The sequence below is a fragment of the Heterocephalus glaber genome, unplaced genomic scaffold, assembly GCF_053883595.1.
Source record: "Heterocephalus glaber isolate CG9 unplaced genomic scaffold, H.glaber_assembly_v1.0 deba00001805, whole genome shotgun sequence".
In the NCBI taxonomy this organism is placed as follows: domain Eukaryota; kingdom Metazoa; phylum Chordata; class Mammalia; order Rodentia; family Bathyergidae; genus Heterocephalus; species Heterocephalus glaber.
In genome coordinates, this window is record NW_028258480.1 from 1,474,683 (window position 1) to 1,535,630 (window position 60,948).

Genomic DNA, 60,948 nt, shown 5'->3' on the forward strand with positions numbered 1-60,948 from the left:
TTAATTTCATTTCAAGTCCCATTGAAGATGGAGAAACTGAGCCTAAGAGCAGGTAGTGCTGCTCCTGGATGGACAGATGGACAAATGGATGGATGGGCGGACAGATGGATGAATGGACAGACAGGTGGGTGGACAGATGGATGGACAGATAGACAGATGGATCATGGAGGGTGCACAGAAAATGAATGAATCAATCGATAGAAATGCAAATGAAAAACGAACACAGCGATATTTATAATGCTCCTTGGCTGCTTGCCCTGAAGCAAGCACTGTTTTAGTGATTTAATGCTCACCACAGCCCTAGGGGGAGGGAACATCAAGGTTCCCATTGGGCAGGGCAGGCACTGAGGCGCAGATGAAAAGCGACTCCCCAAAGCTACGTCGGGCTCAGGGCCTCGCTCTCCGGGACACCCTGGCCCAGGTCACCTCTGGTCTCTGAATTCCAGCTCAGCCACTGACAAACTCCACCCCTGAAAAGCCCACTCCACTCCACAGATTGAAGCTCCTGAAGCACCAGGAAGACGGCAGCCTCAGTTCTGCTGCGATTTGCACGATTTGTGTCTGGAGGTCCCCCAAAGCCTGAGGCACTCAAAGGCAGGGCTTGCAGCTGACTTGCTGTTAGGGGCGGCGCCGCTGTGGGCGTGACCCGGAAGGACAGCTCCCTTCCGGCTGCTCCCTGCTCCCTGCCTCCTGCCGCTCTCCCCAGCATGCCCTTCTGCCCTGTAGCCGGCCGACCGGACGAGGACTGAGACTTCTGAACTGAGAGCCAACATAAACCTCTTTCGCTCAGCCGTGGGTGTCGAGTACTGTGTCCCAGCAACAGGGCAGGCCACTAAGTCACCTCCACGGGGAAAGCCGGGCGCAGTGTCTGGCAGAGCAAGTGCTGCATGATTTTGTTTTTAATGAATGACGAAAGCAAAGCACAGACCGGTTAGAGAGGTGGCGCGCGCCTACACACCGACACTGCCAGAAATAAGGCAAGAAAGCGGGGAGGCTGAGACCGGGCCCCGGGCCTGGGCAGCAGGGATGGGTGTCGGTCCCTAGGCAGTGCCCGATTGACCTGCGCTGGCTTCTGGGGCGGATGGGTGAGGACAGGGCTGGGCCGGAAGTGAACACAGGAAAATCCTCGCATAGAGGCTTTCTCCCAAAGGGCACCCTGTGCACGGGGAGAAACAGCCTCACCTTGGAGGACACCAGCAAGCCCTCCCTCGCCCGCTGATCAGCTGAGGGTCGGCAGTGGTCAATCGCGGGGACAGCGAGTGCCCTGGAGAGGAGGCAGCACGGGCACACGTGCTCCCGAGGCAGGAGGAGGCAAAATCCCTCACACCAGGGAAGGACGTTCCCCAGAGCGCCTCCCCACGTCTCGAGGAGAGTCCGAGGCGCTACCCATCCAGGGCCGCCTGCAGAGACAGGGCGGCCAGCCGTGACGTGGGGGCCTACATAGAATACTGGAGCAACCTTTTTTTTTTTTTGGTACCCGGGATCGAACTCGGGACCTTGCCCTTGCGAGTCAGGTGGGGGAACCACTGAAGTAAATCCCTGGCCCTGGAGCAACCTTTTGTAAAAAAGGACATTTGGGCCAGGGATTTAGCTCAGTGGTTCCGCTGCCTGCCTCGCAAATGCAAGGACCCGAGTTTGATCCCTGTTACCAAAAAATAAAATAAAATAAATAAAAATAAAAAAGCACATTAGTGGCTGGGTAGCACAGCAGTTGTCTAGCATGTGTGAGATCCTGGGTTCCATCCCCAGCACCTCCACCAAATAAGAAATAGCCAGTTGCAGTGGTGAAAGCCTGGGATCCCAGCCCCCAGGAGGCTGAGGCAGGAGAATCGCTGTGAGTTTGAGGCCAGCCTGGGTTACACAGTGAGTTCAAGACCAGCCTGAACTACATATCGAGACCCTGTCTCAAAAACCAAAAGAAAAAAAAATAGACAATTTTCATTCATTGTGACAAATGTATACATCAAAAAATTAGACAATTTTCATTCGTTGTGACATGTATACATCAATGTTAAGATATTAATGCTGGGGGATTAGAGTGAAGAGGGGACGCTGGGCTACCATTTCAGCTTCCCTGCAAATCTAAACCTACTCTAAAGCAGTCTCCTCAAATAAAACAGTAGCGATGGATCTGGAGTGAGGCTCCAGGCAATTTCTCTCCTTAGCTGTTCTTCCCTGACTTTCTAAGTGCTCCACAATAAATATACTTTGCTTTTGTCACCAGAAAAATATTCAATAAATGCTGCTTTTAAAAAAATGAATGAATGGCGGGTTGCCGGGCCCTTTGGAGGCAAAGTGCTATATAAATAAAAGTATAATGAGAGTCGCTCCTCCGACATCAATTAAAACCCACTTTATCGCTCCGCTCCCTGGCAGCCCTGGCGCTGTCCCCAGGGAGGCCGGTTTCCCGGCCCTGCTGTGAGGGGCACTTGGTGGCAGGGGGAAGGGCCAAAGGGTGCCCGAGACAAGCTGGGAGCACAGGGAAACCACGGCCACCTTGTCCTCAGTCCCCATCGGAATAGAAGGTCAGACAGGGCAGCCCGGCATGGTCCCAGCCCCTGAAGCACAGTGTATTTTCTACCCTCCATTTCCGGCCCTCCCAGAGGCCACTAGGAGAGGCTCGGTTAATCCCTGGGCTGCCCAAGCCTCCGAAGCTGTCTCTGACCCTCCCGGGCACCGGGGCAGCAGCCTTCCGAAGCCTCCCAGCACACCCTGCCGCCACCTGTTCACCAAGGGTCCCGCAGCCAAGCGCTGGCTGTCCTTGGGCCCCGAGCTCCGACTCGCAGGATGGCAGGGTTCCCCTTTGCTCAGCACAAGGCGCCTTCTGTCGCCCTGGCATCCAGGCCACACATACGGGGGCCTCCCTCAGGAGGAATCTCAGCTCGCTATCTGAAGATTGAAGCAGGAGGCTCACAAGTTCGAGCCCAGCCTGGGAAATTTAGCAATATTGTCTTAAAAGAAAGAATTTTAAAAGGGCTGGTGATGTGGGTCAGCGCAAAGGCCCTGGGTTCAGTCCCCAGTTCTGAAAAGAAAAGATAGGCCATGGGAAAAGGCCCCGGAGACTTGGCCGAGGTCGGGCAGGACTGGCTCTGTCAGAGCTGCCCACAAGGACCCCAGGAGGACTGACTCTGCCGCCTAACAGCAGGCAGGGCGGAGGGCAGTTTCAGGAATGTGGTGAGCTCTCGCCTCACGGGGCCCTGCACGCCACCCCTTCTCTAGTGGTTCTCGGGCTCAGCCCTGCCAGGGCCACCTCTGATGGGAACTGACCAGCCTGCTAGGAGGTCCAGGGTTTCCCCAACACAGGTGTCCAGCAACTTCCCAGACTGAGGCCACTCTGGAGAATCCCAGGCCCCTCCCAAGCAAGGGCTGCCTGACAAGAGTGGCATCTCTCAGCAAGGGAGCATACACCTGTAATCCCAGCACTCAGGAGGCTGAGGCAGGAGGATTCAAGTTTAGGCGAGTTGAGGCAACCCTAAACTACACACCAAGACCCTGTCCCCCAAAGCAAAAAAGGAGTAGCATCTCCTCCCAGTTGTATTATTTGTCAGACACACCTGCTCGATGGGCAGTAATTGTGTGTGTGTGTGTGTGTGTGTGTGTGTGTGTGTGTGTGTGTATTGGTTACTCCCTCTGCCTCAAACCCCAAACAAAGGCCCTAAATCATTATGGCCTGGCGGAGTGGGAAACCCCACCCATGCTGCAGAGCCAGCCCTGCCTGCCTTCCCTGCTGGCTCCATTTGTCAGCTCCATTTGTTGCACTAATGAGCCCTAGGTGTTTGCCTTGGGCCCGGGCCAGTCAGTCCCACTCCTGGGGAGGAGGGGCGGGCACAGCACTCTCTGCAGCCGAGACTGCAGGGCCGGGGCGGCCTGGCTCAGCCCCTGGCACCCACGAAGCCCACACCTTCCTACTCCACTTCAGGGACTCCCGGACTCGGGTTCCCGACTCGTCTCCTGGGCCGGGGCTGGCGGGAGTACTGTGCCCCGTGAATATGCACCCAGGAGGCTGATGACCAGGTTCTGGGTGAGCTTGTGAAACTGCGTACGTGCACTTTTCTAGGGTCCATGGCCTTGGTGAAATTCTCAAACTAGGTAGAAAGCCTCCAAACTCCTTAAAAAGCAAAAGGCAGACCGGGCCTGGAGGTGCACACCTATTATCCCAGCGCGCCGAACACTGAGGCAGGAGGATCACACAAGTCCAAGGCCAGCATGAGCTACACTTGAGTTCAAGACCAACCTGAACTTGTGGCAAGACCCTGTCTCAAAACAAACAAACCACAAAGGCTTAGGAGCACTGGCAAATGGGTGGCTCCTGAGGTCGGCGGAGTCCAACTGCTCAGGCCCAGAGATGGGTGGTACCGGTCCTTTCAGGCTGGAGGGGCGACCACACAGCAGACCACTAGGCTGGTCACGGCAGGTGCCACCTGCCCTGGGCTTGGTGGGACAGTCAGAACCCGGCGCTGCTGCAGACGCCTGGCGGAAGGGCCCTTCGAGGCTCTCCCTCTGGCCCGCAGGAACTAGCATCCTGGACCGAGGCCACACTGCTCCGGGGCGGCCCCCAAGGTGGTGTTTGGTTGGGAGCTGGGTCCTCGGGAGGGGAGCAGGCCCGGGGCGGAGCCCTTTCTCAAACAAAACCGGGCGGGAACCTCAGCACCTGCTTCAGGCTCCAGCCTCCTGCTCGAGAGTGCACGAGAGGTGGGCCCTGGGCAGTGCCGGGTAACAGACCCGCACTGGGTTTCCTCGCCCGCACCCTGGCTGTCACCCGCTCCCCAAGGCCAGCCATGGATGCTCGGTCCCCTCCTTTGGCCCCATCCCAATGCCACGAGCCTGTGTGCCCATCCCAGGTCCCTACCGCTCTATTCCACAGACCCTGGAGGGCGTGGGCAGTGAGGCCCTGCTCTGCCTCCTCAGCTCCGCCCCGTGAGCCAGGTAAGGCCTTGGTGATACCCGGGAAACCTCACCGGGGCTGGCCAGTGAGAGGGCAGGAGCCACCGGGCGGGGCAGCCTCCACCTGGCCCCCGGGCTCTCCCCGGGCCAGCGTCTCCCCCACTGGGCAGGGCCCGAAGGACCCAAACACAGAGCCTCCCGGAAGCGAAAGCAGGGCCACCGCTCCACTTCCGCCCGGGACAGCGAGGCCCGCCCACGCAGGGTCAGAGCCAGGAGCGCGGCTCAGCGCCTCACCCACGGACTCGAGTCTTCATGGGCACCTGGCGGCGGGGGAGGCCGTGGCCTGTGCTCTGTGTCCCACACAGCCAAGACTCCCCGGCCGCCTTCCCACCCGCGGGTGAGAGCAGCGCCCCAGACGAGGCCCCAGAGCTGCCCAGCCCTCCGGAGAATGTGGTGACCATGACCACCCAGGAGCCTGGGGACAGCCCTGCCCATGGGAACCTGCCCTTGCCCGCTCGGGTCCCGGCTTCTGGGCTTCCGCCGGCAGCGGCAGGGAGCGCACTTCCCGGGGAGGCCCCGGGGCGGGGAGTCAGCAGGGAGCCTCCCAGAACTAGCGTCCCAGGCTCCTCTCTGCCGCCGCCGCGTCTCCACTGCGCTGCGCGCGGGAGGACCCCGAGGCCCAGAGGATGTGGGAGCCCCACCGGAGAGGAGCCGGGCCTGTGGCTGACCCACCCGCGCTGGCCTTGGAGACAGCCTTTCGGGTCCGGGGCGCACTTGGCGTGTGACCACACGGGAGGGGACACGTCCCACATCCCAAGGGACCAGGGCTCCAACAGAGCGCGGACAGGGACAACGCTGGTTCCCAAAACATTTTATTGAATGTTCCAAGTGGCAAAATGTCATTGGTCTGACAGGGCGCCTCCTGGGGCGGGGAGGGTCCACCCGTTACAAAAATCGAAGGCCTTTATAAAAATGCTAGAAATTGGTATCAAAAGAAAACCCACGGGAGGCTGAGGCAGCGCAGAGAGAGGAGGAAAGAGCTGCAGGGCAGACGGAGGGCGGGAACCTTTGCCCAGCCGGGAGGCAGGGGCAGGCGGGGGGACACGGGGTCAGAGCCGACACAAAGTGCATGAATGTGTCCCCGCCAGGGACCCACAGAAACGGGCACTCCCCGAGGCTGCAGAGGGACCTGCGGGCAGAGATGGGAGTGAGGGGCGGCCCGGCCTCGCCTCCCCGCCCCGCGCCCACCCAGCGGTCCTCACAGGCCAGGGCGGGCCCTCACCTCGGGGCCCCTCAGACCTTCTTCTTCTTCAGCTTCAGGGCTTGCAGCCAGTGGGGTGACGACCCTTCAGACCTAGAAGCAGAGGCACAGGTCCAGGAGGTGAACTTCCAGGAGACAAGGGAGGCGGGCTGAGTGGCAGGGGAGGACGGCGCCCCCTCCGGCCGGAAGAGGGAGCCAAGCCTGGCTCCATCGCACGCAGCGGGTTAAGCCCCAGTTTCCCTGTCCAGGCTAACACCAGGCCAGCAGGGAAGCCCAGGGCCCCGGCGCCTACCCTGAAGACTTCTCCGGCTTCGGGGGTAGGGCAAGGGGCTTCCCCAGCCCGGGGACCTTGCAGGACTTGGAGCGCTGGACCACAGCCTCCTTCTGGCCAGCCTTGCCCTCTGCTGGCTCCGCCTCCTCCGCCGAGCGGTTTCGGGAGCGCAGCTTGGCCTGGGGAGGAGTCCAGGCAGAGACGATGAGCCGGATGGGCGAGGGGCGGCAGCGCCAGGCCTCTCGGGACAGCGCAGGCCCGGCCCTGCTCCGGACAAGGCCACCAAGCTCAGCTCGGTCTCGGGCTGGACGCCGGCCCTGGCCCCAGCAGGCCCAGGCCAAAGCTGTCCCTGCCCAGGGACCCCCGGGGCCCCGTGGCTCTGGGGCAGGAACTCCACGCCCACCACTCTGCCCTGGGCCAGCAGGACGCCCGGGCTTCAGGCCCTCTGAGGACGGCGGCTGACGGGAGCAGTGGGCAGCAGTCAGGCCGGACCGGGGCCGGAGCGGCGCTCGCTACCTTCAGGGCCGATGGGCTCAGGCCGGGAAACAGGTTGACTTTCAGCCCCTTGGTGCCCAAGGACATCCGGGTCCGGCGGCTCTGCGGCTCCTCTGCCACCTCCTCGTCCGAAGACGGCACCCGGGACGCCCGCGGCTCTGAGAGGCAGGACGGGGTCAGGCAGGGGCCCAGGCAACCTCCCCACAAGACGCGCGGCAGCCACACCGCAAAGCGAGCATACCCGTGGAGTCCCGGAAAAGGCGCGCGTCCGAGTCGGAGGCTTCCGCCAGGCCCAGGGTCCCCCCGGGCCGGATGGCCGGGGCCCGGTGCCCTCGCTTGCGGCCCAGGTGGGCCCGGCTGCGATACACGGCGCTGTCGAGGACCTCGGTGTCCTGGCGGGCACAGTGACACCACCGTGAGGCGCCCGCCTGCCGCGCCGCCCGCTCCCCGGGCCCCACACTGACCTCGATGAAGGAGAAGTCCTGGCTGGGGCCGCGGGCGGGAGGCCCCGGGGGTGGCCGCCGAGGGGCCAGGGTCGGGTCCTGCTCCCTGCACCCAGGCCCCTCGAGGCCCCAGGTGCCGTCCACCTCCTCCCCACAGCTGGCTCCGCCGTCGGGCTGGGGCCGCCGGGCAGGCAGGGGGTCCCCACCGCGCTCCTCAGGCTCCTCCGGGTGGCTGCCTGCCGAGGCTCCTTCCTGCTCCAACAGGATGCTGAGCCCCGAGGCCAGGGACTCGCTGGCAGCCTCCGCCTTGCCACTGCTGGTCAGCAGCGTCCCCTCTGGCAGGCCTTGGGTGCCAGGGGGCGGGGTGCAGGCTGGACGCTGGCCGGGGCTGTGAGAGACAGAGCAGAGCCATCATCCACGAGGCCTGTCCCCACCGTCCGGCATCCTCCCTCCCTTGTGCCTGGGCCAGGGCGGTCTCAGCTGGGTCTCAGATTTTTGGAGACGAGTGGGTGCACATGGAGTCATCGTGAGTCCAGACCGCACAATAAGAAATCTGCCCCGGTGCGCACCGCAGGAGGGGACTCTGACACCTCCGTGCATCGGTGCCCAGAGGGCCCCACTCGAGCCCAGCACGAGGGCCGCTCCGCCTGCACCCCAGGCCCCTCAGGGTCTCGAAGGGTTGCGGGTGAGGCTGTGAGCCATCGGGCACCGGGCAGCTTCTCTGAAGCCAGCCCCCTCCACGGCCCTGCTCCCGGCGCCTGCTGGTGTGGCAGTCCCAGGGAGGAGCCAGGCCGCGGCCCTCCGCCTGGCCCACTTGTATCACTTCCGGGCCCAGCTCCAACGCCCGACCTTTCTTTTCTTTTCTTTTTTTTTGACTTTTGAGACAGGGTTTCACCACGCAGTTCAGGCTGGCCTTGAACTTGTGATGATCCTCTGCCTCAGCTCCCAAGTGCTGGGCAACACCACAGCTTTCTCCCCCGGCCTCTCAGGACTGCAGCGCAGCCGGGGAGCGGGGCTGGAACACACCGGCATCCTGCTGCACGCCGGTCCAGGCCTGGGAGCTTCCCCTCTTCCTGAGCCTGCGGGGACGCCCCAGGCCGCCTCCTCCCCTCCTGGACAGCACAGTGGCCACTCTGCGGCCAGGTACCTGGGCGTCCCCAGTACGCAGGCCTCGCTCCCCACGCACTGATCTGTCAGCTGCAACACAATGTACGCTCGCCAGCCCCTGGCCCTCCCACAGCACGAGCTGCCCGGCCTGAGTGCCCCTCCTTGACCCCCCGGAAGCCAGGTGAGTCAGCACAAGCTGGGCGGGGGGGGGGGGGGGCGGCTCTGTCCTTCCGCTGCTGACAGAGCAGGACAGGAGGGCTGAGGGCGAGGAGGGGGCAGCCCAGTCCCAGTCGACAGGGCCAGGTCCCCAGCGGCTGGGGCGGGCAGAGGTCAGCAGAGGTGCAGTGCTGGGCCCCGACCAGCCTCACCCACCGCAGCTGCCCACTTCCTGCCTCCTGGAGGGCTGCTCTCGGGTCCACCCGAGCGTGTGTCCCTCCCCCAAACAGGGACTTTCGGAGGAAACCTGTGCCCAGCACAGAGCAGCACCAGCACCCAGCACCGTGAGGACGAGTCCTCCTCGAGGTCCACACCGGCACCATGCAGCCCCACCCCTGCGCCCACACCGGATCTGCAAAGCTGTGGCTCCGGGTGATCGGTGATCGCCACCCGGGCGACAGCTGAGAGCAGCTGCAGGGGCCGGGGCCAGAAAGGAGCTGTGATCAGAAGCTCGGGGCCTGGGGCCTCAGTTTCCCCACCAACGAAATGAGAGCAGGGCTCCCTGATCTGAGGGTGTTCTTGACCCCACAAAGGCTCCAACACCTCGGCACGGCTGGACCAAGGGGAGGTGCAGGGGATGAGCAGCAGGCCAGAGGGAGGAGGGGCCGGCTCAAGGGCCAGAGGGGACCAGGCTCTCACGACTGCACCCTCGTGTACCAGTCTGGGCTCCGCTGTGTCAGGAAACGGTTAGCATCAAGGATACCTCTGCCTACATGAGGGCAGCAAGAAAAATGTCCCCAGGGAGCCGGGCATGGGGGTGCACACCTGCACTCCCAAAACTCAGGAGGCTGAGGCAGGAGTGAGAGTTACAGGCCAGCCTGAACCACACAGCAAGACCCTGTCTAGAAAAACAGAGAGGGAGGAAAAAGAAAACAAAAAAAAGCCCTGAGGGGCCCCTTTATGGACACCTCCTCTGAACTTCAAAGCAGACCCTAGCACATGTGACTAACATGTTTTCGGTGATCACCACTTGCCAGACAGGCCTGCAGCTGTCTCCCTGCGTATATTCACCCTTAGTCTCCACAGAAATGCTGGTGGGGGGGGACCAAAGGACCCCCCACCTAACTCACAGAAGGTCGGGGCGCTGGGAGAGTATGCTGCCCAGGATCAGAGGCGCTGGAGTCGGGCCCAGCGCACGGCTGGCCAGGAGCCAGCCTCTGAGCTCATCGCAGGACTTCCTGCTCTGAGGAACTTTCCATAGCGTGGCTGCCCGGCTCCCACAGATCTGCCTGGGAAGTGCGTGACTCAGTGTGAGGGCTCCCGCACGCACGCACGCACGCACGGGGATGAGAGCCTCCCGCTCGGCCGCCCTGCTCAGCAGCGGCTTCCCCCCCCCCCCCCCCCCGCGCTCACGCTCGGGACAGGGCCGCTCTGGGTCGCTGCGGGGAAGAGGGCGGCCCAAAAGCGCAGATGCACCTGGGCCCCGCACCTGCTTCCTTCTCGGCCTGAACCTTGAGGCCCGACATCACTGGCTGCACCTGGGCTCGCACATCAACAACCACAGCCCCGACCGGAGCCCGCCCCCACCACCACCACCCAGGGACCTCTGCAAGGTCAGGTGGGTGCTGCAGGCCTGCAGCCGGACAGAAACAAACGGGGCGCTCTGCTGCCTCTGCCCCAGAGCGGATCCATCCCCCTACCAGGGCAACTGCAGATCAAGGAGGAACTCGAGATCCAGGCGGCCACACCGAGTCCGCGCTGATGCCGGGCTCCTGCCCTCCACACAGCTCTCGCCTCGTGCTCCTGGAGCCCCTCCGCCTCCCTCCCTCTCAAATGCCGCACACGCCCTGCCTCTGCCGCCTGGGGCCAGCTCCCACCTCCTCCCACTCCCATCTGCCCCCCTCAGTGCAAACACCTGCCCCCTCCAGGGCCCCAGCTCCACCCGGGCTGGGAGCTGCCACCTTCCCACTCGGGCCTCCGTGGGCGAAAATGCTAGCCAAACAGAGGAGCTGCCTTTTCACACCCTCTCCAGGAGGCCAAGAGCGTCCATCGGGAGACGCTTTGGATCTCACTGAGGACCAGCCTGCTCCTGGACCAGCCATCCTCCAGCACTGGGCAGGATCCCAGGTCCTGGCCAGAGCCAGGTTCCAGAGCTGCTGCCCCTGGGAGCTCTGGGACAGCCCCACTCCCAACCTCAGAAGCCCAGGGCCACAGCACACCAGGCCGGGGAGACACAAGGTCCCCCTCCCTGTAACCTGGCCCAGGGGACACCTGCAACTTCGGTCAGTACCGAAGCAGAGCCCACCGGAAACCATGCAAGTCTGGAAGACTCCACTTCCCGCACAGCCGAGGCCCCAGGTCACGGAGAAAGCCTGAATCACATGGGGCAACAGGAAATGCCCTGAACTCATTCACACTTCAAAAGCAGAATCTGCCTGTGTGCGTGCTACCTCAACACAATTTAAGAAGCAGAACAAAACAAGCCCCAAAGGGAAAGACTCCGAACCGGCCTGGATGGGGCTCCCTTACCTGGCTGCAAGGGCGGTGGCTCCTGCCGTCTCTGGTCCGGCGTCCTCAGAGGGGGCCTCCGGGGAAGACCCACAGCCGTCTGCACCCTGGGGCTCTCTGACCCCCGACTCTCTGGACTCTCTGGCCTCCAAGCGGGGGGATGAGCACCTGCTGCTCCTGAAGTCTCGCTCCAGGCTGGGGCCCGCCTCCCCTGCCCCATGCTCCCTGGCTCCACTTGGGGGCCCTGACAGCCCCCTGCCCCGGTCCCGGCCCACACCACAGCCGCGGGCACCCCCCGAGTCCAGGTCACAGGGCACCTCCAAGTTCCTCAGGCCCAGGTCATCACCCCAGCTCCCTGGGCGCACCCCCAGCTCTCTGGGATCCCTGGAGACCACGCCCCCGAGCACCAGGTCGGGGCTCCAGGCTGCCTGCCCCACACCGCGCTCCCTGCATCTGAGGAACTCGCCAGCCTCCAGGCCCGACCAGTCTGCCTGCCCCATGCCACTGTCCCTGGCCTGGCCGAGGCTGCCCGCTGCCCCGTCCCCGGCCAGGTGGATGCTTGGCACCCCAACCTCCACAGTCCAGTCCTCCTCCCTTGCACCAGTGGCCCCCGACCCTTGCACTTCCAGGCCCCCATCCAGCCAGCCCACCTGCCCGATGGCCACCTCTCTGGCCTTAGCCAAGTCCCCAGGGGCCCCACAGTGGGACACGTCCAAGTTCCTGAGGCCCAGCTGGTCAGCCCAGTCCCCGGGCCTGGACACCATCTCCCCGGGGGACACGAAGCGGCCACCTCCCGCCGTGCTGGGGGGACTTGGGCCAGCACCGCTCGCTCGGTCATCACCGATGATGCCGAACTGTGTGCTCCTCAGGGCGGGGTCCGGGACCAGGTCCTCTCCCCAGTCCCGGGGCCCTGGGCTAAGAGCATCCTCTGGCTGCGGCGCAACACCCAGGCTCAGCTCCGCCGCCCAGCCCCGCTGCCCAGTGTCCCCACCCCCAAGGCCGCCCTCCCCAGGGCCCAGAGCCCCTGCCACCTCCCAGCTGGTGCCACTGCCCTGCCAGCCCTGCAGCTCCTCTGGTGGGCCCTTGGCCCCGCCGTCCTGGCCACACAGCGCTTCTCAAACTCCCCTTGCGGCCGCTGAGCCACCTGGGGGCTGAGGCCAGAGCTTGGGGCTCCCACATCGGAGGTGCTGTCCTGCTCTCTGGGGCCATCGCCGTGGTCCTGCATCCAAGGGCTCTGCCTCAACACCTGGGCCCTGGGCACTTCAGCTGGACGGCTGAGCACTCCGAGCAAAGAGTCCCTTTTCTCAAACTCCCGGTCCTGCGCCTCGGCATCCTGGCTGCTGTAGCTGCAGGGCGCCTCACTCCCCGACTCCCGGGCTGGCTCCTCCTCAGGCTGGCGGGCACTGCTGCCCAGGCAACCTCCCGCCGCAAACTCCCAGTCCTGAAGGCTGGGCTCCTGGCTGCTGTGCGGGCCCAGGGAGTCCCTCTTCCCAAACTCCTGGCCCTGGAAATCCGCATGGAGGCTGGGGAACGTGTCCCAAGAATCCCTCTTCCCCAATTCCTGCTCCTGGAGTTCCACAACCCGGCTGGACAGCATGTCCCGGGAGTCTCTCTTCCCAAATTCCTGGTCCTGCAGTTCGGCCTGAAGACTGGAGAACCTGTCCCCGGAGTCCCTCCGCCCCGGCTCTGGGTCCTGGGCAGCGGCCTCCCACCCCAGGGTGCCGAGTGGGGCTGGCTGTCTAACCGCCCAGCCACTGTGGGCCATGAGCTGCTCCGGGGCACACGTGTCCCTCGGGGCTTTGCTGCTGCTGATGTCAGCCCACTCCCTTCCGCCCCCTTCCCCGGCTCCGGAGCCACACTCCCTGGCCCAGTCCCTGTGCCCTGGGCCCAGGGCTCCTCTTGGGCTGGCAGCCCCATGGCCACAGTCCTGAGAAGCAACGTGGGGCCAGCCGGGAGGCCGGGGGCTGCTGGGGTGCAGGTCTGCTGCGATCCCAAATTCACTCTGCAGATCCTTCTGGGACCAGCCTAGGAGTCCCTGGGAGTAAGGAGAAGAAGCACAAAGAAACAACGCTCAGAGGCAATCAGGCAAGAAGTGATCCAGAAAGAAGTCAGTGCTGCCAGTCGGCCTCACAGCCCGGGTCAGGTTCCAGCTGTGTGACCTTGCACACATCTCAGAACCGGAACCGCTCTGGGCCGGGTCCCTGTCCTGACACAGGGTGGAGCCCCACGCCACAGGGCTGGTGTAAGGGCCTACATGGGTCTTCACCGGCGTGCCAGCACAGGCCTGGCACCAAGGGGCACTGGACTGCCGGTCCCAGGGTCACGTCTACAGCCTTGGACGACACCTGGCTCCCTGCCGAGGTCTGCCTGGGGACCAATGGGACTCAGGCCCTCAGCAGCTCCCCACGAGCCCCCCAACCCCCCTGCTCCCTGGCTCGGCTGGCCAGGACAGCCAAGGGCACGGGGCTTGCCTCACCGCCGCACTCACCCCCGACCACGGCGTGCCTGTCCCGGGCTTGGGGCCCCGGAGCCTGCCGGCCTCGTCCCTCAGGGCCGCATTGGCCAGCAGCCGCTGCAGGATAGACACACTGGCCTCCCCAGGCCCCAGCCCGGCCATGGCCGGGCCACCCACTCCAGCGACAGCCCTGGGGCTGCTGGGTGCGGTGGTGGGTCGGGCCAGGCTGCTCCCTCCCTCGCCTGGACCTGTCAGGCGGGTGGCCAGCCGCTCCTCCCTGCCCTGCTCCAGGCGCCTGAGCAACTGCAACTCAGGCAGCCCCGCCCCAGGCCCTGTTGAGTCACCCGTCTGGGACAGACACACCTACTGCAGTCTTAACCCTTCCTGCTCCTCCAGCCCCAGCTTGCCAGGGCCCAGGCCAGGGAGACATTTCCAGAGCCACCTGGCTGCCAGCCCAAGAGCAGAGGCAGCTGCTAGAACAAAGGGCGCCAACCTGCCGGGCCGCCACAGAAAGGCCAGTCCACGAAAAGCAACACCCACTAAGCACGCATGTGAGCCTGGGGCTCCCTCATCTTGCTGATGGGGAGACCAAGGCGGAGGGCAGCGAAGTCACATGCTCAAGGGGGCTTCCGGGCACAGAGGTGGCAGCCAGGGTACAAACCCAGGCAGGCCCACTGGGCTGTCAGGAGAGAGCCCAGCCTCTAACCTTTGGCCTCGCTATTTTGCCTTGCACAACGTTCTGACAACGGACTGAGCACTCAGCACACAACACCTAGCACCTCCTATGACTCATTTTACCTGCAGCACAAGGCTAAAAGACAAATGCATTTTTGGACTTTTTTTTTTTTTTTTTTTTGGCTTTTGAGATCAGGTCTTGCTATGTAGTTCAGGTCGATCTTGAACTCACTGTGTGTAGCCCAGGCTGCCCTCAAACTCACAGAGATCCTCCTGCCTCAGTCTCCACAGTGTTGGGATTACAGGTATGCACCGACACCAGGCTCCGTGCCATTATTATATAATGCTGGAAGAGCTCAGAACACCTCGCATGCTCAAGGCCCTGGGCTCCAGCCCAGCACCCCTGAATAAAAGGAAAGCTCAAGGCTTTGCTGCCTGCCCCTCAGCTGGGGAAGGCTGGCACACGCTCTCGACTTGCACTAAGCTGAGCCCCAGCACCGCACCGTGCACCTCAGCACTGCCAGCCACTCCCGGCTCCTGTCACGCCATGTCCCCACGGAAAGGACGAGACCCCACACCTGGTCTCTAAGCCCGCGTGGCTCCTCACCTCTGGGTGGGCAGTCGTTGACTCAGTGTCCTGCATCGGGGGCGGGGAGGCCAAGAGCTCATCCAGCCAGCGAGAGCCGCCTCTGGGACCCTCAGGCTGGGGGGAGGCTGCACACCAGTCCTGGGCCTCGGCCCGGGCCAGGGTCACGGCCGCCTCCTCCACGGGCAGCGCCTGCCCAGGGCTGGGGCCGCTGGCGAAGAGGACACAGGGCTGGTCGGGGGGCGCTGGCTGCTGCTGGCCCAGGGCGGGCTCCAGCAGGGACAGGGCAGCCCCTCTGGTGTCGGGGGGCAGGGGGGCCTCGTGTCCTGGCCCCTGCCAGTCCTCCGCCCTCTCCTCAGCCTGCAGCAGGGGTGCGCCCTCCAACGTGGAGGGGGGCTCAGGGGATGGGGAGACGCCTGGGTCTTCGGCCTGGGCCCAGGAAACAGGCCTCCCTGCGTCCCCAGGTGGGGCCCCAGCACAGTGCCCAGCCTCCGCGGCCTCACTGGCTTCCGTGATGGGGGAGGGCGGCGGGGAGTCCAGGCGCCTCACGCCCAGACCCGAGGGGCGCACGGGGAAGGTCCACTCGAACGACTGGGACAGGCTCCAGTTGGACTCTGTCCCACTCCCGAAGGGACAATCCAGGGCCGACTGGCCACCCGGGGCCTGGGGCAGGGCAGCCAGCGAGCCCCCCAGCTTCTCCTGGTCCTGGCAGGGAGGCCGGAAGATGCCCTCCGAGAAGCGGCGCTGAGCCAGGCTGGTGGGATGTGGGTTGGGGTCACCCATAGGCGCCACCTCCTCCCCGGGGGGAAACGTCCTAGTGAGCTCCCGTATCTCACCGCCCTGGGGCAGGGGCGGGGTGGCTGGGGTGTGCTCAGGGCTGGGGTGCCCTGAGACCAGCTCGAGGGGAGGGCTGCTGGGTCTGGGGGCTTCAGGGGCCGGCTCGGGGGGGAGCCCCGGGCTGGCGGGGGGACCGAGGCCCTCGGCAGCAGTAGGCAGGGCAGTTCTTGGGGACGGAGGAGTCACAGGGCGGTGGGGAGAAGCCGTGGGACTTGGGGCTGCAGGGAGCTGAGCGTGCTGGGGAGATGGAGGCGCGGGGCTGAAGATGTCCGCGGGTTGGCCCGGGGCCCCGCCGGAGGGAACCTGCAAGGCAAAGGTCAGGAGCAGCATCACCATCACCATCATCACCATCACCGTGGCTGGCGGCGGAGCTCAGCCGCACGCACCCCGCACTGCACCAGGACAGGGCTTGAGCAGGCCGCAGGTGCCGGAGATGGTCCGGGTGGGGACGACAGCGCTTCGGGGGTCACAGGGTCCTCCTGCAGCCGCCCGGCCTATACTCACTGGTGCAGCGTCCCGCGCCCACCCAGGCCAAGCCCGCTGGCCCTGGCCTCAAGAGGCCACCGTCCATGGAAGGGACGCGGGGAGGGGTGTGCAGCCTGGGGAGTGGAGGGGAGGCTCTCAGCCCAGGGGCCACGACAGCCACACAGGAGGAGCAGGGTCCGCCTCAGCTCTGCCTCCTGGGGCTGGCCGGCCCCTCCCCTTGGGTCTGAGCATCAGCTTCCCCATCTGGACGTGGGCTGCTGGCCACAGTGTCACCTCACAGACCCACCGGTGTGAGCACCATCTGCTTGGAGACAACAGGGAACAGGGAGTGGGAGACACAGGGGAGAGAAGGGGCAGAGGCCCAGGCCCGAGCCCCTCACCCTGCTCCTCGCGGCCCCAGCCCCAGGGCTCCAGTCCCAGTCCTGCTTCCCAAGAGGGCCCACCTCGCTCCACCTCCAACTCCGGGATTCTCCAGTTCCCAAGCCCACGTCCTCCACACCCGAAACCCTCCGCATGCGCCTCCCACAAACCCCTCATGCCCTAAAAGCTCAGGTCGCAAGATCTCAGCCCCACAGCCCTCCGACCACAGAGGCAGAGCCCGAGGGCCATTCCGGCTGCTGTCCTGCCCCCTTCCACTGCCCCAGCCCCTCCCTTCAGCCTCCCGGGAAGTAGGGTTCACCAGCCCCACCCGCCACTGTCTGTTCTGCATGTGCCGTGCGTGGCCTCCCAACCCCAGCCCCGGGACGGAACGGCGGCTGGCGCCCTGCAGACAGCCCTATGCTTGCTGGTGGCGAAGGCCCAGGCCCCATGCTTCCTGAGTTGGGACAGTCCACCCGAAAAGCTCCCTGCCATCCACGCCAACTGTTCTCATTTCTTCTGTCTTAAAACAAACCAAAAAACTCCCTCCTGACCCCACATCTCTCGGCAGCTGCCACCTGCTCACCATGCTGCCCGCAGGCCCTGCTGTCCCCAAACGGACTTCCTCCTTCGCCTTGCCACCTGCCTGCTCAGGCTAAGGTCGTGGTGACCTCCCTGAAGCCGAATCCACTCCACTCGCTTCACATGGCCCCAACAGATCCCAAAGTCGCCAGGTGTGGCGGTGCACACCCGTGATCCCAGTACCCAGGAGGCTGAGGCAGGAGGATATCTGCCTCTCTGCCTCGGTGGGAGGGCTCAGTTTTGTTCTCTGGCACTAAGGCAGCATGGGGGGATGGACACAAACAGTCAAGTCTTTCTCATCCCGGGGTGCGGGGTGGCTTCTGCCGCCAAGAGCTCCCCAAGCGACAAGGACCGCTTCGTGCGGGTGCTCGGGAATGGGAGAGGAAACCCAGAAAACAAGACTTCCTGCTCGGATCCAGAACAAGCCGCCTGGGGAGGGAGCTCTGGACAGAGCGGGACACTTCCGGTCCTGCCTCGGGCCCTTCCGGCTGCCTGGTCCCTCCCAGGGACCTGGAGGGTCTCTATGGGGTGCCCCGAGGACGGTGCCGGTTGTGGACGTGGCAGCTGTGATGCACAACAGAGCTGCTGCCTGTGAACACGCACGGCCTCCTGCCAGACCGCAGCTTACCTCCTCAATAACCAGGGTAACCCTGGCCCGGGTCCCCAGCCAGCCCTTGGGCAAGCCCACAGGCCTCGGTTTCCCCTTCTGAACTGCACAGACAGAGCAAGAGGCCTCAGAGGTCCCCTCCCACGCTAAACACCCTGATTCGACCGAATGGGGGACAGGACTCACGTGAGTCGGTGGCTCGGAAGTGGCCGGCTGAGCCAGGTCCCCGTTGATGGCCAGGTCAGAAGAGAGGTCACTGTGAGAGAGAGACTGGGTGTGAAGAAAAGGGACAGAAGGGCCGAGGATTTAGCTCAGTGGTTCCGCCACCTGCCTTGCAAGCACAAGGTTCCCAGTTCGATCCCCGGTACAAAAAAATGGCAAGTGGGGAGAGGGTCCCCCGCACCTGAACGGCACCACCTGCCTTTCCCAGGCCTGTCCGGTGCCCTGCTCGGCAAGGGTTGAGCCTGGGCTCTGGGGGGCAGCAGGGGTGGGGCATCCCCAACCCCAAGGGGTCAGAGCTGCTCCCGCCCCGCGCCGCTGCTCCAGTGCCCCAGCCAGGAGCTCCCGGAGGGCTGAGGGGAGGGAGGGCGAGGAGGAGGACTGCCCAGTGCCCCACTGCTCTCGGGCCCTCCCTGGAGCAGGGATGACGAGGCAGCAGCGTGACCTGTGACCTGTGTGGCCAGGACTGCAGGGCAGGCGGCCGGGTCTGGAACAAGCAAAGGTGACTGCAGTCTTCAGGGGACGATGCGGAGGGCGGCAGGCAGGGCCCTCGTGTCCCCTCTGGGCGAGCAGTGCTCTGGGGCCAGCTGGGCGCAGCACTGGCTCCTGAGGTCCCTCACCCCTGCCCAAGATCCTGCGTCCAGCACCACAGCACTGGCCTGGGGTGCAAGCAGCCAGAGGCCTTGGGACAGAACAGAGCGGATGGGAGCGCAAATGGCACCTCTGCCCCTCCCTGCTCAGCGACTTCGGACGTCACCTTGAGCCTCAGTTTCCCCTCTCCAAAATGGATCGGAGTGTCGTCCCTTCTGGCTACGCAGTCAGGGAGGCAGCCAGGCGGGCGCCTAGTGCTCGGGGTGCACAGGCTAAAACTTCTGCACCAAACACTTCAACTCCAGGAACACCGCTTTCTTCGCACTTTTTCTGCTCTGGGGGTTGAACCCACGGGCTCTGCCCTGAGCTCCATCCCCGGCCCTTTTGTATTTTGAGACAGAGACTCGACAAGTTGCCTTAGTCTCCCAGGCCGGGCTCAGACTTGCAATCCTCCTGCCTCGGCCTCCCAGCGTGCCGGGATGACAGGCGTGGGCCACCACGCCTGGCAGAGAGTGACAGAGTTTCATAACGTGCAGTGAGGACGACTCCCTGTGCCTCGGGAATACTCTGGCCGTGGTGACTGGAGTGCCTCCACTCAGAGCACATGACTTCTACGGGTGAATGAAGGTCACGGTCGCACAGGGGGCCGCCCACCAGGTCCCCAGCCCTCACCTGGCCATGGGGGTCTTGCTGTGCTCCTCAGGGCATGCTTCAGGAGCCAGGGTCTCTGCAGGTCCCTCCTGGGACCAGGCCCGGCCGGGAGCTGCCCGGGAGCCATACCGCGAGCTGCCATCCTGGTTGAAGGAGAGGCGCGAGCCCCAGAGGCAGTCAGGGCTGGGCGGGAGCTCCTTCCTTGGCTGCTCCATCTTGGCCAGGATCTCCTCCACGGTGGTGGCCATACAGCGCTCCGCGGCCAGGCGGAATGGGGCAGGGGCCTTCCGCACACCCCCCAGGGCGGCACAGCGGGTGGGTGGGGTCAAGGGGGCCGGCTCCTCCTTCCCGGGCTCCTGAGCAGCTTCTGCAGCAGTGGCCTCCGCTGCAGGTCTCAGCAGGAAGGGCAGGGGACGCTTGCTGCCCCCATATGGCTGGGGTCCGGCCAGCATGTTCATCTTCCGGGCTGACGGCAGCTCGGCCAGGGGGCCCCGAGGCGGCCGAGGCCCCACAGGGACCAGCAGGCTGGGCTTGGCGGGCAGGGCAGGCTTGGCGGGCAGCGCCCGGGGCTTGGGCTGGACAGGCGGCTTGGCCCGAGGGTCACCTGCCGAAAGGTGGCGTTGTCAGATGTTCTGCACCACAGAACCCCGCCCCACCTCTCAGGATGTCCTGCAACCTGCTGTGACAACCTGAGCTTCACCCAGCCGCTGCTCACACCAGCCTCCACTCGGCACCTGACGTGTCCTTGTCCCTGGCTCACACCTACCCAGAGCCCCCTCCAAGCCAACGATGGACCAGCGAAGGAGCCTGTCAGGCTGTGCCCACTGCCCACCGCATGGGATGCCTGGCAGGTCCCCAGCCCAGGCCTCCCTCGAAAAGGTGGCCCTACCCTATGTCCACCTGCTGGGCCGCTTCCCCACCCCACCCCCTCCAGGGCCACCTCCCACTGTCACCTGGTGTGCAACCAGGAATGCAAACTTACTACTGACCTAAGCCAAACAGAAGCAGATCAGCTACAGAGGAAATAAAAGCAAGACCAAAAATCCACCTCTACCAGGGCCTTTCCGTCACAAATAAAAGACCTTGGATCTCTCAGGGCTTGCCCACGGCAACAAAATCCTACACCACCCACTCCTTCAGCCAAGTGGGAGGAGAGAGGGCTAGACAGGGAGCCAGGAGGCCTCCCGTGCCTCGGTTTCCCCCTTGGCAAAACACAAGGCTTCATCCAGATGGAGCCCCAGCTGCGTGGGACCTGCTGGTGACCGCGACCTCCCTGGCGTGGTCCACACAGGAGCAGAGACCCTTCCAACTCGGCCCACTCGTCCTCCCTTACCCCAACAGACCCCCCAGGGAAGAGGGGGACAGCCTGGCCTCCCCCAGCCGCCCCACCTGGTGCCCTGGGTACCTGGCTCGCTGCCGGCGGGCCGGGGCTCCTCCTCCGCGTCCACATCCGTGTCCCGGGGCGGTGGGGCCGCCCTGGCCGGCGCCTCCGGGAGCACGGACACCTCCATCACGAGGCTGCGCGGCCTGGGAAGGGGCGCGAGGACAGTGAGCGAGCGGCTGCAGCCCGGAGGAGAAAGCGCGCAAGGAGGGCGGGGGCGGCCGCAGGCTGGCCGGGAAGTGTCCCGCTCCCACTGAGGCAGCGCAAGGCCGGAAGACGCAACTTCAGGAGAGGCTCGGGGAGGTCCCCAGAGGTCCCCGGGGCCACATCCTTGCTCAGCCCAGACCCTGTCCAACTCTGGCCGCCTCACTGGCCGAAGAAACGCGAGTGCGGGCGCAGCAGGCGCCACCCCTCCCCCGCCAGCCCACTCTCGGCTCCCTCGGGACCTGGTGGGCGCCCCGCGGAGGACCAGTTGGGCAGGGCACGGCAGGGCAGGGCAGGAGGGCCCAGTCTGGAGGCTCTGGGATCTGAATCATCTCCGGAGGAGGAGAGGACAGGGAAAAACCCGCTCCTCCCCAACCTGGGGCTCCGCCCCGCCCCGCTTCCCCCCTCCCTCTGGGAGTGGCTCCCCTCCCTCTCCCCCACCCCGGGTCCCCCTCCCTGCCGGCTGTCTCATCCAAACACGGAAAAAAATAAGGCAGAAAAAGTAAACATCTGGAATACATTTTTTTCTTTAATTTCTCAATCGCGTTGGCTTCGGCTTGGAATTTGATGAGGTAAAGTCAGGGCCTAGTCCCGTTGCCATAGCAATGGCCTCCCACTGGATTTCCAGAGCCCGGCCAGGAGGAAGGAGGAGCCGGCCAGAACAGCCGGGCCTTGAGAACATGGGGGGGGGACTTGGGGAAAACTCCCCGGGGATCCCCCTTCCCAGACCCTCCGGATGGGGGTGGCCTGGGGTTTCGGGGGAGACAAGGAAATAACCCAGGTGACAGCCACGTGGTAGAAGCCCACGGGGTCCCCTCCTCTGAGGCTCCGGGGACTCTGGGCCCTGAGATTCCAGGGCTCACATGGTGGGGGGGGGGGGGGTCGGTCTACTAATTTGTGTGTGACTCCCCGAAGCCTGTTTCCCTCCCTGAAAATGCGGTTTGTGATAGACCCGAGGTTTCAGTGAGAAAACTTGGCCGTTATTACTGTGACCAGTAACAGCGCCCTAGTCCCCGCCTCCTCCTCCCCCGAGACCAGGCCCGCGCTCCCTGGCCATCGGGTCGCAGGTGTGAGGTTTGCGGCCAGCAGCTCCTCAGTTCCCGCCCCCAAGGCCCGGGCTGGGCGAGGACAGCGCCTGCCCACCGGTTCAGGGGCTGGGGCCCCTTCCTTCACCCCAGTGCAGGCCCAGCGCGCCCCACCCCGCCCGCCCCCGCTCGCGCGCGGCGCCCTAAAACCTGTGGCACCCGGGCTCCGCTGAACCCAGCCCTCCTCCTGAGCGTGCCCCGGCTTGTTCCCAGCACGGCAGCAGCCCAGGAGCCAGCAGGGCCGAGCCCTTGCTCAGCCCACTCCCGCGAGGCTTCCTCGGGCGCGCGCCAGGGACGCCGCGGCCAGGCGAGTGCGCAAGGGACAGCAGCAGCCCGGAGAAAAACCTTGTCCTTGTCCTTGAAGGACGGACGGCACAGCGGCGCGGTGCGGCGCGGCGCGGCGCGCAGACCTGGGCTCGGGCGCCCCGTCCACCTGGGCGCCTCTGCGGGAGGAGCCCGGCCGGGCGGCCCGCGTGACCGAGGCCAGGGCCAGGGCTGCAGACCGAGGGACCGAGGCGCCCAGCCCGCCCAGCCCGGGAGGGGGCAAGCCGGGCGCCCCGAAGGGCGAGGGCTGGGCCAGGACCGCAGGGGCCCCGCGGGGACCGGAGCGCGTGGAGCCGGGGAGACCCAGCCGGCGGGGCAGACGGACGGCGGGACGGACGCGGCCGGTGGGCGGGGACGCACAGGAGGGCGGGGGTCCCCAGGCGCGGCCGCCCCGCCCGGAGCCTGGGCCCCCGGCCCCTCCAAACTTTCCGGTGACCCAGGCCCCGCCCCACGCCCCGGGAGGCTGCCCTCGCGCACTCACTCACGCGTCCGACCCCGTCCCCGCCGCTGTCCCCCCAGTCGCCGTCACCGCGGGACCCGGGCACAGCGAGCACCGCGCGGCCCCGCCCCCAGCGCGCCTCATGAATATGCATATATAGGCGGAAGCGGGCGTGGAAAACTTGAACTCTGACCAGCCCTGCGCCGAACGGGGCGTGACCTGCTGAATTATTCATGAGCATGTAAATGTGGGGATCGGGCTAGGCGAGACTGATGCAAGTCCCTCGCGCCACCGAGACGGCGGCCTAGAGAGGCGCGACCCGCCCCTCCCCAGCCGCCCGCAGTGATTGCAGCACCACAGAGGCGCGGCGGCAAGAAGGTAGCCGCTGGCGGACCCTGAACTTCCCGCTACGACCCTGGAGGACGTGGCCACGCGGCCGCCCCACGTGCACAAACTCTGATTGCAAGCCATCCGCCTCTCCTTTTCCCCTTAGTGCTGCTATCTCATGTTCGTCCTCCTTTGCTGAAACAGGTTTTAACACCCTGAGCGTGACCCTTCTTCATCCTAAGAACAAAAGCTTCTGGCGCGCGCGGGTGCGCGCGCACACGCACACGCACACACACACACACACACACACACACGCGCACACGCACACGCACGCACACAGGGACTCATCCTCCCCGGCTCCAAGCTCGAGTTTCGGCTCCGTCTCCGGGAAGCATCGATTCTGATTCTATTATCTCGGGCCCGGAAGACCCTTGACTCATAGGTGCCGAGATGAGCTCAGCGCTGCCTCCGAAGCGCGGCTAATGGAGTGCAAGAAGGAGAGAGATCCTTGCTAATCAGATCAGCGCTCATTCTACTCTCAGGCCAGACACTGATGCTGGTCCGGCAGGCAGGAGCAGAGCAGGATGCACCTGGAGACCGGCTGCCCGGCAGGGCGGGGGGCCACCCACACCGTGGAAGGTGGGTACAAACTGCTACAGGGCTGGAAAAAGGAGACACGTGGACATGGCTTCCAAAGTCAGATCCCTTTATTAATAAATGTTAATTTCACAGACCGGAAATACAAAATAAACGTAGAAATAGGCCCCAAAGTAGCCACAGGCCTGTCTGCCTGACCCTGCTGCGGCAACGGGCACAGGACAAGCGACAGCCAAGTCCTCAAGGCTGGCGGAGGACCAGGTGGGGATGCTGCCCTGCCCAGCCTCACATCCACTCTCTCCCAGTTACAAGGACCCCCCCCAGGCCCCTGGGACGTGCGTGCCACCTTCAGAGCGGCTTCGGGTGGCACGGAATCCGGAATACGAGGACCATGTCTCGGGAGGAGAAACTGGTAGGGAGACTCGGGCAGGAGCTAGAGGTGGGCAGTTTTCCTCCTCTACTCGTCGGATCCAGACGCCGAGCCCTCTGAGCTGGGAGTACTGGCCAGGTCCTCTTCTTCTGAGTCCTAAACCCAAAGCTCTCTTAACTGGAAGGTGGGGAGCCCTGGAGGAGGGTCGGGAACCCCACCTCCTCCTGCAACTCAACAGCCACCAGTCACCCCAGCTCCAACCTACCCCTCTCACAGACCCGTGCAGACTCAGTGCCCCTCCCACCTCAAGCTGGGCTCTCACACACTCTCTCTCTCTCTCTCTCTCTCTCTCTCTCTCTCTCTCTCTCTCTCTCTCTCTCTGTCTCTCTCACCTCACTCCGCCGCCTCTTCTTCTTGCTCTTGTTCTCTCCTGAAGAGCTCTCGTCGCTGGACACAAATTCCTTGCTCTTAAAGCTCTCACTTAGCTGCCTGGACGAAGACTTGGAGGATGAGGAGCCCCGAGAGGGCGTGGATTTCTTATCCATCTTGGCTTTCACTTTCTTCTTCTTCTTCGACTTGTCCCTAGAGCAGCAAGAGGGAGGAGAGGCTGGACCTCAGCTCCCTCCCTCAGCCCCGCAGACTTTCCCAAGCCCAGCCACATTCTCACTGCTTGTTAAGGTAAACAGCCGTGTATGGCACCCGAAGGCCCCAGGGAGCACAAGAAATAGGTCATGGCTGAAGCAGCCCCTGGTGTGAAAATGTTGCTTTGTCTTTTAAAATTCACATGAACTTTCCATTATGCTCCATAATTTTTTTCCCCAGCACCGGGGATTGAACCCAGGGCCCCTGCATGGAGCCGTATCTTGAGCCCTTTTTTATTTTCCCACTTAAGGTCCCACTAAGTTGCCCAGGCTGACCTCAAACTTGCAGTCTTCCTGCCTCAGCCTTTCCGAGTACTTGGATTACAGGTGTGCACCACCACACCTGCTTTACAATAATTTTTTTCTAAATTTCCCCACACCTTCAAATACAACTGGCCCGCTAGGGAAATGGGCCTTATCTATCCAGTGAGTTGAATTCCCTATAATCACCCATCCTTGGACAATGGCCCACCCAGGTCTGAGAAGCGCTGCCCTACCACACTCAGGAACAGCTATGATCTTTAATTCCCCAACTCTCATGTCTGCCCTGCAAAAATAAATCTGCTAAACACCAGTTCCAGTTCCAGGGCTGCTGAGTTCATGGTGGCCGCAACTCACCTCTTCGAAGGCTCACCTCGGCCCCCTTCGTATTCTTTCATGGCTTTTTCATACTCCCTCCTGGCATCCTCAGCCTTGTGGTCCCACTCCTGCCAGCGTAGACAGATGCAGCGGTCAGATCTGTGTGGTGCGGGATGAACCCGTGCCCAGCATCCCTCCTCCTCCTGCCGCCCCTTACCTCCTTCTTCTCCTTGGGCATCCCCTTCCAGATCTCACCGGCCTTCTTGGAAAGGTCCGTGATGCTGATCCCAGGGTGGTCGGACTTGATCTTCTCCCGGCTGGCGTTGAGCCACAGCATGTACGCAGACATCGGCCTCTTAGGGGCGTTGGGGTCTTTGCCCTTCTTCGCCTGGGGAGGGACCCAGATGCCATGAGCCCTCCAGTTCCCAGATACCCCTCGTGTCCTCCAAGGAATTACTTGGGTCACCTTTGGGGGTGACCGGGTCACAAAGGTGCCGCCTTTATCAGAGGCAAGGTCACAAAGTGATGGCGGAAATGGGGGCTAACTGAAGAACGTGGGGTCGTGCAGCCTGACCTCGGGACCTGGCCCCTTCCTCCCTGGCTCTTCCTCGCTCATCTCCTTCCTGACTGGCATGGGGTGAGCGGTTTCCTCACTGGACACCCCACTGCCCTGATGTTCCTGCCTCATCACAGGCCTGGAGCCACAGAGCCAGCCACCACACACGGACACTGAGCCTGAGCCAACATCACCCTTTCCTCCCTTACGAGACTTCCTCAGGCATTTTGTCACAGCGACCTCCAGCTGACTGACACGGGCAGGGACAGGGTCAGGAGGATCCCTGGGACAGGGCGGCCTCTCCTAATTCAGACCTTCCAAAGCAAATGAGCTCAGGAAAACTCCCAAGATCCTTTTAAGGCCAAAATCACCGGCTACAAAAGCAGCCCCCAGAGGACCAACCCGCAGGTCCCACCAACGGTGGACAGAGGTCAAGAGAACAGACAGGGCACACCCGCACACACGCCCCATCTACAAGAGACTGCACCTCCACGGTCTTCTTGCGGCTCTTGCGATCCTTGGCCACCTTGGCCCTTTTGAGCTGTTTCCTCCTCTTCTCTTCCCGGGCGCTGTCACCCTCATTGCTGGAGGAGCTGGCCGAGGCATTGCTGTCGAACCTACCAGGGACAGGGCTCAGACTCGGCTGCCCCCACCCCCATGAATGGACCAGGGGTGCGTGGCGACTCCTCGGTCAGGGCAGACATGGGCTCTGCTCTGCTTGTTCCCACCAACCAGGGAAACAGCGCCTGGGACTCCTATCGGGGGCCTGGGGTGGGCCATGCCAGCTGCCCCGGCTAATTGCCTTCCCTGAGCCTGGCTTCCCCAGGAAGACAGCTGGCCAGTGTTCGCTTCCAGTCCTTCCGGGCTGAGCCCCAGCTGCCCGCCCTGGCCCAACCCAGGCACAGCCTCAGCTCAGGGTGGGCACGCCTCAGTGCCAGGAAGGGCCGGGGACCCCAGGGCCCACATGCAAGGCGGGCCATGGGAAGAGGCCCGCAGGGTTAAAGCCCACTCAGACTCCCGGGGGGTCATCTGGCACTGCCTGGGGCAAACCTAAGATTGTGAAAACCAATTCAGGTAACAGATTTCTCTCACTGGAGCACCTCGCTCTGGTTAGGGGCTGAAACCAATCTCATCCCCAGGCTCAGCAGCTACTCAGATTCAGAACGCCCTTCCACACCATCAGCCTGTGCCGTTTCTGACATGTGAATCAAAAGCCCTGGCTCATGGAGCACCCAGAAGCTGCTGGCTCGCACAGTGGGGAAACTGTGTCTCTGCAACCCCAGCTCCTCCCACTGTCCTTCCTGGCTTCAAGACACGCCAGGCATAGCACGGCCCTGCACACTGCAGGGGACACGTCCCATGACACCCCGTGCGGGTCACTGTGCTAACACCAGAACACGCCCCACACTCACTCCTCAGCCACGTCCTCCTCCTCCTCCCCAGGGTTGAAGGACTCGTCTGGAAGAGAACAGGGAAGAGAGCATCAGCACAGCCCCAGCAGCCCCCCCTCCCAGACCCGGCTGCAGGCACCCACCCGTCTCCTCGCCCGAGTCCTCGCTGCTGTCGTTGGCGTTCTCCTCCCGGATCTTGCCCTCCTCCTTCATGCGCTCCAGGTAGGCATCATGCTGGTCCTCGTCGGAGTCGGCATACTCGTCGTAGCTTGGGTTCATGCCCTGGCCAGGGGAGACGGGGTGAGGGGGCGCCCGGCCCGACCCCTGCACGCAGAAGCACCGCCATGCCTGCGGGCTCCGAGCAGCAGTGCCCGGGGCCCAGGGCCAAGCTGTCCACACCGCCGGCCGGATGCCCCAGCCCTCACACACGGGTCAGCCCAAGCCCCTCCCACTCCCAGGCCCTCGGGGCTGGAGGGCTGCGGAGCCTGATCTAAGGCCATGCGGAGAAACCTGCACCGAGAGGGGAGAGGGTCACACGCACCTCTTTTTTCTATAAGGGTAAGAAGAGAAGAGAGAGTGAAAAACAGCCGGAGCCCCGCTCCCTTCTCCCCTACAGAAGGCTCAGGAGCGCTCACCCAGCCCCAATACCTCTTTCAGGCCGCGGTTCTTGATGTTGAGCTTCTTCGCATTGACGAAATCGAACAGCTTCCCGTACTCCTCCCTGTGGGAGAGACAGTGCCCCCAGGTCAGGTGTGGGCCGGTTCTGGGGTGCACACCCGAGCCCGAGCTCAGAGAACCCCAGGGTGGCACCGAGGACCTGCCCAGCCCCAAAGAGCTCGGGACAGGAAGTGAGGGTCACCTACTCCCCAACAACGCCCAGAACAGGGGTGCGCTGGGGCGGGGTGTCCTCGTCTTGTACTGATGTGTGTTAGTGCAGTTCAACATGAAGATGCCCATCAAGTGCAGCCGGCGAAGGCCGCTCAATAAGTGTTAGCTGCGGTGCCGAGAAAGAGAGCATTTCCACTCAGGGGGAGTGGAGAAGAAAAACAGCTCATTCCAAACCCTTTCATGATGCAGAAAATAACTTCTAGCTAGGCGTGGTGGTGCACGCCTGGAACCCCAGCACTCTGCAAGGCTGAGGCAGGAGGATCAGAACTTTAAGGCCCGCCCCGGGCAACTTAGCAAGACCATCTCAAAACAAAAAGAGGACACTGGAGAGGCAACTCAGTCCAAAGGCCCTGGGTTCGACCCCCAGTAGCACAAAAAAGAACTTTTCTAACCGGATCCCAGTGAAGCCAAAGAAGTTTCTGCTCCATTCAAAGCCTGCAAAGCCACAACCCCTGCCAGGCCAGGCTCCCTCGAAGGGTCAGGATGGGGGGCCTGGGGGGACGAGGGAGCCCCCACCTCTCAATGCTGCTGAAGGTGTACTGCGTGCCTTGCTTGGTCTCGATCTCGAAGTCAAAGGAGCGGGTGGTGGTGGTGCCGCGGGCGAAGTTGACGAAGGCAATCTCGTCGAAGCGGATGTGCACCGGGGGCTTATGCACGTAGATGAAGCCCCGCTCCAGGGGGTACAGCAGCCCCGAGCTGGCCTTGTAGGAGCAGGTGATGCACTGGGCCCCCGAGTGCCTGTGGGTGTAGGCGCCTGTGAGTGGCTGCACAGCCCAGCAGCAGGGCCAGCAGGTGCGGGAGCCCAGCCCCAGCTCACCCTTGGAAGTTGCCAGGGACCGTGATCTTGCGGTTCACAAGGGCTTTCATGACCCGACTAACCATCTCGTAGAGCGAGCCAGACATGTTCTTGGTGAGCCGCCCCTCAAAGCGCTTCTCCACCTCCTCCCTGCGGACAGAGCAAGGTGAGGCTGCGGATTCCGCCCTCCCCGAAAGGCACCAGGAAACACTTCCAGGCCACACTCACTCGTTCATGTTGAGGGTCAAGGAGATGTCCTCGTCCTTGGAGAAGAGGAGGATGAGGAAGTGGTACCGGGTCTGGCCCTGCTTGATCGGGGGGTCCAGGCTGATCTGGTGAGGAAGAGAGGCAAAGTTAAGCCGGCTGATGCTTGCAAGGAGCTCAGGACTCAGAACCCCCCCAAATGCCAGCGAGATCGGCTGCTGCAGACTCAGCCAAAACCAGCTCAGCCCCACCCCGGGGTTTCTGCTCACCACGAAGAACATCTGGCGCTGGTCCTTGTGGGGCAGCAGGAAGAGGCGCAGCACCGTGGTGTAGGGGATCTTGTAGTCAAAGGTCTTGCCGTGCAGGTGCAGGAAGGTGGGGTAGATGCGGATGTCATAGCGGCCACGCGGGGTCAGGCACTGCAGCTCCCGGAAGATGCAGATGGCGTCTCCGGTGGCCTGGATGACATCCGCCTTCGACAGCACATTCTGGGCGAAGGCCTGCAAGACACAGGCAGGTCATTGGGCCAGCCGAGGCCTGCTCGGCTGCATCCGTTCCCAAGGCAGCCAGCGAAGGCCTCACCTCGACAGGGTCTATGCCATCCTCCTGCGTGGGAGGCACGTAGAACCGCACCTCCATGAGGGAGACCTCTGCGTCATCATTCTGGTGAAACTCCAGCGTCACCTCGTTCTTGCCTGTGGTGCACTGGGACACGTTGCTGAGGGGGATCTCGAAGACGGGCTGCTCACCGATGTCGAAGGAGAGCAGCTGCCCTGTGAGGAGCACAGGGCCCATCCGGCCTGACCACTGGGAGCCTAAAGGCTCCCGAGGACCAGGCACTGAGGCCGTTTCATTCCCACTGCACCCCCAAGACCACCTCACCGAAGGTGCGCAATAAATACACAAAAAACACGCATCTGGGAGCCACTCAGACAGCAGTTGAGGGAAGGGCGCGAGACTCTCCCCCCAAGCATCTGCCCCAGGGCTCACCCCCAAACTTCACTGTGCCCCAGTTCCAACCCTTCACACACAGGTCCTTCTCCATGAGTTCCAGGCGGTAGTGGGTTTTGAAGAAATCGGAGAGTTTCTCAAACTCCTGCAGTGGAAGAGAGCGAGCGCAGTACCCGTAACTCTGGCAGCCTCCACACAATTTCCGCATCCTGGAATCACCTCTCAGAAAAAGGGCCCCAAATGCACACTGACTTAGCATCTTGGTTCTGAGGGTGCTTAAAAGGTTACAAAAAGAGGTTTCTAGGAAGCAGACCTTAGGCTAGCGGAGGAGTAAAGGAAGAAACTGATACTCCCGGATATGGGTCTCACCGTGCTAGCTGATTTTTTTTAAACTTTGTGTGGATACTGCTTCAACGAAAGTGGAAATTAAAACAAGTCTAACTGAAACTGAAAACCGAAGCTAGAACATCAAGCTAAGTTTCTCTTTTCTTTCCTACTGGGTAGTACTGGGGATTGAACCCAGGGCTTTCACACTGAGTTCCATCCCCAGCTCATTTTCTTTTTCATTTTAAGACAGGATCTTACTAGTCACTAAGTTGCCCAGGCTGGGCTCAAACTTGCAATCCTCCTGCCAGGCCCTCCCAGAATGCTGGGATTACAGACCTGTGCCACCACACCTGGTGTAAGATTCTAAACCTAGCTGAAAGTAACCAGTACTATCTAAATTAAGACAGTAGAAAGTCTAGAGTCAAAACTCGAACACACAAGACTTCTCCCCTCAAAGCACAACACGCGCTGTGCAGTGGCCTCAAGAGCTGTGTTTTATAGAGCATGAACTAACAGTGACATGGGTATTAGAAGGAACCCCAACTCTCTAGAAGCTTAAAAATAACGGCGATGGCCCACTAAAAGGGGGTCTGTGCAACAGGGTGCCTCACCGATTCCCGGAACCCGTCATACTTGTAGACATGGCCATTCTTCGTGAGCAGTTTCAGTCCGTGGCCCAGAGCTACCCGTCGCCAGATGCCCTCAGTCAGCTCCCCGGCCTGGACATTGTCCACTTTGCCCGTCTTGCTGTTCTTGAAGATGATCCCCTGGCGGCTCAGCCTTAGGCGACCATCATTCTGCCAGGAGAGTTGGCCTGGATGCAGAAGCACGGTACGCAGGCCGCACTGGGCCCAGGTCTATCCCACACCCCTCCTGGCTGCCAGCTCATCAGAGCAGGACAGCAACCGCTCTGAGGGTGAGGACAGTAAAAATCAACAAGTGCCCAGGAAACCTGGACTGTGCCTGCTCCTGCATCCGGAAGCCTAACAGACCCGCAATCTTGTTAGCAACACGGACTGGAGTCAAAGAGCATGCACAATCCCTCCAAACTCCTGTAACCCCTGGGACTTGGTCACTGCCCCCATTGTTGGGGGAAACGCCAGATACATCATAAGTATCTCGAGTCTGTAAGTTGCAGCATCATCAAAGTTAAGTTGCTGCCAGGACAAACTCTGGCCCCCCAGCCCAAACCCGGCTCACCATGGAGCCTTTCACCTCCTGGTAGATGTCGTTGAACTCCAGCGTCTCTGCCATGCTGACCTCCCCGGGGTGGCCGGGAGCCAGGCTCTAGCTCCTGGACAGGGGTGCAGAAACTCAGGGGTCCGGGGATCTGGGTTCAGGAGGGGGAAGACGGACATGCAAGGCACCGCCGCCTCGCTGCGATGGCGGCCCGGCCGGGTGCCGAGCGCCGACCACAGCTGCGCGGGGCATGTCCGGGGCCCCGCTCCGCCGGGAGCTGCAGGCGAGGTCGGGGATGCCGCAGCCGGACCCGGCTGGGCCGCTGACACCCCAACCCGACACCCTAGGGTGCACCCTGGGGACCCCGCAGGAGCAGCCGTGCCCTGCACCCCAGATCGGCGCGGCGTGCAGGGCCCCTCCCCAGCTCCCACGCTCCGCGGCCCGTACCCGCGCTGCTACCCTCCTCCTGGGATGGTCTCGCCCGCCGCCCGCGGATTTGAACGCGGAACGGCCCATCGTGAGCATCCCGCGGGGGAGCGGGGTCCGCGCCCGCCTGGGGACCCGGGATCCCGACCACTCACCTCTTCCAGCGGCAGCCTCGCGACGGCCCCGGGTGGGCGGTGGGCGAGAGGGGAACGCGAGGGAGGGGGCGGGGGACGCCAGGGGAGCTTTTCCCGCGTGCGCGGCCCCGAGTCCCGCCACCGGAAGTCGCTCCCGGACCATCGAGAGGAAGACCGGATAGAAGGGCGCGAGCCGGGCCGGCCGACGAGACCGGCGAGCAGAGCGTCGGCGACGCTGGATGACTTGAGGGAGTCTTAATCCCGTTCCGATGCCTACTGACTCGCAAATGGGGACGTGGAAAGCTCCGTAGTTGGGGGTTGCAGGTCCTTGGGCCAGGGGTGACTAGATTCTAAGGGGGAGTCGTGTGCTTTCTGAGGCTTTCCACAGGGCTGGGTGTGTGCTGGGAGGAGGACGTGCGTCCCTCCTGCTGCACGGTTTGTGCGCGTGCGGGAGAGCCCGCCTGCCAGGCGAGGAAAGTCGGGGGTGCAGCCCCAGCCCCGAGGCCGGGCCCCCGCCGGAGCCCAGGGCCGGCGAGTGCTGTGTCGGGTTTACCTCGAGCCGGAACCGACCTGGAGCTGCTCGGCCAGGGCAGCAGGGGCAGCGGAAGCCGGGCTACCCCGGAGTGGCAGGGCCTGTAAGAGACGCCGACCGGCCCGTCGCTTTGTGCGGATGAGGAGACGGGAGTTTCCCGGGCCTCGGGGGGGGGGGGGGGCTGGCCACGAAGCCGGAGACTGGAGCCCAGTCTCCGAAAACCAGGCCGGTTCTCTTCCAGCATGGTCTCAACGGCTCTGTCCGGGGTGATGGGTAGTATGTGTGCTGTGTAAAGACAATATTTAAACCCCACATTTCCCACGCAGTCCTGACCACAGCGTGCTAACCCAGCTCCAGGGCAGCAGACGACAAAAAAGCCCCACTGTCCCGAAACGCGCGGCTTTAACCCCTGGGTTAAATGGTCCCCTAGCTAGCTCTGCCTCGCATTATAAATTCAGTTAGACTTAGTGCGTATGCAATGTAGGCTCATTACAAATCCAGCGCGCTTCCAGGCTTTGAGTGCACGATACAAACAGCCCCAGCCTTCCAGGGCCCACAGCCTGACTAAAGGTTTGGATAAGTAGCCTGACGGTGAGAAAGGAAACTGCTATCATGCCAGAGGCAGCCCTTGCCAGCTGGGGTTAGAGATAGGTGACTCTACTCATCCCTTCTCCAGACACCCAGAGAAGTGTCCAAGCGGACCCCCACTCTTGCTGTGTGGAGGCAACCAGCAAATGAGGGGCTGGCTGCAGAGTTGGATGGAGTTAGGCAGCCTCAGGAGTGGAGGTGCTTGGCTCAGCTCCGAAGGTGCCAGGTGACGGGAGGGTGGGCATCTCCGGGACTTTGGGGAGCCCCTGAGGCAGCTGGCGAGCTGGGACAAGGATGTAGCCGAAGAGCAGGGAGCAGCGGCGGGAGACAGATAAAGCATGAGTCCCAAGGGCCCTCACCAGCTGCAGGCAGGCAATCAGGAGCCCAGCGCTGGAGACCCCACCCCGCTGTGACATCACTGCGGGGGGGTGGAGACTAATAAAAAGGGGGTCCCCCGCCCTGGCCTCGTACTCTTGGCAGGCTGAGTGTCAAGAGCAGAGCGAGCCTGGCACTGGGCTGGGGTGCCTGGCCGACCCTCCAGACTCCCGTCCGTGTCCCCATCCCTCCCGAGGCTGCTGTCGGGCCCCTCCGGGTGTCCCCAGCCCTGTGGCAGCATGAACTGCATCTCAGACTTCTTCACCTACGAGACCACCAAGTCGGTGGTGGTGAAGAGCTGGACCATCGGGGTCATCAACCGGGCCGTCCAGCTTCTGATCATCTCGTACTTCGTGGGGTGAGTGCGTGCGTGTCCCTCGGGCCCAGGACGGGCAGCTGCCTGGGGTCCTGCCCCCATCCTCCTGGTCCTTCGTCCGGCTTCCCAGGCTTCTCTCTGGTGGGAAGCACTTCCTCCCGGAGAGCTGAGAACTAAGGACCGACCTCGGCCACCCCGCCCAGGTCCTGTGTTCAGATGGATCTTTCCCCAGCCTCCAGAGTTGGAGAGCAGCTCCTAGAACCCAGGAGTGGGGCCCTCGCTCCGGTGCTGCTCACCGGCAGCGGTCCGGGGTGGTCTGTCCCCCCAACCAGAGGAGAAGTGACCCCTCCCCAGCGCTGCCCACTGCCCTCGGTCAACTTTGGGTGCTGTCAGGGAGACCAGGGCGACCAGGAAGAGGGGAAGGGAGGCGCAGCACCAGGGAGATGTGACCAGGCTGATTCGGGTGGAAGGAGGGCTGGCTGGGGAAAGGCTTAGTGTGAGGAGCTCCTCAAGCTCAGAAAGACCAGATGCTGATCTCTGAGGGAGGACAAAGGGCGGGACTGCTCCCTGAGCTCGGGAGACAGAAAGGCGCAAATAATGCTCCAGGGAAGACTTGCTGCGGAGAAGAGTAGCCTTCGGGAGCACCGTGTGGGGCCCTCCCCGAGAAGCCCGAGATGTGGCGTGAATTCCCTCCCGCTCCCCGCCTCCGAGCCACGAACCCCACTGGGCAGTGGCTTCAGGGCCAGCAAGGTCCCAGGTCCCAGCACCCCACCCACCCGCCCCGACTTGGGAGCAGACACCCGCACACGGGGACACACAAAGGCGGGGAGCAGACAGTGGCGGGTCAGGTGCCCGCTCTGGCCTCTCTGGTCATTGCCTGCTGTGCACCACCGGGCACCAGGACATGCGGTGGGACCTCTGGTTCCTCCCCAGCCGGTCCCAGTCTCTGCCACTCTCGGAGACAATGGCCCTGTGCCAGACAGCAACCACTGACTCGGGCCTGCATCAGGCCCAGCGGCGGAGGCGACACCCACGAGCACAGGACCGCGTGTGAGCCGGCTGGGTGGCCAGAAGAGTCACACGGGAGCGCGTGAGCATGAGCAGCTGGGCAGGAGTGAGTGTGTCGGCCTCTCTTGCTTCCCGTGTTTGGCAAGCTTTGGTGGCCGGGTCTCGTGTGGGGCTGGAGCTTGGGGTTGGAGCCGTGGCTTTGACGCTGCCTTGGCTTGGTGAGAAGGCACTGGCGACGCCCTGGGTCCACATCCCAGGGCTGCAGCTGCAGCTGCTTCTCAGGGTCCCTGCCTGCTGTGTGTGAACACCCGCCGCCGGGCGTCCAGGTGACCGCAGGCCCTGCCTCAGCGCATCCCCAGCTGCAGTCGATTGACCCGCAGCCAGCTGGCTCCTACACCCAGCCCAGCCCCCTCCCCGTGGTGCTCAGACGGCCTCCTGGGGCGGGGGCTGGGCTGGGCCGGGCCGCGGGGGGCGCCTGCCAGGCTCCTGGGCGCCTTGCTCTGCAGCCCCATCCCTTGTGTCAGCCCGACAGCTCCCTGCGGATCAGGCCTTACACTCGCTGCCCCGCGGCCTCCGGGACTCGCTGTCGTGGACAGAGCAGAGCCTGAGGGACCGAGGATAGGGCAGGGACAAGAGCAGACAGGGGTTGGGCCAGGGATTTAGCTCAGTGGTTCCGTTGCTTGCCTTGCAAGCACAAGGACCCGAGTTCGATCCCTGGTACCAAAAAAAAAAAAAAAAGGAGCAGACAGAGGCTTGGACGGTGAGCTTCAGACTGGTGAGGCAGTGGTGGACAAGGGACCCGGATCCCCGCGAGCAGATGTGAGAGCACAGAGCGGGACTAGGACAGCCGCTACCGGGAGGGTTGGGCCTCCACAGGGTCCAGGGGAGGCCGCCGGGGACAGGGGGCCAGGAGCAGCAAGGGGGAGTCGAGGTACAGAAGGCTGTCTGCATGGGCCGGGCGAGAAAGAGTGGATTTCGGAGGAGCAGGGATGGAGGGAGGGGACAGCAGTGCGGGTGCTGGGGACACAGAGCCTGGGCCTCACTCGGCTGTGGGGAGCTGCACTTTCACAAGAGCACAATGAGGCCTCTGCGAAAGCATTTTAATGCGTGTGCGTGCGTGCGTGCGTGTGGCCGAGGTGAGGAAGACAGGCGTGTGGAGTCTGAGCTGGGATATCGGCCGGGACTGCAGGCAGTAGGAGCGGATGGTGAGCCCAGAACAGGAGAAACAGCAGGCGGAGAGAGACGCCAGGCTCCGATTGAACCAGTAAGGGTTTTAATGCCGTGGTGTTAAGGTGAACTTCATCCTTGAGCCAGACATGGTGCCGCACACTTGGAATCCCAGCGCGCTGGGAGGCTGAGGCAGGAGAACTGCAAGTTCAAGTGCTTGGTGCCCATGCCTGAGAAGGACCCAGACGGCTGGCAGTCTCCACCCTCCTTCACCTCTTCCCAACACAGTGGCCAGACACAAACTCAGCATCTGGCCAGCAACCCCTGTCCGGAAAGAGGGCTCAGGGAGACCCGGGGTCTGGGTCTCAGATGGGGGCCGTCGCCAGTCCCGGCCTGCCCTCTCCTGGACACGCGGAGCGCGCACCCTCACCCACTTCTGGGCGCTTTCCACACCTCCCACCTGCCGCGCTGCCTCCCGCTCCGCTCTATAAATAATGAGCCAGGAGCGCGAGGGAGGACGGAGCCAGCCGCAGTGCCGAGAAGCAGGCTCTCACCCCGCCCCACCTCCACCTCGGCCTGCAGGGAAACGCCCGGCTCTGGAGCTGGCACCCGAAATCCCCAGGGGCCCTGCGATCCTTGCTCCTTACTTAACTCAGAGAGCTCGAGAGAGAATTCCGGGAGAGAATTCTGTCCTCCAGGGCTCGGAGGAGGAGGCGGAGGCGGAGGCTTGGCCAGCTGTCCCCTCGAGGTCCCTCTTCCTGCTATTGTCCCGCCCGAAGAGGGACCAGCACCCAGGACAAGCACCTCGGGCCCTGATGGGCCCAGCCTGAGGCCCTGAACCGAGGCGGGCCCCAAGTGGCCCGGTTGGGAATCCGCCCAGCGGCTTCATGGTGGGAGCGAGTGGGCCCGCCCACTGTGCCTCAGTTTTCACATCTGTCACCAAAGCTCTGTGGCCGGTGGGGATGCATGGAGCCGTGCTGGCCGTGCCCCGCTAATAATGGAACACTCTGGGCCTCAGGGCGGGCGGGGCCTGGGGATGCTGCTGGGTCAGCGCCAGGGTCCTGTCCCCTCTCCGGCCGCCACTCCCAGATCCACAGAGTCGGGCCATGACCCGGCAGCGCCTGGCGACTTCTCATCTCCTGTAGTGGGGTGCTCCAGGCTCTTCAGCCCTAACACAGCGAGCTGGAGCTCCCCTCTCCCAAGAGGAAGAAAAGTGTGAGGGATGTGGAGCAGCGTCCAGGCCTCCAGAGCCAGGGCTCCTGAGAGCCTTTACTAGCCGAGTAACTCTTAATGGTGCATTAATCCCACTGCTCTCTGCCTAAGGGCGGCAGCAATCGAGCAGGTACCGGCTTGTCTGCCAGAGCCAGGCCCTTTCCCAGCCGAGGAGCATTTTATCAGGGGAGGGGCGCCTGGGAGTAGGATAAGTAGATGATAATAGGAGAGACTCGGATGTGTTAAGAGCCTGATACAATCATCCTACCCTGTGTGCACAAATCAATACAATATACCACTCCTGCTGCTCAGCCAAAAGTACAAGAGTTTGCTGGGTGTGGTGGCACATGCTGGTAATCCCAGCACTCTGGGAGGCTGAGGCAGGCAGGTCAGAAGTATGAGCCCAGCCTGGATGATTTAGGGACTTAGTGAGACCCTGTCTCAAAATAAAAAAGGGCTAGGGATGTAGCTCAGTGTGAAGGTCCTGGGGTCAGTCCCCAGTACTGCAAAAATAATAATAAAGTAATAATGATAACTTGAACATTTAAATAGTTTTTGTTTTGGAGACAGGGTGTCACTACGTAGCCCAGGTTGGTTTCAAAGTGGCAGTGATCCTCCTGCCTCAGCCTCCTGAGTGCTGGGGTCACAGGTGTGCGCCACCACATCCGGCTGAAAATTAAGGGAAAGAAAGATAAAAGAACTCGAATGCGGGAAGCTTCCTTCTAGGGATTACTCCCAACCCGCTCGCTGAAAACCGCACAAGGCGCCTTGTAGTCGGCCTGGCGGAGCGCCCACCTGCCCGTGGCCCGTGACGCCGGGGACGAAGGGCAGGTCCCGGACAGGTCGCGCAGAGGGCCGGGGGACCCGGGGACGCCGTCCCGGCCACGGCCGCCAGGGGGCAGCACAGCCCCGGCAATGACGGCGGGCGCCCCTGCGCGCTCGGTGCCCCGAGGCTGCCCCGAGGGACCTCGGCCCGAACCGAGAGGGGCGGGAGCCCAAGGGCAGCGGGCCAAAGAAAGGCGGGAGGCTGCTGCCCAGCGCGTCCCGCAAAGCCCTGCGCTGCGGCCTCACCCTCCCCAGTCACCAGCGGCTCCTCCCCAAGGTCAAAGTGACCGGGAAAGCTCCGGTGTGGGGGTCACTCGGGGCCCCGAGGGCGCCAGACAGCGCCGCCGAAGGCCCTGAGGAGAGGACTCCAGAGCTCCTCGGGAAGCAAGCGGAGAGGACGAGGACGGCGGGATGAGTGTTGGGAGGAAGGGGAGGATTTCGAGGCGGCTTCCTGCCGATATATCTTTTACTGTCATAGACTTAAAAATCTTGCTGGGCGTGGTGCGCGTCAGCCCAGCACCGGGGAGGGAGGCCGAGGCAGGAGGATCCCCGTGAGTTAGAGGCCCGCCCCCAAGCTACGCAGTGAGACCCTGGCTCAGAAATGCAGTGACATAAAAATTTAAACATTCAACATACCTTTTGATCATACCTCGTAGAAAGCACAAACATGCATGTGGCACCTGAGCTGCCGCCTGTGGTATTCAAGTTCCGTGGGGAGGGGCAATTAGGCAGAAAGTCCAGAGAGTCTTCGGGTGGCAGTGACGGGGAGACAGTGGAGAACCCTGAGCCCACCAGGTTCGGCCTGGCCCGACCTCTGCCAGCAGGCAGGGCCCTTGGTCCTAGGTGGGCAGGACAGAGCAGGACCAGCTGGGTAGGCTGAGTTGGCGCCCTCTCCTGTCTTTCCGGCCCAGGTGGGTTTTCCTGCACGAGAAGGCGTACCAAGTGCGCGACACAGCCATCGAGTCCTCGGTAGTGACCAAGGTGAAGGGGTTCGGCCACTATGCCAACCGAGTCATGGACGTGTCCGACTACGTCACCCCACCCCAGGTACCGACGCTCGCATCTGGGGTGGGGTGGGCTGTGTCCCCTCCACTGCCAGGGCCAGGACTGAGACCAGGACCCACACCGAAAGGCCTGGCCACACCCCGCCCTCGGTGCCCCTGTGTGGAGGGGTGGTAACCTTTGCCTCTGAAGGAGAGGTGCCCAGCTTCCTCCCTTCTCCCCCAGGGCACCTCTGTCTTCGTCATCATCACCAAGATGATCGTCACTGAGAACCAGATGCAGGGCTTCTGCCCAGAGGTGCGGCAGGCAGGCCGGGCGGGGTGAGCACAGAGTCCTCCCTGGCCTCCGCCCTGAGGCCCAGGCTCTGAGGCCCAGGTTCCCTCACGGGCCGCCCTGCCCCATCCCCCACAGAGTGAAGAGAAGTTCCACTGCGCGACTGACAGCCAGTGCCGGCCGGGGCGCTTCGCCAGTGGGGGTGAGTGTGGCCCCAGGGCAGTAGCCCCTGGGGGAGCCGCCCTCGGGGCCGGGACCCCGCTCTGCAGTTCTGCCCACGTCTGTAGAGGTGCCAGGCCTGGAGGCTTCTGAGGCGGCTGGGCCAAGCGCAGCACACTTGAAGTGCAGGGGTGGGGGACAGACGGTGTGAGGTCCAGGAAGGCAGCAGTGTGGACACGGAGACGTGGCCGATGGCCTCCTGGAGGGGTGGCATTCACGCCGGGCCTGGAGACCCGGACTCGGTGGATGGTGGGAGCAGCCCAGGTCCCTGGGGCAGAGGGAGACATGAAGGCGAAGGGCAGCGGCCATGAGGCACCTGACCCTGGCGTCCCCTCTGCAGGCATCCTCACCGGCCGCTGCGTGAACCTCAGCTCCGAGCTGCGCTCCTGCGAGGTCCGGGGCTGGTGCCCCACAGAGGTGGACACGGTGGAGAGGTGTGCAACCAGTTCCCTGCACCCCGAGTGCCTGGGCTCCCAGGGCCGCCGCCCCCCGCCCTCCCAAGGCTGAGGCCCCCTGTCCCGCAGGCCCGTCATGATGGAAGCCGAGAACTTCACCATCTTCATCAAGAACAGCATCCGGTTCCCGCTCTTCAACTTCGAGAAGTGAGTCCAGGCCGCCCATGCCCCACGTGCCTGCCCTTCTCTCTTCCGGTGCCCCTCTGTGGGCTCACTTAGCAGTGGCCGGGCAGTGTGGGCGGGGGCCCCTTCCCTCTCCGAGAGGCATCAGACAGGGACTCGAGGAGCCCGCACGTGCCGGAAGGGGGTGGGTGCAAGTGGGCGGGGTGACGCCCACTGTCCCCACCTGGCTGGGAGCCGCTGCTAGCCCCCCCCCCGCCCTAATGCCGCTCCTCCTCCCAGAGGCAACCTCCCGCCCGACCTGACTGCCAGCGACATGAAGACCTGCCGCTTCCACCCCGACAGGGCCCCGTTCTGCCCCATCCTGCGTGTGGGGGACGTGGTCAGGTTTGCGGGGCAGGATTTCGCCAAGCTGGCTAGCACGGTGAGCCTCAGCCCCGGCCCAGAAGGGGGACCAGACCCTGGCCACGAAGCGCCTCCTGGCCCGGGCCACACTGACCCCTTCCCGTCCTCAGGGCGGAGTTCTGGGCATTAAGATCGGCTGGGTGTGCGACCTGGACAAGGCCGAGGAGCAGTGCATCCCTAAGTACTCCTTCACCCGGCTGGACGGGGTCTCCGAGAAGAACAGCGTCTCCCCCGGATACAACTTCAGGTACCCGGGGTGGGCGAGGCCGGTGTCAGGGCCCGGCGCCCCTCCCTGCAGGCCTGAGTCAGCGCCCAGGACGGAACAGGCGAGGAGGGCAGCCGCTCAGGGTGCTGGCTCCCGTCCCTGGGCCTGCTCCGGCTCTGCCGTCCCGGCTCCCGAGCTGCGCCCCAAGGTGAAGGCTGCCGCTGGGCTGGGATCGTCTTACAAGCTGTGGTTTGGCCTCTCTGTCCAAAACCAGAAAGTGTCGTGAGTCCCCAGTGACAATGACAAGGACTGTCCGTTCTTCTGCCACGTCTTTGCAAAGGAGAACGGAACCGGGCTTTAAATGCTCTCCCTCACCTTCCCACGGACCTTGGGCTTCGGGACCTTTCTGGTTTTTTCCATTTGGAAGACAAGGCAAGGGGAACACAGGATAAACTGTTCAGAGTAGCTGAAGCCCTGTGGACACTCCTGCTGTCCCCGGCTGTGAAGTGGACACGGTGCTGCCTTGTCCCACCAGTGCATTCCTGGCAGGACCCTGGCAAGTACCCCGTGGACACTCCGGGAGGCTGAATAGTCTAAATAGATCATGAGCAGGAGAAATACCCATAAGAATATGTTTGTGATATCAAAGAATCCTTAACTCAAATTTCCTTTGTTAGCCGGGTGGGTGTGTTGAGCACGCCTGTCATCCCAGCATTTAGGAGGCTAAGGCAGGAGGATCGCTGCAAACTGGAGACCAGCCTGGGCCACACTGTGCAATTCAAGGCCAGCCTGAACTGCACAGTGAGGCCCTTCTTCAAAAAACAAACAACAAACAAAAAAAATTCAAATTTCCTTTATGGTAGTAGTAGTCTCCAATATAATGACATACATATGCCAAGAAAAAACATGCTTTTTTTACCTTAATTTATAAACTTTATAGTTACCCACCCCATTAAACTTTATATTTAATAGTTCTTTAAGATATATATGTGTATATATACATATATATATATATATATATGTATATATACGTTATGTATGTTCTTTGGAAATAAGTTTTAAAAATTGAAATTGCTTTCATAATCAACTCCAGAGTTTTAAAAACCATAGGAAACAACACATATTTTAAAGTAGGTTAAAAATACTGTTCGGCTCTCTGGCAGAAATCGGCATATTTCTCCAGTCAGTACATCATGCTGAGATCAATACAAAGGATACTTGTATGGAGGCTGGGAATAGCAGCATATTAATCAGTTCCATCATCTGGAGCGGAAGTGCTCATCCTCGTACCCAGGAATTCTCCCTCCTCCACTCCACTCTTTGGCTTTTGGAGGCCGAAGCTCTTGCGAGGCCCCCGGCACGGTGTCCACTGCTTCAGCATAGTGATTTTTGCCCAGCAGCAGAGTCGCTGCGGAGCCCTTTGTCTCTGATTTCCACGCCCACCTGGCCCTCTGCCCCAGGCACAGCAGGGCGCCCTTCAGCTCTCGTTCTCCATTACCCTGGGCGGCGGCAGCGTGACCCCGGGACCCCCTCAGCACCCCACATGACTGCCTTTCCCTGGCCCATGCCCCGAGCCAAGGCACAAAGGTACCCAGTTGAAGGAGAGCCTGGACGAGTTCCCAGAGGCCCGTGGGTAACACAGACCAGACACCTGAGATCCAGTGAGCAGGGACGCTCCCCAAGTCTCTCCCCCGGGCGCCCACCCTCCCCTGCATGCCACCTCCTACCTCCCGAGGCTGGGCTGCCTGCCCGTGCTGATGAAAGAGGCCTGGCCCAGTGGCACATGCTTGTGATCTCAGCACTGGAGAGGCTGAGGCAGGAGTGTCCCCATCAGTTCCAGGCCAGCCTGGGCTATGCAGGGAGTTCAAGGCCATCCTGAGACCCTGTCTCAAAAGCAAACAAGAGAGAGAGAAAGGGACTACAAAGCAGACGCAGCATACAGTGTGAAGTCTGTGTTACGGCGATCTTATACTGCTTCTAGACCTCGAGAAGCTTCGGATGGGTAAGAATGATGCCAGGTGCCCTGTGAGCAAAGCATTCTGGGTGCTCCGGCTAAGTGTTCCTCACCCACCCATCGGTCTGGGCACCAGAGTCCCCCCACCTTACAGATGAGAAATGGGGTGCATGGGGGTAAACCAGCTCCCCCAGGTCTGTGAACATGGAAGATGGGGTGCAGATGTTTTCTTGGTGTCTCCACCCAGCTTGGAAGGCCAGACACTCACACTGAGCTCAGAAAAACGTTCTGTGCAGCTGGAACTTCAGCCCCTCTTAGAGACAGAACCTGACTTCCGGGGGGGGCGGGCTGGAGGACCAGCAGGCACTGCAGGCCCTGCTTGCCTCTCCCCTGCATTCACCACCCTCCCCCACAGAGCCTAGGCTTCCCACGTCCCACGGTGGTGCTGCCGTGGGCTGTGGAGGGAGTGGGATCCCTGAGCCAAGACTCAGCCGCGTTTTAATCTGCAAACTCAGACATCCAGAGGCAGCAAGAGATCCTCATTTCCATCACTAATCACTTCTGAGCTCCGCTCCAAGAGCTTCCCTCCTTCGCCTTCTGCGTGTAGCTCCTTCCTGCAAAATCGAGACTGTCGAGACTCCTAGGTGCTGAAGGCCCCTGGGGCGCCTGGCGGAAGCAGACCCTCCCCAAGGAGACTCACCTGTGGTCTCAGGTGGGCCCCGAGGTCCCGTGGCCCCAGCTCCCACGTCAGCCCCAGATGGACCACTTCACATGCAGCCTGTCCCCCGCAGACAGCTCCGGTATGGGCAGGGTGACCTCACAGTGACCAAACGTGTCTCCCTGCAGTCCTCACCCTGAGTACTCTGCCCTCTCCTCTAAATTAACCTTTACTCCCATGATCTGCTAAAGGCTTCCACTCTGCCTACCTGAAACTGGGTGGAGACATTTTACTTTTACAACTGGATCTATTGTGCATGGCTCAAGATTTCAGGGAACACTACCATACTACTGTATTGGAGTTTTGTTTGTTTGTTGAGACAAAGTCTGCCTGTGTGGTCCAGGCTGGTCTGGAACTCACTATGTAGCCCAGGGTAGCCTTGAACTTGTGGCAGTCCTCCTGCCTCAGCCTCCCGAGTGCTGGGATGACAGGTGTGCACCACCATGCCCAGCTAACTTACTATTTTTATGACCCCTCTCCCTGAGCACATAGCACTCACAGCTGATGGGGTCATGGGATTTGTAGTGGACGGCATGTAGCATTTCTTTCTTTTTTTTTTTTCCGGTACTGGGAATTGAACTCAGAACCTTGCGCTTGTAAGGCAGGCATGGCACCACTGAGCTACCTCCCTGGCCCACGTGTAGCATTTCTAAAAATAAGTACAGGTGTGAATTGCCAGTGAAGCAATGCAGGTAAAAGGCTCCCAGAGGCAGGGGCAGTGCCTAAAGTTCAGAAAAGGGGCTCCCAGCCAGGGCCAGGCTCCTGCACCCCAAGGAGAGCAGGAGTTTAAGCAGCATGTGACCTCCTTCTAAGTATGGGTGTGAGTGTGTGCGCACATGAGAGTGTGAGGGGGCGTGTCTGTGCATGGGCAAATGTGTGAGCTGTGCAACTGTTGGTAAGGGCGTGTGTGAGTCTGAAAGTGCAAACACAGGCTTCTCGTGCCGCATCTGTGGGTCTCAGCAGGGAGGAGGTGCCGCACTTAAATCAGGTGACTGAGAGGTGTTAATGCCGGGCTGCTTCCAGGGTACAGGGCAAGCACAGGAAGAGGCCACAGCTCGGACCTGGGTAACCGTGTAGGTCTGCAGGGATTCAGGGAGGAGGTGGGGCTGGGGCTGGGCAGCCAGAAGGGGATGCCGCTGGGGAGCAGGCTGAGGCAGGGCGGCCACCCAGGGCAGTGTGAGGAGGGCACAGCTTGGGGCACAGCACCCCAGGCACCCGGGCCAAGCTCAGCTCATCTGTGAAAGCCCAGCCCCGGCTCACAGCGGAGTCTGTGCCCCATCCCCTCCCGACAGTGGGCGTCACCGAGGAAAACCCAGTCACTGACCGGAGCAGTTCTGCAGGGACTTCCTGTGAGTTTTTTTTTTTTTTCTTTTACAAAAGATACCTTATTCCTACAAATAAGATACATGTTCCTGCTCAGAGCCTTCGATCGGATCCGGGCAGTGGTGATCTAGACAGATAACGATAGGGCCTCCCCCTGCCGGAAGGCATTGGGCTGGGCAGGTGGAAGCTTCAGGAATTCCGGTGCTTGTGCCATGTTTGGGTTTATACAGCACACAATTCCTGACTCCAGAGACCTCTAGAAGTCTAACGCTGGCCCTCCGACAAGGAGCCCCTGGTTCAGTCTGAAGAGCTCCTCCTTTTTTTTAACTTTTTGAGACAGTCTCACCATGTGGTCCAAGCTGGCCTTGAACTCACTGTGTAGCCCTGAGTGGGCTCCAACTCACAGTGATCCTCCTGCCTCAGCCTCCTGGGTGCCTGAGATGGTGCACCCTCACGAGAAGCCCACCGGGCCTGGTCTAGAGCCACCGCTTCCTGGCGCCCCTGCCACTGCTGCAGGGTTTGGAGAAACAAAGGAACAGCGGCTGTGAGGAACAACCCAGCGGTGCTCCCCAGTGATGCCAGGCAGCAGGCGGGGGCCCAGCAAGCAGCTCCTGGGCCCCCGTGGCTCCCCCAAGTGCTCCCCTGCTGGCAAAAGGCACCACACTTGCAGATTTCCGCTCCCGTGTCTGCAACCGAGAAACACGTGTTCAGCTGCCGGCATCCTCTGTGGCAGTGCTGCCAGGGACTGCTCCGAGTTGGAAACGTATCTGCACCAGCTGCCCAGTGCTGAGATTTGGAGCCACTTCACTTCCACGTGGAATCTGCACCCATCGTGGGCTTCGGAACTGATGGGCACACCTGGCTCGGCTCGGCTCCTATTGCAGTCTGGCTTCCTCCTTCAGCCCCACCCTCTCCCCCGGTGTCTCCAAGAACTGTCCAGGGCCCTCCTCCCTCACCACCCTCTGGAGCCGGCAGCAGGAAGAGAGCGCCGTCTGCAGCACGCGTGGTGTCCAGGCAGAAGTTGTGGCTGGGCCCTGCTGAGCCTGCCAGGGAGTCAGGCCCGCATTCTCTGCCACACAGTCCAGGCGGTGCTTCCGGCCGGAAGTCCAGCCCCCCCATCTCACTGGCCCCTCTGAGCCTGCGCGGCTCACAGTACTGCAGAGAGGACAAACCCTGGCATCTGGCTGTACAGCCTGTGTTTGTACCCCAAGCGGGCTGCCAGCACCCCCATTCCACAGAAGAGGGGACTGAGTTAGGCCATGGTCACTCCCGAAGCAGAGCTAGCAGTGTGGCTGTCAGGTACAGCTTCTGGCTCTGTGTGCTGCTCATTAATTAAGGTTATGGTAGTAGTAATATGTTTTTAAAACTCAACAACATGCCGGGCACAGCACACACTTGTCACCCCAGCACTTGGGAGGCTGAGCCAGGAGGATCACCTGGAGTTCAAGGCCAGCCTGAACCAGATAGCTAACAACTTCTTCAGTGTCTACCTTTGTACCTGAGCTCCCTACACTGTGTAAGCACCCCTGGCTTCGGGCCCTTCTCGTCGGAAGCAATCCCAGCCACTCCATGGATGTGGCCCCATCCCAGACACGAGTCTGCCAGGAGGTATTTTCCTATCAGTATGAAGTCAACTGTAAAAGTGTATCTCAGCTGGCAAAATACTTCCCAGGCAGAGCTCCACCGAGAACAGCACTCCTCCCTGTGCCGAGAAACACAAACTCCAGGCCCAAGCTTTCCTTGCAAGGCAGCCCAGTTTTCCTGCGAGTCTGTTGCTGTTTTCCTGCTGCTGTCACAGCCACGCGGTGGCTTTCGGCAGGAGTTTCTGCTGCTCCACGGAGGACGGAGAATTTCTAAACAGATCTCTGCGAGCTTCCAAGGGGCTGCTACGTCGTGATGAAAACCTTCTCCACTCAGCAAACAGAGTGGGCTGCCGATCGCAGAAATGTCAGCCCTGTGTGGGGAGGCACCCGAGGGCTGGGGCTCCGGTGCTGAGCCGATGGCTTCGGCAAGGCCTTAGCCCCTCGGCATTGGGGCATAGGAGGGGAGGCCTCGCTGCGGCCTCGTGGGGAACTCGTGGAGGGAGGGCAGTCGCGCGCTGGGCTTGTGCTGGTGCAGTGAACCTAGGGCAAATGATAAACCTGTGTAATCTAAAAAGTACGGTCACCCCGCCTCCATCCATGGGCTCTGCATCCATGGATCCAACCAAACACGTGGGAAATACCGGGGGGAATAACTGCTGGTGGCCCGAACATAAATGGCCTTTGCTTGTCTTCCTCCTAAGCCACACTTTACAACAACTATCTGTGTAGTGTTGACACTGTATTGTGGTAACCCAAGGTGATTTAAAATATGTACCAGAAGCCAGGCATGGTGGCAGATGCCTGTCCTCCCAGCACTCAGGAGGCCAAGGCAGGAGAATCACCATAAGTCCAAGGCCAGCTCGGACGACATAGCAAGACTTTATCTTTTAAAAAAACAAGAAATAGTCTACAGGAGGATGTGCAAATCTCACACCATCTCCCGTGGGACCTTGGGCACCCTGGAGTTTGCTGTCTGCAGGGACCCATGGAGCCAGCCCCCTGGACCCTGCGAGGGGACAGGATTTGTACTAGAACAAGCCAGGAAGGCTCCTGATGAAGCAGAGATCCAGGGTCAGCCAGGCGACCTGCGGGCTACACCTTTGGCCTTGACCACGACACACACGGTGATCTGACCACCTCATCCTGTGGGCGTCGGTTTCCTGCTCTGTAAACCGGGCTGGTGACGTGACAGCTTCAGGACACCTCAGGCTCCAGCAGCCTAACTCCAGGCACTGAGGACTGGGCAGGGCCGCTCCCTTGTTTATGGGCCTCTGGCACCGAGCCACAGGCGGCCGAAGCGCATCCCCCTCCCCTCCAGCAGGTGATTTATGGCAGCCGTCGCCCACCGTCCCCGCTCATCTTCGTCTGTTGCTGCTGACGGCACTGAGCACAGGGTGTCTTGGCCCCCTGGGGACAGGGGAGTGCGGGAGAAAAGGTCCCCGCGGAAAAGCACTCACAGGGGGCCTCAGCCGAGATTCCCAGGCCGAGGCAGCCCGGGAGGGGCAGCTGCAGTGGATGAAGAAACAGCATCACAGGGAGACAGAGCCACAGGCCAAAGCGGGCAGAGCAAGCAGCGGAGGCGGGCAGAGCAAGCACCCCTTCTCCTTCCTGCAGCCTCCGACCTCGCCCCTGAGGGATCCCCGAAACAAGGGAAGCCGGACAGAGACAGTGGGCGCTTCCTGTCCCGCGGGCCCGAGGCAGGCCCATGGCTTCCTCCAGTCGGCTCTGGCCTTCTGGCCCACCCCTCTTCTGTCCCCACCCAGAGCCACCTGGTGACCATGATGCCGGTGAGGACCTGGGAGCGGCGAGCTGCGCTTCGTGGCCAGCCCTCCTGGCCAGCGGCAGACTCAGTTTCTCACCGGTCCGACTGCCATCCACGGGGCTGCTCCGTGCCAGTCAGCAGTGGGTTCCGGGGACCCCGGAGGCCAGGGGCCAGGAGCCAGTGCGGGCTCCCCCATGGCGCCCTGGTCTCCCCTCTGCAGAGGCGGAAGAGCCCCCAGGGCTGCAGCAGGGTTTCCAGTCGGAATCCCCACCGGCCTGGCTGCTGAGCTCGGCCCCTCGCCCCCGACTCACGCCGCGCCGGCCCAGCCGAGGACTGCGGGCAGACTCAGCCAAGGCCCGGGCTTGGATCCGTCGCCCACCTGGTGTGGGGACTTCGGCCTCAGTCGCACTGGCAAGCCCTTCTCTGAGGAAAGGAAGACAGAAACCCGGATCGCAGTGCTTGCTGGCCTCTGGCACAAAGCCTCCCCATGGCCAATCCCAAGCTACAGCTGGGAAGTCAGAAAATATGCGCTGCTGTCCTTCCATGTTGCCTCGGATTCTAGCTACTCTTGGGATGGTGGGGTTAGCGTGTGTCTCCCTCTCAGGAAAGCAGAGCTCAGCAGTGCCTAGCACGGTGCCTGGCCTGCAGTTAGGAGTGCTTTAGGTACCTATTGAATGTTGGAAGGAGGAGGGGCCACATGAGTCAGGCAGCTGTTCTGCTTTACTCCCAGCAATGCCTCTGTGTATCCAGACCCCCCACCAATATAACAGCCCCCCTCCCCAGCTGGATAACGGAAGGAAATTAGATAGAAAGCAGACCGCAGAAAGAACTGCGTGCTGGCTGTCATCGTGTGACGACACATGCACAGACTGTGTGGTTATCTTGGGAGGCAGAGTCGGGCCTGTGCAGGGCCTGGCCTCAGCCACCTGCCAAGCACAGGGGTGGACCCCTCCGAGTCCTGGGCGGGGCAGCCCCACTGCCCCAAGCTCGGCTGGCTGGGTTCGTGACCTCAGCCGCCCGCTGTGAGTTTGCGCTGTGAGTTTCCTGACCTGTGCCTGGGAGGTGGAAGAGCTGGTTGGGGTGAGTCGTATTAATTTCTTTTTCTGGACGCGGAGAGGAGACAGGCCAGCCCTTGGTGTAGGGGGCAGCCCCTCAGATCCTCCTCCCCGCAGGTCCCCCCATTTTCACTTGAGATCAGAGCTGAGAGGTCGAGTGACTGCCCAGGGACAAGGGCCTGGTTCCTGAGACCCTAACCCTAACCCGGTGCCCCAGGGCCTCTGTGGATGGTTAATCCTAGGGATACAGCGTCCCGTCCAGTCACCCCTGCTTTAACTCATTCTCTGTCCTTTGGCAAATCACCTCTCCCTGAGCCCCGATCTTCTGAACCACAGAGCTAACAGAGTTTGTAACAGTCAGCGTGAGCCCTGCTGGTGGCTGTAACAAACAGCCCCTCGTGCAGGGTGGAGGCAGCGTTTCCTCCTTGCTGGGCCGCAGTGCACTGTGGGTCATGAGTGGGGGCTCCATGCACACATGGGGCTCCCCTGGGCCCCAGCGTCCTCCCTGGCTCCCTAGCGGGGACAGGCAGGTAGAGAAGGCAGTCCTGACACCTCGGCCACGCTCAGCTCGCTTCCGTCCTGGTGCAGTGGGCAAGTTCCAGCCGTGGGGCCCAGGAGGAGAGAGGAGGCCAGAACACGGGCCCAGCGGGTGCCGAGAGAGAGGACCCCTGCCCCAGACTGGCCCGGGCCTTCTGCGTCCCACCTCCCTGGCCAGGCCGCCACTCCTTGCCCTCCCCGCCAAGCTCCCTGGGTGGGTGGCTGAGAGATGATCGCTCCATGCTCTTGCCTCTTGGAAGGCAGGCGCTGGAGGAAAACCAAGTCCGCTCCAAAGTCTCTCCCCATTCTTCACACTCGCTCCCGGGATAAATATAGCGCCCGCTCCCCACGGTGGTGCCCAGGATGCGGCTTCGAAATCCGAGCAGTGTCACAGCCTCAGGCAGGGCGTGGAGGCCCAAAGCAGACCAGGCTGAGCGGGATGTGGGGTTTGTGCTTGACACAGAGGCCGGGCATGGAGGTGGCCACCCGAGCGCCGCAGACCTCTTGAAAGCTGCTGCAAGGCTTCCTGGCAGAATCGGATCTTGAACGTCATCATCTTTCCTCTTTTTGCTTTTCCTGTGGTCCTGGGCCTGGATCCCAGGGCTTCAGGCATGCTAGGTAGGCAAAGGCTCCGCCAGGGAGCCACACACCCAGGCCTTCTTTTATTTTTGCTTTGAGACAGAGTCTTAGTTGCCTGGGCTGGCCTCAAATTCGCATCTTCCTCCCTCAGCCTCCCAAGTACCTGAGAGTCCAGGTGCACACCCCACGCCCAGCCAGGGCCTTGCCCTCTTCACAGGGGTGAGACCCTGCCAGGGGTCTGTCCACCCATCCTCCTGCTGATGCAGCCAGCGGCCCTGTCCTGCCTCGATCCAACAGCTTTCTCCTGCTGCCCCCCAGACCTGACTGTGGGAGCAAGACGGCCTCGCCCTCTCCCTGTCCCTGACCTTCACCCCTCCTTCTTCTGGAAGGCAGCACCTGCCTGGGCCTGGCTCCCAGGAGCCTCTTCCTCCCCAGGTGGTTAGCAGCCTCACCTGGGCAGCAGGCACCTCTGGGGCACACAGCCCGGCAGGGCACAGGTAGGGACACTCCTGTCCCCTTCCCGCCCAGTGGAGCTCTCCAGGCTGGACTCCCCAGTGCCCTGGGGCAGGCGCGGGGTGACAGGACGGGGCACCATTCAGAGATGGATGCCCAGGGATGGAGGAAACCAACCTGGCTGGGAAAGTCCCTGAGGCTGGTGACGCATGGATGCTGCGAATCAGGGCCAGGGCAGTGGAAAAGCTCCCAGAACTAGAGAAAGCTGAGGGGGCAGGACAAGGCTGCCCCACAGGCTGTGGCCTCGGGTGGGGAGCTAAGCCATGGCAGAAGCTGGGCAGCCTGAACGCCCCAGCCACCAGGTGCTGCTGCCCACTGGCCTCATGGTGGCACTTCCTGTTGGTGGGACACACACACACCGATTCTGGGCTTTTTGTTCTGTTTTTTGAGACAGAGTCTCACCGTATAGTTCAGGCTGTCCTGGGACTCACTATGTCACCCAGGCTGGCCTTGAACTCATGGTGGTCTTCCTACCTCAGCCTCCCAAGTGCTGGGATCACAGGTCTGCACCACCTCAGCCAGCTGGACTCCAGGCTGGTCACTTTCTGTCCCTGGGACAAAACACCCAACACCCTTAACTCGAAGAGGACCAGGTTATGTTGATTCATAATTCCCGAGGATTCAGTCCAGGCCTGGGAGGGGGAAGGTGCTCAGCCCGGGGGAGCCCAGAACCAGGGCGAGCGGCCCCCCGCCAGGCCGGGCCCAGCAGTGTCCGTGTGCGACCTCCCTGTTCCCCCACACCACTGCACGTGCATACAGAGCTCTGGGCTCCTGGGGTCCCCAGCTTCCGAAGTGCTGGTGCCGGGAAGCCAGCCACGGAACAGAAGCCCAGAGAGGGACCCTGGGCGCATGGGTCACGGAAAGCTGCAGATGGGAGCGGGTCTCGGCAAATACCGACTTCCCCCAGCAAGCGAGCCAGCGCTTCCCGGTGCCAGCAGTGTCCCGGCCCTGACGGCCTGGTGCCCCTTGGCCTCCCAGAGCGAGGGAACTCAGGGTCACACCCTGGCTGAGGCTGCGGCTGGCAGGGGTGCAGCGGCCTCGAGCCCCAGGAGGCGGAGGAGCCGGGGACTCTGAGACTCGGCAGGGGCTTTTCACAGGCGCTGACTCGGGGCTGGGGGTCCCATCTGGGGTGCGCTGCCCACCGAGGAAGGACCATGCTGGGTGCCTCCCCCACCCCCAGGAAGTGCGGCCGGGGGCTCAGACGGGAACCCCCGGGAACCACTGCCGCCTCCGGTCCCCAGGTTCGCCAAGTACTACAAGATGGAGAATGGCAGCGAGTACCGCACGCTCATGAAGGCCTTCGGCATCCGCTTCGACGTGCTGGTGTACGGTAACGTGAGTGCGGGACAGGGTGCGGCCCTTCTCCGCCCGCCCGCGCTCGCCCGGCCCGCGCCCACCGCTCTCTGTGCCCCAGGCCGGCAAGTTCAACATCATCCCCACCATCATCAGCTCCGTGGCCGCCTTCACCTCCGTGGGAGTGGTGAGTCCCCAGGCGGAGACAGCGCGGGACAGGGGCCGCGGGAGGGGGAGGAGGCGCTCCCCAGGTCCCCTGCTGCTCCCGCCTCTGTCCTGCGTGAGCCCCTTTCTGTCCCCAGGGCACCGTGCTCTGCGACATCATCCTGCTCAACTTCCTCAAGGGCGCGGACCAGTACAAGGCCAGGAAGTTTGAGGAGGTGAAGGGGCCGGGTGGGAGCGACCTCACAGCCTCTGCGCCTGCCTTTCCCAGGGGCTGCGTGGGGCTCCAAGTCCTGAGGGCCCCGTTGGGGGGCCTGGGGTCCCGGGGCCATCGCATCCAAGTTCCCACCCGCACGTGGTCGTTTCTGGGCCTTGGGATGCCAGGCGGCTCCTCCGGCTCAGGCCACGACAGCACCGCCCTTCCGCCCCCAGGTGAATGAGTCCACGCTGAGGGGCCCCAGCCCCACGCACCCCCTGGACCAGGCCACCGAGGAGAAGCAGTCCACAGACTCCGGCGCCTACTCCATTGGCCACTAGGGCGGCGCCATTGGCCCCAGGGCTTAGGGGGGTGCAGGGACCCGTGCCTCTGCTGCTCGCCCCTGGGCCACGTGGAGACCTGGATGCCCAGGCTCTGGGGGCCCCACCTCCCATCTCCCCGCATGTCCCCTCTGCTTCCCACCCGGGGCACCGGCACCTGCTCCTCCCTGTCCTGAAGAAGAGAATGACAGGGATGCCCAGGCCCCGAGGGTCCCGCAGGCCGGGCCAGGCCCTGCACACCAGCTCTCTGCAACCTTAGAATGACCCTGCTGGGCAGGTGCTCTGCTCCCTGTGTCCAGAGAAGCTGAGACAGCACACAGCCAGGGAGTGGGGCTGGATTCGAACCCGGGTCTCACTCCCCCGAGAGAGACAGTGAATCCCACCCTGCCCGGCCGCCTGCCCTTCCACTGTCATTGCCCTTCCTGACCATGGTCAGGTCAATAAAGAGCGAGCTTTCCCAGGAGTGCAGGCCCCGCTTCTGGAGGCCCCACGAACGGGCGTGGGGCCCAAGCTGGTGGGGGGGGGGAAGCTGTCTGGAGTCTCCCTGCCCTCCTCATCCGCAAGGCAGAGCGGGCCTTCCCACGGTGGGGGCCGTCCTGGGCCGGTCCTGGGCCTGGCGTGCGTCCTGCCCGGAGCGTCAGCAGCGCTGACCTCACTGCGCTGAGGAGACCCAGGCCGCCGGCGCCCGAGCGTGAGGGGCCGCAGGGCTCAGGGCTGCCCCGCCCCCGCCCACCCTGAGGGGCTTGTCTCGCACTGCAGCCCTCAGCCCGTCACTGACTCGCCGAGCCCCCCCACCCCCCGGCCCTGCAAGGTTGCTGCGGTCTGTCCGATGGAAACCGAACTGGGGGCCAGGGATTTAGCTCAGTGGTTTCGCTGCCTGCTGCGCAAATGCAAGGACCCGAGTTCGATCCCCGGCACCAAAAAGAAAAAAAAGAAAAAGAAAACCGAACTGGCAGCACTTGGAAACCAGAGCAGGACATTAATTCATTCTTTTTTTTTTTTTTTCCACTAATTGATTCTTTAACGACTCAGCATATGCCGGGCATGGTGGTCACACCTGTACTCCCAGCACTCGGGAGGCTGAGGCAGGACAATCGCTGAGAGTCTGAGGCCAGCCTGGGCTACACAGTGAGACGTCTCAAAAAAAAAAATAGACTTGACATAAAAGCTCACTTTTTGATGACTCCCCATCAGCAAGCTGCAGACTAAATGTGTGGCAGGCGAGGCCTACTTCTCCTCTTGCTCTGCAGAAGGAGAAAGTGAGGCTTAGCTGAACTACGAAATGGAAATAGGACAGCTTGGACTTGAACCCAGAGTTTTATGACCCTGGAGCTTGGGTTGTTGATTCCTGTGCCCTGTCTGGGAAAAATCAGGACCTGTGTGAATGCCATTTGTTTTTTAAAGTTTTAAATTATTTATTTGTTTATTTTTTCGAGTCTCCCTCTGTAGCCCAGGCTGACCTCAGACCCTCAGCAATCCTCCTGCCTCAGCCTCCCAAGTGCTGGGATGACAGGCGTGCGCCCCCACACCTGGCACCTTCTTTCCTTCATGTCGGAGTCGGGCAGGTCTTGCTGCAGTAAGGAGTCAGAGCTGAAGGCTTAGAGCTGGAGGGTTAGGGGGTCCTTTGGCTGCCAGCCCACTTCCTCTCCTGAGCAGGCTGCAGGGCCCGCGGCTGCCCTGGAACCCTGGAAACCAGGTCTCCTTAGTGTCAGGGAAGAGAGAGCGGTGGACACGGCCCAGTGGGCTTCTCCGCCCCCTTTCCCCTCCACGCATCCCCCACGAGCCCCTGCTTTCCGATCCTCCATCCCAGCAAGCCGCCTGACGTATTAACAGGGAGCCCCCGGGGCATTTCTTCTCTCAGGAGTACTTGCTTTGCAATCAAGAGCTTTTCAAGACTGAAGGTTTTAAGCAGCCAAAGGAATGAATGCGGAAATAGGGTGGAAGTGGGGACCCGTTAACCGAGGGCATCTGGCCCACCCTGGGCCGCCCAGGGGAGCTTTGGTGCAGAAGGATCCTGGCAGGGCCACGCCAGGCCACCCGCCAGCCGCCCACCCCGGGCTGGGCCTGTCCCGACCCTCTGCTCCCGCAGAGCACAGGACGCCTGGGAGAGCCGGTGCCAGCGGGTGCACGCCGGTTACACGCGGACCTGACGCGCTGTGCTCAGACGCAGGCGCACACACGCGTGTGCACACACACGCACCCGAGAGTCAGGCACCGGAGGGAAGGGCACAGGGCCACCAGGCTCCGCAAGGGGGATACGCGGACGGGCGGCTGTGCCCTGAATTTCGAGGTGCGAATGCACGCACACTTGGCGCCCGGGTACACGCACGTGTGTGCGTAGTCACGCCTTCTTGCCAGGGGCCCATCTGGGCAAGGCCAGGGAGGCAGCCGATCTCCTCAGGGTCCCCAGACTCCCAGCGCGACCCCAGTATTCCACACTAATTCCAGAATCTGCTTCCATTTGGCAAAGCCGCCCCACCCTGCAAAGCCGGGGTCCAGCGCCCTCCCACGCACGCCCCCGAGGTCCCGGGTGAGGCTGGGCGGGTCCCCGCACCGCCTCGCCGCCTTGTGAGCGACCCCCACAACCTTCCCAGGCGCCCCAGGTAGGTCCTCCCCACCACACCCGACCCCCAAGACCCCCAAACCAACGAGCGGAAGAAAGGAGACGCGATGCTTTGCGAAGCCTTGGTTTATGGCCCGAGCCCAGTGCCAGGGGGCAGAAGCAGGAGGCTCCCTCGGGGCAGGGTCTAGTAGGAGCAGACGAAGGGCAGGCCCTTCCAGCACCTGGTGCGTTGCCAGTGGCCCCCTGGAGGAGAGAGCAGAGGCCGTCAGCTCCCGGAAGGGCGTCGTGGGGAGTCACTCTGTCCACGCCGAGACCCCTGTGCTCACGGGAGAGGGACTGAGGCTCCCGGAGGCCTCCTGCCTGGGTCTCCGTCCCCGGGTGGCCATTCCCTTGCAGAGCCACAGCTGTCCTCTCGTGTTCCCACATCCGCTTGTCCCTCACGTCCCGGCGCCGAGCCCAGCTGGCCTCTCTGATTCCCGTTTCCCCCTCCCTCGTCTGCACCTGACGTTCGCATCCGCTGCTCTTGGGCCCACATCTGCCTGGCGTGTGCCTCCCTATCCCAGGACGCAGGGGACACAGCCCTGCCCTGCCCTGCTTGTGGGGTTCCCTGTGGCAGGTCCGGGGTTCACAGTGGGAGGAGGATGCCCTGGGAGCCACCTCCGGGCTACTGGGGACAGCAGCTGCAGGTGGCTCCGTGCCCCATCATGTGCCCTCACCTTTGGTGCTCATGGCCACACAGCAGCCTTTCCCGTGCCTGGGCTGCCCCGGGGCCCAGTATTTAAAATTCCAGCAGCTGCCATCGGTCCATCGAAACTTCCTCCACCAGAACTAGAGATGGGGTCAGAAGGCCAGGTCCAGGCGGGCGGGAAGATGCAGGGCCTGGGAACAGCCTGTCCTCCAACCCTGCCTGGCAGGGGTCTAAATGCCCTGCCCTGCCCCCTGAGGCCTGTGGGCACCCAACAGAGGGGCAACCATGGGGTGCAGCCTGGCCAGAGCGCAGCCCCAGCCACTGGGGCGTCCTGCTCCCATGCAGGAGTGATTTAGGTGCCCAGGATGTGGCCTGGATGCTGCATTTCTAACAAGCTGCCTGGCCATGCTGGTCCATGGACTGCACCTCGAGTACCACATATGCTGTCGCCTGTTCTCCCACAACCCCGGAGCCTCAAACAGAGGAACCCCCTAGGGATGGAGGAGCTAAAGGTCCAGGGACAGGTCCGAAAAGGCCTGAGCTAAGGATGGTGCCTGTCTGCTAGAACAGTCTCCCGAAGCCAGCATTGTGCTGCCCAGCTCTGGGGGAGGATGAGGAGATGGCAAGGAGGAAGGAGCCCTGATCCGGAGCGTGCTGTGGCCGGGGTCTGAAATGCCTCCCAAAGCCCATGTGTTTAAGGCATGGTTCCCAGCCTATGGGGTAACTGGTAGGTGGTAGGCCTTTAAGGGGCAGAGCCTAGTTGGAGGAACTCAGGTCATTGGGGGCGTGGCCCTGGAGGGATGTTGGAACCTGGGCTCTTTCTCAACTTCTATGATTGCAGCACCAAGCTGGGGTCAGGGGGACAGGCCTTCCGCCAGGTGTGCCAGGACACCAGCTAAGAGCGGATCCCAGCCTGCCTGGGCAGGGCATCCCCTAAGACAGGGATGGCGAGCCTTTTAGAGCTTTCAGTGATACAGACAGCCTGCTGGGCACACTGGCCACAGGTTCGCCAACACTGCTCTGAGACAGAAAGAAAGAACTTCCAGTACCGGAAGTGGCCCATGACTTACCCAGCCCTTGAGGATCCCTCCAATCCAGACCTGGGCCAGGTTGATCTTGCTGGCCTGCAGGAGGATCTGGGAGTTGACCCTGAAGCTGTGGATGGAGACCAGGTTGCCTCGGTAGCATCTCTTGCAGACGTTCTGTGGAGAGAAGGGCTGGGGTAGGGGCCTTGCTCCTCCGTCCCATCCACCACCCCAGGAAAGACCTGCAGCATCTGTGGGTTAGAGCTAAGGGACCTCTTCGCCTTCCTCAGTTCTCTCCTCCTGAATCCGCACTTGCTGAATCCGTCCTTGCAGGACATAATCATGAAACTCCTAAGGATCATAGCCGGCACTTGCTGAGTACTCACTGGATTATTCCAAATGCGGTATCTCACTGAACCCTCCCCACAGCTCTGAGAGATTAATGCCAGAGTCAGCCCTCTATAATGCACCAGCTCCCCATCATGGATCCAGCCAACATTTATCAAAAGCATCTTTGCAAATTTGGTCTTGCCAGGCAGAGTGGTGCATGTCTGTGATCCCTGCACTCAAGAGGCTGAGGCAGGAGGGTGGCAAGCTCAAGTCCAGCCTGGGGTGCACAGTGAGTTTGAAACCAGCCTGAACTGTGTAGCTAGTCCCTGTGTCAAAAAAAAAAGTTTTTAAACCTCTCCAGAAATATGCCCAGGGCCATCTGCGTATCTGGAGAAGCGGCTGCCACATAGTGTAGGCGGGGTGTGTGTTTAATTCATTGGCTAAAGGGAAAACTAGGAATCTTCTCCTCCAATAGACAGGTTCTATGCAGACATTTTCTTGTCATTATTCTCTGATATGCAGCATAACAATGTATATGGCATTTCCATCATATTAGGTTATCATTGTGTGCTGGGGATTGAACCCAGGGCCTTCATGCCAAGCTACACCCCTAGCCCTTTCTACTCTGAGACAGGATCTTGCTAATTTGCCCAGGGAGGACTCGAACATGCAACCCTCTTGCCTCAACCTCCCAAGTGCCAGGCGTGTGCCACAACATCTGGCAACATTAGGTATTACAACCAGTTAGAGATGACTTGAAGTAAACAGCCAGCTCAGTGGAAGTCGTAAGCCAACACTATACCACTTTTATGTAAAGAACTTCAGCATCTGCAAAATATGGTGTCCACAGGGGACCCCGAGGGACAACTGTGCTTTCAGCAGGTGAAGGTGAGGCCCCGGGGAAAAGCACAGGTGGAGTCTGACACAGGGCCTTCATGCCCATGGCCCAAGTCCAAACCTCCGATGAAGAGCATGTCAGCAGCTCCCGGGCTTATGGATGCAGACTCGGGCCTCGCCCAATGTCCACATCAGAAGCTGGGGTGCAGCCCACAATCTGTACTCTAAAGAGGCCTCTGGGTGATTCTGAAGCCAGCCTGAGAGCCACCCTCTAAGCAAGCAGGGCAGAATCCGCTCTCCCCCTCCTCTGTGGCAGCGCCGGCCCTCACCTGAGCTTGTCTGAACGACTTGGGCGTCCGCACCAGCAGGTAGTGGCAGGTTGGACACTTGGGACCCCCCTGGACTGGGACGGCGTCCTCCTCCCCAGGGCACGACGAGTCTTTGTCCAGGGCAGCTGCACCTGACTGCCCGTCCTCCTCCTCCTCCGAGTCCTCACCGGCGTCTGGACACTGGGGAGCCCAGGCCTCATGCCCCGCAGTTGGAACTGACTCTTCGGACAGGCCAAAATCTCCCTCCTGCTCCTTGGTGCTGTCAGGACCCCAGCCCAGCTCAGGCTCCCTCTCTGAGCTCTGCAGATGGGGTGCAGCCTTCTCTAGGAGGAAGAGTTTGCCCACTGTCACTGGGCGCTCCCCCCCGCCCCGCAGGGCCACGGACAACACCCATAGCCCGGCCGCACAGGAGGGCACTGGGTGCTGGGCCAGGAGCACCCTTGGGTTCAGCTCCCAAGTGGACACTACAGGGTGTTTTAGGGACAAAAGGGCGCATGCTTGGGAAGCTGGGTGGTCACCAGCCTTCTTTCAGCTCTGAGCAAGGTTTGCCAGAGATGGAGGGAGTGAAAGAGCCAACAACAGGAAAATAAGGTGACAAGGATGAGTCAATACATATCAGTTATAACCATCAATGTTAATGGCCTCAATTCACCAATCAAAAGAAACAGACTGGCGGAATGGATTAAGAAGCAAAATCTGACCAGGATTTAGTTCAGTGGTGCCACCGCCTGCCACCCAAGAGGAAGGTCGCCAGTTTGATCCCCAGTCCAAAAAAAAAAGCAAAATCCAACAATATGCTGAATACAAGAAACACACCTAACTCAAAAGGAAATTCATAGACTGAAAGTAAAAAGATGGAAAACAGTTCTCCATGTGACAGGAACCTGGAAAAAAGCAGGGGTAGCAGTCTTATTTGCAGACAAAGTAGATTTCAAACCAAAACTAATTAAGAGAGACAAAGATGGTCGCTACATGCTTGTGAAGGGAACAGTCCAGGAGGAAGAGATGACAATCCTAAATATATATGCACCAAACACTAGTGCACCCGACTATACAGAGAGGAGGGACTGGGGCAGCTGAGCAGGAGGGGCGGTGGCCAACACCCCAGGAGAGCGGAGATGACGGGCGAGTTAGGAAAGTGAGGGCCAGGCGGGCAGGGCTGGGAGGACGTACCCAGGCGGAGAGCAGCAGCCACCCTGAGCAGCAGCAGGGCTGGGGGCAGGAGTGAGAGCAGCCACATGTCCGCTGAGCCTCAGGTGGGCTGGTCCACGTCCTCCTGCAGAACACAGGGCAGACACAGTGTTTGTCTAACTCGCTGGCTAGGAGCAAACTAGAGAGCTTCCTCCTCCTCCTCTAGACAGAGCTGAGGGACTCTGAGGAGGGACAGGAGGGGACACGGAGGCACACGGTCCCTCTCCCAGAGACCCTCTCTCCGCCCTGAGTCGGCACCGCCCAGACCCCAGCCCGGCAGGGACAAGGCTGGTGCGGTTTGCAGCTGGTTCTGCTCACGCTGGAGGAGGCAGAGGGGGGACAGCAGCCACCAGGGAGGGAGCCCAGGACAGGTGTCCAGTGTCTCCAGGGCTCCTGCATCCCCCAGGTCTGGAGCCCTCTGGCCAGGCAGCGAGATCCCCACTCACCTCCCGAGAGCTGAGGCCTCTGTGGGGTACCCTGGCTCCGGCACCCCACACGCAGCCCTTATACTGGGCTTTGGGGAAGTGGGGAGGGGCGGGTGATTGCCCCAGGCCGGGGATGGGGTCATCGAGCTGATAAAGTGATACAGGGCCCCTCTTCCCTAAGTGGGAGCCACGTGGGCATGCGAGGGCCCATGGCCAGGCCCTGCCCACGGTCAGCATCGCGAGTGCCCTTAGCTCAGCAGCAGCCTCCAGGGCCAGGGTCCCGGGACCAGAGGAGCCTGTGAGGGAAGAGGCCCGAAGGAGTCCTGCTGTCTCCGGCTCCAGATTACAGGGGTGCTTCATGCACCTCACTGCACCCCCCGGGGTCCCCAGATCTCCGGCTTCACCCTCCCCAACAGGGGGGCTGCACGGCCACCCCTGCTTCACATGGTGACACGGCATTCAGAGATGGAAACAGCTTTCAAGGTCACAAGGAAGTCAGAGAGCTGGGACTTCAGGGCTTTGGGCTCCAAATGCTCTCTCTCTCTCTCTCTCTCTCTCTCTCTCTCTCTCTCTCTCTCTTTAATATGTAAACACCTCTGCTATTTCTCCTATGCCTGAACCCTAGATCAGGATTTCCCAACCTTTGCTGTTCATGTGGGGGCCCCGTGGTATTTGGGAAACTGGCCCTGTGTGTTGCAAAAAGTCCAGTAACCACCGCACCCCCCCACCCCCCACCCACCCACCCCCATCTCTACCCGCTCGGTATCAGCAGCACCTCCCCTCCCTTAGGGCCACCAGCAGTGTCTCCACCCCAGACCTAACGGCCTGGTACATCTGGGGCCATGGACCTAGGAAATGCCATTTGCCCACCC

At 62.1% G+C, this 60,948-nt stretch overlaps 4 protein-coding genes and 1 long non-coding RNA gene across 10 annotated transcripts; 2 read left to right on the plus strand and 3 right to left on the minus strand.

The window, feature by feature from the left end:
• Positions 1-5,739: 5,739 nt before the first annotated feature.
• On the minus strand, positions 5,740-22,732 carry Cnot12 (CCR4-NOT transcription complex subunit 12). Its single transcript, XM_087203623.1, is given in 14 exon segments — positions 5,740-6,073; positions 6,167-6,238; positions 6,438-6,595; positions 6,933-7,069; positions 7,153-7,303; positions 7,376-7,742; positions 11,147-12,117; positions 12,120-13,160; positions 13,614-13,943; positions 14,863-15,981; positions 17,897-17,966; positions 19,193-19,775; positions 20,577-20,698; positions 22,651-22,732. Coding segments are annotated over 12 exon segments (5,094 nt in total). The 5' UTR covers positions 20,683-20,698; positions 22,651-22,732; the 3' UTR covers positions 5,740-6,073; positions 6,167-6,177.
• Positions 22,733-23,620: 888 nt separating this feature from the next.
• Ssrp1 (structure specific recognition protein 1) lies at positions 23,621-32,134 on the minus strand. 3 transcript variants are annotated; one of them, XM_004869782.4, is made up of 17 exons: positions 31,992-32,134; positions 31,432-31,561; positions 30,843-31,028; positions 29,944-30,049; positions 29,536-29,726; positions 29,223-29,453; positions 28,978-29,081; positions 28,771-28,899; positions 28,470-28,691; positions 27,714-27,786; positions 27,209-27,347; positions 27,087-27,132; positions 26,162-26,291; positions 25,336-25,506; positions 25,158-25,246; positions 24,291-24,480; positions 23,621-24,054 (listed from the first exon to the last, which is right to left on the minus strand). In XM_004869782.4, exons 2-17 carry the CDS (start codon positions 31,483-31,485, stop codon positions 23,986-23,988), a joined length of 2,130 nt encoding a protein of 709 aa, XP_004869839.1. In that variant the 5' UTR covers positions 31,486-31,561; positions 31,992-32,134; the 3' UTR covers positions 23,621-23,985.
• Positions 32,135-32,144: 10 nt separating this feature from the next.
• On the plus strand, positions 32,145-33,418 carry LOC147820741 (uncharacterized). Its single transcript, XR_015448259.1, has 2 exons — positions 32,145-32,294; positions 33,179-33,418. It is a non-coding gene; the product is annotated as an uncharacterized LOC147820741 (long non-coding RNA).
• A 91-nt stretch (positions 33,419-33,509) lies between these two features.
• Positions 33,510-53,151, plus strand: P2rx3 (purinergic receptor P2X 3). 4 transcript variants are annotated; one of them, XM_021248323.2, is made up of 12 exons: positions 33,510-33,823; positions 38,905-39,040; positions 39,221-39,292; positions 39,407-39,470; positions 39,828-39,921; positions 40,012-40,089; positions 40,345-40,486; positions 40,578-40,714; positions 51,938-52,031; positions 52,111-52,176; positions 52,292-52,369; positions 52,584-53,151. In XM_021248323.2, exons 1-12 carry the CDS (start codon positions 33,705-33,707, stop codon positions 52,686-52,688), a joined length of 1,185 nt encoding a protein of 394 aa, XP_021103982.2. In that variant the 5' UTR covers positions 33,510-33,704; the 3' UTR covers positions 52,689-53,151. The 4 variants fall into 4 exon arrangements, with proteins under 4 accessions (XP_021103982.2, XP_087059743.1, XP_087059745.1 ...); XM_087203617.1 differs by having other exon boundaries at positions 52,334-52,369; XM_087203620.1 differs by lacking the exon at positions 33,510-33,823 and adding an exon at positions 34,743-34,895.
• A 2,214-nt stretch (positions 53,152-55,365) lies between these two features.
• On the minus strand, positions 55,366-60,139 carry LOC101708655 (proteoglycan 3). The gene is made up of 6 exons (XM_013067471.3): positions 60,098-60,139; positions 59,634-59,736; positions 58,461-58,783; positions 57,010-57,141; positions 55,968-56,079; positions 55,366-55,494 (listed from the first exon to the last, which is right to left on the minus strand). The coding sequence occupies exons 2-6, from the start codon at positions 59,698-59,700 to the stop codon at positions 55,436-55,438; spliced, it is 693 nt and encodes a 230-aa protein (XP_012922925.2). The 5' UTR covers positions 59,701-59,736; positions 60,098-60,139; the 3' UTR covers positions 55,366-55,435.
• Positions 60,140-60,948: the final 809 nt, after the last annotated feature.

Coding starts and splice junctions, on each gene's coding strand:
- Ssrp1 (XM_004869782.4), bottom strand. CDS start 31,485: ATGGCAGAGACGCTGGAGTTCAACGACATCTACCAGGAGGTGAAAGGC. Junction 28,900..28,977: donor TTGACCCTCAACATGAACGA/GTGAGTGTGGCC, acceptor CTCTGTCCGCAG/GGAGGAGGTGGAGAAGCGCT. Junction 27,787..28,469: donor ACCTTCAGCAGCATTGAGAG/GTGGGGGCTCCC, acceptor TCTCTCCCACAG/GGAGGAGTACGGGAAGCTGT.
- P2rx3 (XM_021248323.2), top strand. CDS start 33,705: ATGAACTGCATCTCAGACTTCTTCACCTACGAGACCACCAAGTCGGTG. Junction 33,824..38,904: donor ATCATCTCGTACTTCGTGGG/GTGAGTGCGTGC, acceptor TTTCCGGCCCAG/GTGGGTTTTCCTGCACGAGA. Junction 52,177..52,291: donor CCTTCACCTCCGTGGGAGTG/GTGAGTCCCCAG, acceptor TTCTGTCCCCAG/GGCACCGTGCTCTGCGACAT.
- LOC101708655 (XM_013067471.3), bottom strand. CDS start 59,700: ATGTGGCTGCTCTCACTCCTGCCCCCAGCCCTGCTGCTGCTCAGGGTG. Junction 57,142..58,460: donor AGTCGTTCAGACAAGCTCAG/GTGAGGGCCGGC, acceptor TTCTCTCCACAG/AACGTCTGCAAGAGATGCTA. Junction 56,080..57,009: donor GAGGGATCCTCAAGGGCTGG/GTAAGTCATGGG, acceptor CCCCATCTCTAG/TTCTGGTGGAGGAAGTTTCG.